The following is a 72,089-nucleotide window of genomic DNA, read 5'->3' as shown; positions in this document are numbered from 1 at the left end:
CTCCTGTTGCCCCTGGCCTGCCTCCTGTCGCCCCATGGCCCGCCTACCGTCGCCTCATTGCCTGCCTACCATCGCTCCACGACCCGCCTACCATCGCCCCCCAGCCCGCCTCTTGTCGCCCCTCGGCCCGCCTCCCATCGTCCCCTGGCCCGCCTCCTGACGTGCCTCCTATCGTCCCGCGGCCCGACAACATCGCCGCTGACCCTCCTACCTAACTCACTGTTACCCCCTCCCTCTCCGGCAGCCTTGCCAACCCCCTTACGCCACGCACCCGACCTAGGCTGACACCCCCGTCTAGACATCTCCTTTCCCCTTCTTTTCCGCTTGTGTTCCGGACATCCCCGACGCCTTACTCCCATCCCTGGCGACCTCGCAGATAAACCCCCGGCCTGCCTCCCTATATTGTATTGTATATTTGTTCTTCACAGGTACGTTGCTGAGCTAATTTCGTGATGCTTAGTGCTAAGCATCACATGTTGTTAAAAATGCAATGCAAACATAAATAAGAAAAAAATGCAAAGGCATAAGCAATTCAAATTGGGTAAATACCTGTGGTAAGTGATGCAAGTGCATCACATATTATTTAATTTATTGGATGCAACACTTTTTTGTTCACACACTCACTTAGTTGTGGATATCTAGGACTACTTTGATGCAGTTTGGAGATCATGCTGAGCATGATTTTAATGTATGAGAATAGAAGTGTTCTTATTTTTGGAGTACGGATTCCATGCTCAGCATGGTAGTAGTTAGCGGGATATTGGAGTGTATTTGTTGTAGGTAAATGTTTGATATATGTTTTGATATAAATGATTTGAATGTATTGCAATGTTTGATGTGTCTGTATCCATGCTTGCACGAAGTTATTTTACATTTGGTTATGCCTTCCATGTAAAATTGTATCCTGAAAATATACTTCAAATAAATGTATTGTTTTATGAAATATGATTTCATATTTCTAAATATCATCGTGATGTCTATAAATATGATGTGATGGTGTTACACAAAAAAATTTATGCATTCAAAAAATTGCTCACAAACAATCACCAAACAAGAATTAATAAATAAATTAGATATTTTTTTCATCATAAGATTATTAAGATTCTCTTTTAATTGGTGATGATAATATCTGTAATATTATAAGACAAAATGGCTGTAAACCGTGAATGGATGTATTGTAGGATAGTTGATAATGAGGTACTTTGGAAAAGATTTCAAATTTCTCATCTATGTACTTTGAACCTCACATTCCAACACGTTATATATGCCCACCTCATAATAATGGTGGAGAACAATTAATTGTAACTGACAAATTGTCTATATTTCAACCACTTGGGCATGCATTTGGCAGTTGCTGGTCAAGACTCTTGAAAAATCAAGAGCAAGACGCAACACAAATCTATATCCTTTTTAATTATTCAGTAATCGACCCATACATCGAGTAAGTATACTTAATATGTAACACTAACTTCTATACATGCGTACATGGTTCAGTAAAATAAGTTTTTGTTAAGTGCAGACGATTTGATCTGGAGTTACAAAGAAAACTTTCACATCTCACTGATGCAGAAGTACAGAAAGAACGTGAAAATAAGTTTATGGCATGGTTGAAAGAGTTGGTAAGGACGATTGTATACATTCTTTCTCTGTAAACAACAATAAGATACTTAATTGGTCGTGATCACAGTCATTATTTATGCTTGTAGGTCCGCCATGGTGATGTTAAAGATCAAGAAATATGTGATTTACAAAATGGTCTGTCCAAAGTTGTGCAATGTTACAACGGGTATATCGTAAATGGTTATCGATTCCATACAAAAGACTACTATGTCAACAAGTCAACGATGAATAGTGGCATGTGCGTCAAGGGTAGCAGCTACGGTGAAAATGAACATGACTACTACGGTGTTATAGAAGAAATAATGGAGTTGACTTACTTAGGCACAAATAATAACTTAACTTTATTCAAGTGTCATTGGTTTGATCTCACATCAACAAGAGTCGACAAAGCCTCAGGTATTATGGAGGTGAATCATAAATCAATGTTTGAAATATATGAATCATTCATATTAGCCTCGCAAGCTCAACAAGTTTATTATACTTCATATCCGAGTACAAGGAAGTCAGATAGAAATGAATGGTGGGCAGTTTGTAAGGTGAAGTCTAAACTATACCCCGAGTATGATCAGTTACAGAAAGACAAGATTGCTGAAGAGGGTGATTACTATCAATCAGATGATATGTATAACTTCTCTTATGGTCATGATGTCGCACATGGTATGCATGTCATATCTCCATTGTTCGGTGACACATGCATGGAAGAATGTGATCCAAATGATATACCAAGTGGATGGGCGATAAATGAAGAAGAAGATGATGACGAAGAGGAGGAAGAGGAAGAATAAGAGTATGAAAGTCAAACAAGTGATGGGGAATCATTCTCGAGCTAGTGAAATACATCTTGTAATACATACCTATATTTGATCTGAATGATTAGAATGATTTGAATGTATTAAAATGTATTACAATGTTTGAATTTATTGCATAAACTTATTTTTTATTTGATTATGTATCTTTGATAGGTTTTAACTACTTAATTGAATGTATTGTAACGTGTTAGAATTATTTGAATGTATTGCAATATTTGAATGTCTTGCATGAAGTTTTTTTCGATTTGATTATGTATCTATGAAGATATAAAGTTGTGTAACTGATCCAATTGTATTGCAAGTTAAGGATAAGTATTGCAATATTTGATATCTTATGTTTTAATGTAGGTCCATGAAGATATCTTATGTTTTAATGTATTGCAATATTTGATGTGAATGATTTGAATGTATTAAAATATATTGCAATGTTTGAATGTATTGCATGACATTTTTTATTTGTTAGAATATGGTTCGTGGAGGTCACAGTCGTCGAGCACCCAGTGGTAGCCAGTCTGAGCTTTCATCTTCACGGTCTGCTTCGACAGGTATGTCATTTAAATAATTATATACTTGATTAGTTTAAATATGCATTGTGTGAATTTCTAACTCATAGTTCTATAGGTGTTGTTTCGCCTACACATGACTCACCTACGCCGGATGCAGGGTCTTCTCAGTGTGACACACGATGAGTAATTCAAATAGTATATATTGATAGTCGACCATAAGTATTTCATTGTCACTTGTCCAATACTTAACTTATAAAAAGTGTATATCGATAGTCGATTGTTAATGTGTATCAATTCATGTGCAATGCGAGGTTTGAGCAACAAGAAGTAATACGAGAAATTATGAAGTCATTATTGCATCATCTTTCAAGACCGGTAGCGCGATAGAAATAGTACCCGAGAGAGGTGTTGGACAGATTAATGTCCTCATTCATGGTATACAATTGTTTATCATAATAAGAAGTGTTTCATATTTATGTGTGCTAACTTTCTGAAAGTATTTATAAGCTTTTCATCGCTTCACGACTACAAACGAGGAGAAAGATGCGAGGGTAGTGTGGCAGAAGGTGGCTACCAATCTATTTGCCGACATGTTGCACAATATGAAGACTGCTGCAAAAAAAAAATAGTTTGTGGGATAGATGATCCACTGCAGTGGAAGGACCATGGGGCTTCTACTATCAGGAGAGATTATTGGGAGGGCATATGCGACAAGTGGGCGAGCAATGAATTTCGAAACCGCTCAGCAAAGGTTGCACAAAACCAAGCGAAGATGTTCGATGTTCATCTACACATAGGTAGATCTAGGATTTTTGGGAGTCACCAGAAGAGAATAGTAACTCATCAATATATATATATATATATATATATATATATATATATAGTCAAATTTGTAAGTATTTCAGCATACTTATTAATCAATTTTTATCATTTAACATTGCAGGAAGCAGAAAAAAAAGACATTGTGCCTTACAAGGATGTGTTTGTTGAAACACATAAACGTAAGAGAACGGGAGATTTTGTATCAGAAAAGGCGAGAGTGACATCGGTATGTATTTATTGTATTAATAAATATTGTAATATACAAGTTACTTTGAATTACGTTATCATAAACATTATAATTCTAAATTATTAATTTATATTCTAATCATTTTTTTGTAAGTCATACAAGCAGCAAATGGTACAACGATATGACGATGACTTCACTCAGCATCCGCCTTTTGATCCTGCAGTATGGGTGACTGCAACCGGTGAACCCAAAAAGGATCGTGTGTTCGGGTTTGGAAGTAACATGAACACCACACCAGTCGTTGCCTCCTACAACTACGGCTCTTAGAGTTCTCCCACCAGTATCAACTCCCAATGTTCGATTGACCCTACTATGTCTTGGGATGGTGTATGTCAGTGTCTTGAGAACAAAATGCAATACTTTTTAAATGAAGTCATTCTCAACATTGTTCGTAATGAGTTGTACAACTTTTTTCAGGACAGGAAAACTTCGTCTGCATTCAACATGAGCTTCGGTGCCCGTCATGTATAAAGATTCATGTTATTTATTTCATGTTGTTAGATTTCAAACTAGTCTATGCATGATTGAATACATATATGCATGATTGTCTCACTATGATTTTTTTTGACATCTTATAACACATATATACATGATTGATTCACTATACATTTTTTTTACACCCTTATAACACATATACGCATAATTGAATCACTATGAAAGTTTTTTTACAACCTTACAACACATATATGCATGAATTCATTACTCTAAATTTTTCTTGGTGCCTTATAACACATATATGCATGATTTAATCACTATAAGAGTTTTTTGACAACCTTAGAACACATACAAGCATGCTTTCATAACTGTGACAATCTTAGAACACATATGAGCCTGATATTAGCATATATGAAAGTTTTTTAATGTCTTATAACACATATATGCATGATTGAATAAATATAAATTTTTTTTACTGCTTTAGAATATGATAAGCATGATTAAATCACATATAAAGTTTTTTTACTGCCTTAGAACACATATAAGCATGATTTCATCACTATGGAAGTTTTTTTACTGTCTTGCAACACATATATACATGATTGTGATACATAAGACATTTATTTGACAGCCTTATAAACTATATATGCATGCATGAATCACTGTGAAATTCTTTGACAAACTTAAAACACATATCTGCATGATTCAGTCACTATACAATTTTTTTTCAGTCTTAGAACACATATTTGAATTCTGTTAATGTCCTTCAGTTTATTGTTATTCTCTGTGTCATTCAGCCATTTACTTTGTTGCATTAGATTAGGTGAATTGCATATAATTTATTTTATTATATTTTGTTTGTAAATACTAATATTTTTTTTCTCATGTAGGATGCTGGACATGATCAACGTAGAGGAGTTGATGCAGGTATGGAGGGAGGCGCAGATCGACAAAATGAAGAGGATGATGCCCAAAATCTTGATGAGGATTTGATTCATTTGTTTAATTTCTTTGACATACTTACAACTAATTATAACTTGGCAAGGACTGTATTTGGTTGTTAAAGTTTGCCTAACTTAGAACTTGTGTTACATTTGTTCCACCTGCATATGTATTTTTTATGTGTATTTTGTTTTTTATAAGCAGATTATATGATTTGTATAACGATAAATTTTTCTCAAGTTTTAGAAAATTTCAAAAAAAATATATTTTTTTAAAAAAACTTAGCGACGGATAATATTCGTCGCTACTCTGTCACCAATTTGAAGCAGTCGTCAGTTTGCGATGAAATTAAATCTGTCACTAATGTCCTTTGCCAAATTAGCGACAGATACATATCCCTCGCTATAATAGTGACAGATTAAATTTTGTCGCATAACCAAATAAGTTTCTATTTAGCGACGGATTAACATCGGACATGATCTGTCGCTACTTAGCGACGGATTGGTGACAGATAAATTCTGCCGCAGTTTAGCGACTAGGGTTATGCGACGGACGCTATCTGTCGCTAATCTATCGCAACAACCATCACTAACATATTTAACGATGGATTAGTGACGGCGTAGCGACAGATAGCATCCGTTGCTAATACACATTTTTCTTGTAGTGTATGTACATTTTATGTCAAAAATACCAACTGAGGATCCACTTGTCTGGTAGGAGCAGCTAGTGATCGTCACATTGTGTTGGGACGTTGCAGGTTCAAAACCCAATGGTATAGTTGTATGACTGGTAGGGGTCTACCCCAGCTTGCCTTTCAAAAAAAAACATTTTATGTCAAAAAAATTTGTAGATGGTTGAAGTGTTTGTCTTGCAAGCAATGAGTGTAGGGTTTGCATCATATTGCCTACGGCATTGAAACAATGTCTTTATTTTTTTAAAATAAATACTTGGCTCAGTAAGTTGAGTTTAATTTCTATTATTATTAATTTAAAATAATTTATTTTTTTTTGTGTTCATGAGCCGACTCGAGCCCAAGCTCGGCTCGTTTAATTCGGGCTTAGGACATTCCCTAGTGACATACATCTCAGCTGATAGATACACGGCACACAGCCCAATGTGGTTGAGAATATACCCACCTCACTGAACCAAGTCACCCTCATGGAAATGTGCATGAACCTACTCCCCTACCCTACCTCAGTGAACATTGCCCTAACATGTTTCTACAGTAACAACCATCTGGGTGAGTGTCGTGATGGCGGTCAACTCTCACCCATCCTTTTCTGCAAGATCTTGTCCTAGAGTAGGTAGGGATGTCAACAGGTGGGGTTTGGTTGGGACCCAGGTGAAACCAGACTTGGATCAAGATTTTTGAGTATGGTATCAGGTTTGAATCCGGATCTAATAGGATCTACTATAAAAAAAACATACCCGAAACTGATAAGAACTACATGAACCATACCCGGTAAAATAATATTTTTATCATTTTTACTTTGAAAAATTGCAGGTCTTAATTGAAACTCAGGTCGGGCCCAGGTCTGATATAAAATTTCACAAACTATACCCGGGTCCATATATTAATCAGACCTTCAGGTCCGGACCCGGGTCTTAATCAAGTCTTCTTAGTTGTCACCATACCCGGACCCTATAGGGTTTGGTCCGGGTAAACCCGACCCGTTGACGCCCAGGTATGAACTCCCAATTCTTTATTTGGAGGATGGTTTGTGCAGCTAAGCTTTACCTCACACTACCAGAAAGTGCTTAATCTTTTCCAACAGTTCCTTGTCTCATATCTGCCCTTGCACGTGGCCTGCCTTTCACCTAGCATGCAGCACCTCTGCTCGTCCAGGCCAAGTGCATGCGACCATGTGCCGGGGAACACTTTTCACCACCTTTTCTCTTATTTATATGTACAAGCATGCTGCAGGCGTCATTTCCAATTTCTTTGTGGTTTCCTGGTGCCTGCATTTTTGTTTGAGCTTTCGAGTTTAGTGATAATCTTAATATGTTACATAAAAATGTTAGAGGGGAGTGTTGCCGACTTATGAAATAAAAATGTATTTTTTTTCCTACAGCTGGCACAAAAAACTAATGAGGTAGGTAGCACTGTAGCCGTCTTACATTTACTTGGCAAGTGCTGCAAGGAATAATTTGTTACCTTGTCTGGCAGTAGGTTCAAAAGTGGTAGGCAGTTATTACTTTTCATATATATATATATATATAAACAGAACATGGAATTTTCTTACATGAGTACAGTCGTGTTTGGTTTGGTTTGTCTTGTTCAGGAATGAGCTAAACACGAGAAGAAGCTGAGCCACAAGCTTGGTCCACTGCTATCCACTGCTAAACAAGCCGAGCTCAAACATGCTATATTCGGTTTTGTTAGGGCTGGTAAATGACCCCAACAAAACTGAACATAGCATGTTTGAGCTCGGCTTGTTTAGCAGTGGACCAAGCTTGTGGCTTAGTTCATGGTCATATTTAGCAGAGCCGAACTTGGCTCATCCCTGAATAAGCCAAGCCAAACACAACTCTAAGAAAAAATCATGTTATATATATATATATATATATATGAAAAGTGATAACTGCCTACCACTTTTTGAACCTACTGTCAGCAGTGAATAAGTGTTTTCGGCGTGTTTTTCACAAATCTGACTCTGCAGATGTGTTTAGCAAGGCCGATTTGCTAAAAAATGATACTTAGATCATGTTTCTTCAATAAAAAAACATGAATATTTTTTTTAATTGTAGACCATCAATTTTTAAATCTTCAGTCGATTCCTATAAAATCAAGCATGTAGAGCACATATGTATGGTCATATTTAAAAAAAATAGAAAAAAAAACTTCCAAAACCTGTTAAGCTGAAGGTAAGCTAGAAAAGTGAGACATCTACAACATATATATATATATATATATATATATATATATATATATATATATATATATATATATATATATATATATATATATATATATATATATATAGAGAGAGAGAGAGAGAGAGAGAGAGAGAGAGACTCACCCGAGCCAAGTTGAGCCAAACACTCTGCATTCAGGTTAGACTCCTTTAAGCAAAATGAGCTGATCGTGGCTTGGCTTGCAAACTACATGAGCAAATCATGAACGAGTTCATAACTAACCGAGCCGAGTCACAAGCTGTTCAGTTAATTTCCCAGCCCTAGTCATAATACAAAAAAAAGGGATCCCTCAAAGGAAGGATCGGGTGATGGTTCTCCCAAATGCGACCCTTGTTGTTACCTAATGTGACAGGTGCTGATTAGTCCATCAGGCGTTAAGTTTGTTTTGACGCCATCACCTGAATCACTACTAGATGGGAGGCTCGAGATCATGATAATTGGCTCTCAGAATGCCCAACAGATATTGACTTAGGAGATGCAGGCCTTCAATTATGCATGCTTAGTCAAGCCCCTCAAATTTGTCTCAATATAGTATACAATTTGCAAAGTACAGGTCAAAGCACGCAATGCACCTAAACCTCAAACAACTGCTTTATCTCGAGCCCTCCAATCTCTGACAACGATTTTCACCATATCCACTGGAATTTCGAGGCTACAACTGTTGGGAAAAAATAACTGGCTTTCCCACAAGTGTGAATCGATGGAGGCAATACAGTGATGACAGTGGAAAAAAGGTAAACCAACAGCAGAAACAAAAGAAGCACACAAAGATTTACGTGGTTTCCTCTCAAACTGAGGTACGTCCACGACGACCAATAGGTCAGCACCTTCCACTATTTTCAAACAAAGTTTACAAAGTGACCAAAGGAAATAAGCTCTTACAAACACACGAAGGTGTAACGAAATAAACAAAGAGGATATACCTCATTAAGAACAAAGAACGAATGCTCTGAAGAACCAGCCTCACAAAGCTATCCTAAAAGAAGTGTAACAGCACTTCTTGCCTTTGTTCACAACACACCCTTTCGGTGCCCTAAAAGTGTTTCTCACACTTTCTTCCTGTTTTTTCAGCTCTCACTTTCTCTCTCTCATCCATCCCTTAAATAGAGGACGAGACCCACATTTAATGCGGAAGACTAAACGTCTTGCACAACTTACAATGTGCCTGAATCGCCTTATCACAAATCACTATCCAGCGAGTACTATAAATTGTTATTCAGCAAGTACTAAACAAATCGTTATCCAACGAGTACTGCAAATCGCTATCCAGCGAGTATTGAAACAAATCGCTATGCAGCTTAAAGCACTAACCACAAATCACCATCGATAAATCGCTGATTCTCAAAACTCTGAACAGCTGAATCGTCATTCAGCTGTGAAGACTTCTATAAATCGCTATCCAGCAAATACTCTAAAATGTCCTCGAGAAGAGCAAGCATCGCGCTTGAGAATTTTGTTGCGATAATGAATATGCATCGAACTACTAATGATGCCATAAATGATCAGTTATCAGATGATCCATTTCCAAGATAGATGGGTCCCATAAGGAGGGAAACCCAACAATTCTCCCCCTTCCCGACTTATGAGAAGGCTTCTACCATTCCTGCTAGTAATCGACACTTCTCAAGCTTGTCATTGGGCAATGCCTTAGTCTACATATCTGATGTATTATCATCAGTGTGAACTTTCTCAAGTTACAACAATTTGTCATTCAAGACATCTCAAATTCAGTGGTATCAAACATCAATATGTTTTGATCTTGAATAAAATGAAGAATTCTTACTCAAGTGAATTGCACTCTGGCTATCACAGTGAAGAGCATACATTTTTTACTTCAAGCCTAACTCTTGAAAGAATTTCTTCAACCACAATAATTTCTTAATTGCTTCTGCAATGACGATGAACTTAGCTTCTGTGGTGGAGAGAGCTACACATTTCTATAATTTTGACTACCATGCAAATGCTCCCCCTGCAAAAGTAATCAAATACCCAGAAGTAGATTTTCTACTATCGACATCACCAGCCATATCAGAATTTGTGAACCCATCGAGAATAGGTTCACCATTTCCAAAACACTGACTCATCTTCAAAGTGCCCTGAAGATACCTTAGAATCCATTTCACTGATGCCCAGTGTTCTTTCCCTGGATTTGATAGAAATCGACTAACAACTCCAACAACATGAGCTATGTCTGGTCGAGTACAGACCATAGCATACATCAAAGAACCTACTGCCGAAGCATAGGGAATTTTTTGCATCTCAATTTCTTCTTCATCATTTGCAAGACATTGACTTGAGTTAAGTTTGAAATGTCTTGCAAGAGGACAATTAGCAGGCTTTGCTTTATCCATGTTGAACCTCTCAAGAACCTTTTTGATATAATTCTCTTGAGATAATCAAATCGACCCATGTGATCTGTCACAAACGATTCACATCCCAAGAATCTGCTTTACTGGACCTAGATCCTTCATGGTAAAGGTCTCACTCAGCTCCAACTTCAGCTTGCTTATCCTGCTGATGTCTTGGTCTACAATCAGCATATCATCCACATAAAGCAAGAGAATGGTAAAATTTTCATCTGAAAATTTTTTCACAAACACACAATGGTCAGTGGAGGTTCTTGAATATCCATGCTCAGTCATAAAAAAAATCAAACTTCTTATACAATTGTCTTGGTGCTTGCTTCAATCCATACAAGCTCTTCTTCAACTTGCAAACAAGGTGTTCTTTGCCCTTGTCAATGAAGTCTTCAGGTTGCTCCATATAAATTTCTTCTTCCAAGTCACCATGCAAAAATGCAATTTTCACATCAAGCTGCTCAACTTCTAAGTTCATGCTTGTTGTTATACCAAGCACAGTTCGGATGGAAGACATCTTCACAACTGGTGAGAAGATCTCATCAAAGTTAACTCTCTTTTTTTAACCAAAACCTTTCACGACAAGTCGTGCCTTGAATCTAGGTTGAGAGATGTTCTCATTAGTCTTCTGCTTGAAGACCCACTTGTCCTTCAATACATTCTTCCCTTTAGGTGGCTTTACCAGATCAAATGTGTGATTCTCATGCAATGAATTCATTTTCTCTTTCATTGCCTTGAGCCACTCAGACTTGTTTTCATTCTCTAAAACTTCTTGAAAAGTTTCTGGCTCTCCTTAATCTGTAATCATTATATACTCATTTGATGAGTATTTTCTGGATGGTTGTTTCTCTCTAGTGGACCTGCTAAACAGAGTTTAAGGAAGTGGCTCTTGGGGTGTTGGATCTCCCTCAATTTATGTCTCAGCACTTCCTTCATCTACATCATTATGAGGAGGTGACATCTCCTCCACGAAATCATGAACAGTCGAAGCATCAAGGGGATCTAAGTCAACAAGACCACCTTTACTGGACGCTGATGACTCAGACTTACCAATGTCTTCAATAGTTTGATCTTCCAAGAAGACATCTCGACTTCTGACCACCTTCTTATCAACAGGGTCATACAGTCTCTAGCCAAATTCTTCATGGCCATAGCCAAGAAATATGGACTGTTTGGCCTTTGGATCAAGCTTGGACCTCTTTTTCTTTGGAACATGAACAAAAGCGTTGCAGCCGAACACTCTTACGTGATCATAGGAAGCTTTTTTCCCAGTCCAAACTTTTTCTGGAGCATCTCCTTTCAAGGGAATAGAAGGAGACAAGTTGATAAGATCAATTGTTGTCCTCATTGCCTCACCCCAGAAAGATCTTGGCAATTTAGAGTGTGACAGCAAACATCTAACTCTCTCAAGAATGGTGTGATTCATTCTCTCAGCAACTTCATTCTATTGAGACGTCATCCTCACAATCTTTTTATGCTTGATGCCATGATTGATGCAATACTGATCAAATGGCCTAATGTATTCGCCACCATTATCTGAGCGAACACATTTCAACTGTCTGCGAGTTTCTCTTTCAACCATAGCCTGAAAATGCTTGAATACATCTAGAACTTGGTCTTTAGTTCTCAGTCTGCCACCATTATCTGAGCGAACACATTTCAACTGTCTGCCAGTATAAGCCCAAACTTTCTTAGAGTGATCATCTATGAAAGTCACAAAATACAATACACCACCAAGTGTCTTGACCTTCAAAGGTCCACACACATCAGAATGTACAAGATCTAGAACATGAGGTTTTCTAGATGCAATACTTCTATGAAAATAAACCATATTTTGTTTATCATAAAAGCAATGAACACATGGTTCCAAAGATGCACCTTTTGCCCCTGCTAGGAGCTCTTTCTTGACCAAGACTTGCAGCCCCTTCTCGCTCATATGCTCGAGCCTTTTATGTCATAACTCTGTGAACGAGCCATTATCCACGTCATTCACAACTCTTGCAGATCTTTGCTTGCAAAGTGTAGAGGGAGAAAGTCTCTGTTTCTCTTGCTACCACCAAGGAGCCTTTGGTTAGCTTCCACCTTCCGTCACTGAAGGTGTTATTGTAGCCTTCATCATCCAACTTTCTGGTAAAGATTAGATTTAGTCGGATGTCTGGTACATGCCTAACATCTTTGAGCAATAATTTGTAGCCAACATTTGTTTCCAAGCAAATGTCGCATATGTCAATAATCTTTGACACATCTTCATTTCTCATTCACATATTTCCGAAATCACCTTGCGAATAGGAAGTGAAGAAATCAGCCCGCGAAGTAACATGAAATGAAGCTCCAGAATCAATTACTCAATCAGTCTCTTGACCGATCAAATTAATACTAATACTATCATAGATAACCATGAGCTCTCCATCTATGACTACTGTTATGGCACTTTGTTTTTCTTCTGAGCTTTTCACTTTGTTCTGCTCCTTGAACTTGAGCTTCCTACACTCCCGCTTCATGTGCCCTTTCTTGTGGCAATAATAACACTCGACGTCTTTCTTTGAACTCAAGTATGAGTGATCACTGGATTTGTCACGATAGTATGGAGTCTTGTTCTTACTCCTTTTTCTCCCACGATTTTCAATCACAAGTGCCTCGAAGAGGGAAGGACCTGATGATTTTCTCCTAGTTTCTTCATTCAGCAGAATATTGGTAACTTGGCTCATCGTTACTATTACATCAAGTGCGGAGTTACTAACTGTGACCACTAAGGTTTCCCAACTCTCAGGAAGGGAACTAAGAAGCAACAAGGCTTGCAACTCATCATCAAAAGTGATTTTCATTGTAGTCAACTGATTTACAATGCTTTTGATCTCATTTAGATGCTCTGCAATAGAGTTGTCCTCTTTATATTTGAGGTTCACAAGCTTTCAAAATAGAAAGGCCTTATTCACTGCCATTTTTCTATCATAAAGACTTTTCAGTTTGGTCCAAAGACCATGCACAGAAGTTTCTGTGGATACATGATGAAAAACACTATCATCAATCCATTACTGAATGAAACCGACAGCTTTCCTGTCTAACTTTTTTCACTCATCATCTTTCATCTCTTCTAGTTTGTCGCTATCACCCTCTATAGGTCCATCCAAATCTTTACAAACTAAGAGGTCTTCCATTTTTGTTTTTCAGGTCATCCAGTTTGTGTCATTCAAACTGATCATACGACCTACGTTGTTCTTCATGACTTCACATACAAATATAACAAGCTGAGACTAGAGAAACCAAGGCTTTGATACCAGATGTTGGGAAAAAACAATTGGTTTTCCCATAAGTGTGAATTGATGAAGGCAATACAGCGATAACAGTGGAAGAAAGGTAAACCAACAACGGAAACAAAAGAAGCACACAAAGATTTGCGTAGTTTCTTCTCAAACTGAGGTACGTCCACGGCGACCAATAGGTCAGCACCTTCCACTATTTTCAAACAAAGTTTACAAAGTGGCCAAAGAACATAAGCTCTTACAAACACACGAATGTGTAACAAAATAAACAAAGATGATATACCTCACTGAAGAACAAATAATGAATGCTCTGAAGAACCAGCCTCACAAAGATGTCCTGAAAGAAGTGTAACAACACTTCTTGCCTTTGTTCACAACACACCCTTTCGATGTCCTAAAAGTGTTTCTCACACTTTCTTCCTGCCTTTTCAGCTCTCACTTTCTCTCTCTCATCCATCCCTTAAATAGATGACGAAACCCGCATTTAATGCGAAAGACTAAACGTCTTGCACAACTTACAATGTGCCTGAATCGCCTTGTCACAAATCCCTATCCAGCGAGTACTACAAATCGTTATTCAATGAGTACTGAAACAAATCGCTATCCAACGAATACTACAAATCGCTATCCAGTGAGTACTGCAAATCACTATCCAACGAGTATTGAAATAAATCGTTATGCAACTTAAAGCACTAAGCACAAATCACCATCGATAAATCGCTAATCATCAAAACTTTGAACAGCTAAATCGTCATTCAGCTATGAGGACTTCTACAAATCGCTATCCAGCGAATACTCCAAAACGTCCTCGAGAAGATCAAGCATCGTGCTTGAAAATTTTGCCGCGATAATGAACATGCATCAAACTACTGATGATGCCGTAAATAATCAGCAGACGATCCATTTCCAAGATAGATGGGTCCCATAAGGAGGGAAACCCAACAACAACTTGGCACATTTTGACCTACATGAACAAGCAGGCTTCATCATAACACCCTCCCTCCACCATTGAGTAGGGATGCCAATAGATAAGAGCTCAGACCTGGATTTTGTCCCAGATAAGATCCATATTATCAAGCTTAGATAGTATATATCGGAATCTTGGCTGAATCTGGAACAAATATGGCGGGTCTACTCCAATGTGTAATAGAATCAGCAAACATAATTAAGTTCATGTCAAAATCAGGTCCACCCCAAACCTGTTTCAGTCCTAATCAGCTTTGTCCACCAAGAAAGAAGTTAGAAGTAATGAAAATATGAATCTCGTGGAGAGTTTGATCCTGGCTTAGGATGAGCACCTACGACATGCTTACACATGAAAGTCGGAGAAGTGTCCAATGACAAACAAGCGAGCTACATGTAAGAACCTGCCCTTGAGAATGGGATAACAGCTGGAAATGACTGCATACACCGCGCAGGCTTTTCTTCCACAAAAAAAAAAGGTTTTACCAGTTTGCAGTGGACCCAATATCACAAAAGCTTAAATCCCAACCAGATCCAAAATCACTACAAGATCCCTACATTTAGGCATACGTGCTTCACCGATGAAATTCTACGGAACACAAACACACACTATAAGATAACAGACTAACAGCTGATCTAAACAAACACCATAGCCTCTTTGACATTCTAAACGCCACAGCCTACGCCAACAAAACAGAATCAAGATCCTATTAAGGTCCACTAATTCAATGTAGGAAGGTTCAACTTCAATCATCAAAGGAACAATCAGCATCAACTACCATGCAACGATTCGTGTTTCAGCACTGTAAAACCAACTATGTTTAAAAGGCTCGAATCTTATTCGATAGGCAAGCTAGAGGATATAAACCTTAATAGGGTTCAAACCCTAGACAAGCTGGTTAAAAGATGGTGCGACCGTACCAGCTTAGCCATCATGAACTCTGTTGCCCACCGTCCACATTGCCATGGAGGATTGTTGGCCCTGCACTATCTTGGCCAGAATGGGGCCCAGAAGAACCTCCCAAATTGAAAGGGGGTGGAAGTCAACTCTTTACCGAACCCCCTTGGGCTAGGCTTTAGTGGAAGCAGAAGGGTGTCCTCTATTCCATAATCGTTCTAAAAGTTATGTAAAAATATTTGTTCTAAAACGACAGCTCCAGTGCGGCAATTCTATTGAAGCACTTTCAACAACCAACTAAAGCAGAAGGCACCAAACCAAATTGCCAGAGCAAGTCAAAGTTTACCTTCCTGCCACAAGATTCACTCAAAAGTCAAATGCCAACAGTGTTGGTTGATACGGCTAATAAAAGGAAATCTCCCCAGTGGGAAGAATTTCGTTACGGAAATAAACAACCATGAAGAGCTTGCTTTAGTGAGGTCACTATCCTGCAGCAAGAAGTGGAAGAGGAGTCATCTTAACAGTATGGGAAGCGTCAAAGACTAGAAGAATGAATATCCACGGCACTCTAAACAAAGAATACACTATACAACATCAATCTAGCAACATGAACTGTTCATGATACAGGAATCTTAAGCAACAGAATTTCACAATGATTATAGAAATGGAAGGGCATCCATCACATCGTATGCTACGCGAATGGAGAATTCTAGTTCCTTTTCTATCTTCTTTTCTTCCACTTGCCTAGCCCTCACAGTGCAGTGCAGTACGTTGATAAGAACAAAGTAAAATTTGAAGGAAACATACAATCCAATCTGGTGAAGGAAGATGAAGTGACTAAGTTACTGCTGATCTTCAACTTTCAGAGAAACCATTTCACTTTCTTGTTGTTGCTCCCTGAGCTTAATCCAAGCTGGAAGCCATTTCCTGAATCTATCAGGGCACCACCTGCAAAAACAGATCCCAATTATCTGTTTAAATCCCTGAAAATTGGGCAAATAAAGAGTAGAAAATCTATTGTATATAGGGAGAGCCTACAGAATCAGCAAAAGGCAGCAATAAGATAGAGAGTTCTATCAAAGATTTTGCATGCTTGTGTCGTAATAAAAGCATATCATCGGCTAAAAAACTTACAGATCAAGCCTTTCAACAATGGCCCGTCTCACTGATGCATTAAGTCCATAAGCAATTGAATTGAACAGACCCTGAAACAAGCATAACAGTAGGTCAACAGTTCCAACATGAAAGTACATCTGACAGAAAAAGGGCTCGTGCAATAAATGATCTTGAACCAAACATATTTATATTCTCTGTTTCTTAGTTTTTGCAGAGGAATTAAATTAAAGATGAGGATTGGCATGAGATTATATGGCTACAAAGAAATTGAACACATGAATTGTGAGATTATATGGCTACAAAGAAATTGAACACATGAATTGTCTTTGAACAATGGAGAGAGAGAGAGGTCAATCATAACTATATCCTCCTAATCATCCTAACGACTACAAAAAGTTGCAAATAGGGGTGCACAACGAGCTGAGCTAGCCCGAGCTCAGTTTGTTTAAGCTCGGCTCGAGCTTGTCCATGAAGATAATTGAGCCGAGCTTGAACATAAGGCCAGGCTCAGCTTAGATAAACGAGCAAAATTTGATTAAGCTCGAAAAGCTCGATTAGGCTGGGTCAGGTACTATATATATATATATATATATATTGCCATGTGATACAAAAATCATTTTTGCCTTGATTTGTCAGAAATGGCACGGAACCCAAGACACAAGAAACTAAACATAACAATATAGATAAAATCCAAATGCATTATAAAGATGCATTTGGCTAGATATAATAAGCCATACAAATACAAGAACAAGATATAAAAAGTTAAATATTTTATTGATGTGAAATAAACACAAAAAATATACAAGAAAAAACCTCAGTACAACACTCATGCACACACACTCAATATACATCCATCATCTCTCCTTTAAACACACACATAGAAACCTTTTACATAAGGGAGTGAGAGAGACAAAAGGAGAGGACTAGTCTAACGGCTAGTTGGAGTCCAACTAGCCATTAGGCATAGTCCTAATTGTCAAAACAGTTTGACCAAAAATAAAAATTACAAAAATATTAGTCATTAAATAATGACTAAAAAATAAACATACAAATACAAATAAAAAAATACATATTCTAACCTTATAAGTTATAAGTATACATTTAAGTATACTTAATCTAAATACTAAATACCTAATAGGTATACTTAGAAAACAAAAAGGATACAAAGAATAAGAATAACAAATACAAAAGAAGCATGGATAAGTATACCTAAGTATACCTGGGTAACTAAACCACAACAACAACAACTACGCCTTCATCCCAAAACAATTGGGGTCGGCGATATGAACCAAAAAAGAAAATCATTCTGGGTCTTCCACATGAATCCTTCTCCTCCAATCATTTCTATCCAATGCCATGTCCTCGGTGAGGTTCAAAGCATTCATATCATTTCCTATCACCTCCATCCATGTCTTCCTAGGCCTACCCCGACCTCTCTTAACTAATATATTGTGGGTAACTAAACCACAATATTAAATTTATCTTAACAAGGTAAGACGGTACTCTTTTTATCAAAAGGTGATAGGTTTCAATCCCACAGCTGACTAAAGTTCTATTTTTCTACAATCCAGCTGTGTAAATCCCGCTGCTGAAGAAAGTTCTATTTTTTGACAATCCAGCTGTGTACTTCATATTTATATATTTTGTGTCCTCTAAATCAGAAAAGTACAGCCTACACTAGTGGTGAGGCTTTGTATCTGTTTTTTTAGAGGTGGCGGACTTGAAAAATGTAATACATGTTTTTTTGGAATCCGGTCAAGCTCGGAGCCGAGCCAAGCTTAGACAGTGTTGTTCAAGCTCGTCCCCGAGCTTGACCCAAGTTTGAGCAGTGGTGTTTCTGGTCGAGTTGAGCTTGAACAGCCAAAGCTCGGCTCATGTTCACCCCTAGTCGCAAATGTATTTTGCTTAACCTGAACCTGCAGATGCATTTATCAATGTTTCATTTAATAGAAAACATGATTTAGATCAAATTAATTTCAAGAAAATTTTAATTTTTTACCACAAAGTTACAATGCAATGTGAGGTTTTTGTTAATTTTCAATGTCTCTAATAACATATCTGAATATGAAAAGTACCTAATCTAATACTTGTTTTCCACTAGGCCATAGAGAATACAACTGTAAATTCAAATTAAGCAAATACATGCAACTATGCTTTTTATAACTGGTTAGGATTCTTTCTAGATTAAACTGGTTAGGGCTTAGGATCTACCAAAATACATGTTTGTGTGCGTGCTTGCATAACACAAATTTAGTATCAGAGATAGAGTTTCACCTACTCATGTATTTTCACATAGATTAAACTATATGGTTCCTTTACTATAGAGCCTGCTTTTGATAAAAAAAATTGAATATTAAAATATATATTGAAGAATGCAAAAATGAATGATCCAGGTCATAGCCAACAGCACCAGACTATCTTGAGGAGAAATTTCTCAAGATACCATTATTGTGCCTATAAATCTCAAGAAAATCCCAAAAAATATTAATATTTTTCAAAAAATACAAAACAACACAAAAGATAAGAATAAATAAATATATGTTTAGTAAATTCCCATTTAAAATATACAAAATTAAAAAAGTTGTCAAAATCTCATGACAAGAATGCAAGAGTATTGTGATATTATCACGATAAAAGTATGACAGTTTAAAATGCCAATGTTTTCAAATACCAAGACGTCCTCTCTCAAATTATTTTTTTCCTCTCACAATGATATGATGACAGTTCGAAATGTCCACAGCATTTGTGAACTATGGTTTAGATATTTTTAAAATGCAACAACCGAAAGATGCTTCTTCACATTCATATTGCCAAATATGAAGCATGATTGGCACTAAACAAACCATGACAAATGCATATATGCAGTCCGATCTACTTCAAAATGCACAAGAAGGTAAGATTCAACTGATTGATACCAAATTTGCATATGCACATCTACACCAAAGATTTTACACAAACTCATATCCACATATATGCATGTCTTTGTTTTTGTATGCAATCACAAATGTGCTAGGATGTTTTCTCTTCAAACCTTTTCTCTTCTAAAAAATGAAAAAGCCTTTCACGAGAAAATGAGTTAAAGGTCTTCTGGAATCAAAGCAATACGACTTTCCAAACTGGACTTCTAGAAGGACCAAGCTGGGGAAAGAGCTATATGGCCCCAGTATGGAAAAGGGTACTTGGAGATAAGAAAGAAGGAAGCCATCCCAATCCCAGGGTGAGCATTTGAGGACATGATTGTGGAACATGGTATCTACTATTTAAAAGCCTACTTTTAAAAACCTGATTCATAGTGCTGTTTTTCTATTAAAAAAATCAATCAAAATGGATTCATTCTGTGATGATTTTTTTGTGAGCAGTTCCAATCCCAGGGTGAGCATTTGAGGACATGATTGTGGAACATGGTATCTACTATTTAAAAGCCTACTTTTAAAAATCTGATTCATAGTGCTGTTTTTCTATTAAAAAATTCAATCAAAATGGATTCATTCTGTAATGATTTTTTTGTGAGCAGTTCCAATCTGAACTTACTGTTGCAACCAATAAAAAAGATATTATTTTATATCAGAAAATATTAAAATGGATTTCCCACCATAGCTTGAAAGGAAAGAATAAGAGAAAGAAGATTGCAATATCAAAATGAGCTCTTAAACTTCAAGCAATTTATGTGAACAGAAAACATAGAGTTGATCTTAAGTTTACAATTCTGCAAGAATATCAGCAGCACATGAGAGTAAAACTAGCAGACAAAGAACTCTATTATAGCATCAATCATATTTGGCTTGGTCACAGGATCATACCATGAGAGACGACATCCCAACATCAAGAAGTGATAACCAAAATATTCTATGGTTAGGTTCAATAAAATCATAAATACGATTAATTGTGCCGAAGGCCCACGATCCAATTAAAATCAATGGATAGTATCCCCATCTGCTTATTGCCTGAAACAATTAAAACAAAAACAAATATGATCACATTTGTTTTATAAATAGCTCTTATACATGTGTTAAACAAATATAACAATAACAAAAAAAAATGGATGCACCATAGATTCCTATATGTTCAATAAGATGCACACCTTTAGTACATAAAAGGATAAATGTCTAAATGTCTTTGTCCCCACCAGCAAAATAAAAGCCTTTGTGTCATACAATGAAGTGGTGCCATTGAGAGAGGATCGGTTCTTGCCTTTAAGTAGTTTCTTACTCAAGAAACTTGTGCATGCAATTTGTCATCCACATAGCACTTACATGCAAAAATAAATGCCATAATCGGCCGTCAACCCATATTTGTAAGTGACAAAAAAGATGAGTGTTCTTGATGTATCATCACGATGAGTCTCCAACTGATATGTATTTTTCTCAAGTAACAAATGGTTTAATAAAAGTTGATATGTAAATCATTTATCAACTTGTGAATTTTCACCCAAAAAAAAAAGAAAAAAATGCAGAAATTCAGATGCAACTTCAAGTTAACTAATTCCAAGCTAGCAGCCGGCAAAGGTAAGTTCAGCAAAAAACTTGTAAGATTATTTTGAGTATTTTTCAGAGTTACTGTAAACTTCATAGATGGGCGGGAAGCACGCTTCCGCGAAACTCGTTTCGAAAGCTCAAAACTCCTCGCTTCCGAAATTTGATAGGAATCTTGATTTTCCCATGTTTCTCCTATGCTTCCCACATGTTTCTTCCTTGCTTCCCTATATGATTCATATACGCCTTTCTCACGCTTGTTTTTATGTTTTCCATGTGCTTCCTTTTATGCTTCCCGCTCACTTCTCATGTACTTTTTTAAAATTAACAACCATCATTTTTAGATTTTGCAAATAACTTAATTCTTACACTATGAAATCACAAAATTTAAGAATACAACAACAACTACGCCTTCATCCCAAAACAATTGGGGTCGGCGATATGAACCAAAAAAGAAAATCATTCTGGGTTTTCCACATGAATCCTTCTCCTCCAATCATTTTTATCCAATGCCATGTCCTCGGTGAGGTTCAAAGCATTCATATCCTTTCCTATCACCTCCATCCATGTCTTCCTAGGCCTACCCCGACCTCTTTTAACTAATATATTTTCCCATTTCTCCATCCTTCTAACTGGAGCATCATTAGGCCTTCGCCGAATATGTCCAAACCACCGTAAATGATTCTCTCTCATCTTATTTTCAATGGGTGCAACGCCTACCTTCTTACGTATCTCCTTGTTCCGAATCTTATCTTTTATTGTATTTTCACACATCCATCTCAGCATACGCATCTCAGCTACACTCATTTTTTGAATATGATGTCTCTTGGCAGCCAACATTCCGTACCATATAGTAAAGCGGGCCTAATAGTCGTCCTATAAAACTTTCCCTTCAACCGCAATGGCATTCTACGATCGCACAACACTCCAGTTGCACTTTTCCATTTCATCCACCCAACCTTTATCCTATGATTTACATCTCCATCAATTTCTTCATACTTTTGAATGATAGATCCCAAATATTTGAAACAATCATCCACCGGTATTTCTTGCTCACCAAGCTTCACTACACTCCCATCACTACTTCGTTGCTTACTAAACCGACATTCCATGTATTCTGTCTTACTCTTACTCAACTTAAAACCTCTTGCTTCCAATGTCTGTCTCCATAATTCTAACTTAGCATTAACCCCAACTCTAGACTCATCAATCAAAACAATATCATCTGCAAACAACATACACCATGGCACATTTTCTTGAATAGATCTCGTAAGCTCATCCATCACTATAGCAAATAGGAAAGGGCTTAAAGCAGATCCTTGATGTAACCCAACCGTTATAGGAAAATTGGTTGTCACCCCTCCACAAGTGCGGACATTGGTTACTACTCCTTTATACATATCTTTAATTATACTAATGTACTTGAGAGAAACACCTTTCTTCATCAATGTCCACCAGAGAACGTCCCTAGGTACTCTATCGTATGCCTTCTCCAAATCAATAAAAACCATATGCAAATCTTTGTTCCTCTCTCTATTTCTCTCAATAAGTTGTCTTGATCTTCCAGGCATAAAACCAAATTGATTCTCCGATATCATGACAACCTTCCTCAACCTAACTCAATCACCCTCTCCCAAAGTTTCATAGTATGACTCATGAGTTTTATACCATGATAGTTTGTGCAATCTTGTATATCACCCTTATTCTTATATAGAGGCACCAAAGTACTCTTCCTCCACTCATTAGGCATCTTATTTGTCCGCCAAATCTTGTTAAAAAGATTTGTCAACCATTCAGAATAATTATTTTTATTTTAGTTTTTATTTTTTGCTCCTTTGATTTGTATTTTGCTTTCCATTTGATCACATATAACTTTCTCTTTTATTCCTATTCTGATTTTAAATTGACTTTTCGCTTTCCGCTTCCTATAAATTTTAAAATATCTCGCTTATCACTTCTGCTTCTCCTTTCATTTCTGATTCCGCTTCCTAGTCTGGTAACCTTGGTATTTTCTAGTTACCAGAAAAAAAAATATAACATAATCTTCTAAGGTCCATATCAAACCCATGGATATGGGCAACCCTCTCTTGTAGTAATAATGTCATGAGGGGGTTTTACACCGAGAGACCCACTATCTCTGATTCTATTTGACATGGTTGGCAGGGGCTTCAGCTGCCTTTTCTCCAAAGCCATAGCAAGTGATTCTTTGAAAGGCTTAAACATACCAGGCATCCCATCACTTACACATATCCTTTTTTGCCAACGATCCAATTATTTCTGTCGTAGTGGAGGAAGAGAGATTGTGGCACCTGGCTGTTATTAAAGTGTTTTGTTAAGATTGTGCTTTTAATATATATATATATATATATATATATATATATATATATATATATACTAAAACACCCATCAGGGGTATTTCGATCATTTTACCTTGTAATAGAAGTCAACCCATTAGGGGCTGACTGTACATTTTATTTCTTTTGTTTTTTTACTTTTTGGTTTATGATGTGATTGATTGGGACAGCTCCAACTAGTTGTTGGAGCTACTCCCAACAGTCACAAATGTAACCGTTGAGAGCATCCCAAGAGCTAGTTGGTTTGCTCCCTATCTCTTCCTCTTGTTATAAATGGGGGTTCACCCCGTATGTTTCTCATACTTTCTCAAGCATTGTTTAATACAAAAGCTATTATTTTTTACTTTCTTAGCCCTTGTGTGGGTGTATGGATTGATTCACAAGTAGTTCTTTTGTAGATTGGTTGTGTTCTTGTAAGCCCATAAGAGGCTCTTGTTTGCTTTTGTTCGTATTTCATTACATGGTATCAGAGCCTTGGTGCTCTTGGGTTGTGATTCATTCAGGAGAGCCAAGAAGAGGATCGTGAGTTTGGTGGAGCATCGGTTTGTGGGATCGTTGTATCGAGAAGTGCACCATCAAAGTTCTCTTCAACAAATTCTCTCTTTCTCATTATTTTGTAGAAATGGAGGATGAAAGAGAAGTGGTTGTTTTCATTCCTGTAAGACTCAAGGATACTAACTACGTGATGTAGGCATCCATGGTAAAACATAAAATATGAAAAAAGAGTTTATGGGGTATGGTTGATGGCACCGAAAGAGAGCCTAAACTTATACTTACCAAGATGAAAAATAGAAAGAAAGTGGCTTGTCAAAGAGAAGAGATGTCTAAGGCCATCACCGAATATGAAAAAAAAGGAGGATGAGTCATTCCAAGATAATTGGATGGCTCATCAATAATGTTGACATTAAAAAATGTTCTAGCTCAGCAAAATTTGTTTTGCTAGTGATGCATAGAATTATCTTAAAGATATTTACAGTCTCAAAGATATAGCTCACATATGCAATGTGCAAAATAAGGTGAAAACTATAACCTAAGGAGAGATGAGCATTAAGAAATATTACAATGCTCTTTCTCTTCTTTGGGATGAATTGGCTCTTCTAGAGACAAAGTGACATTACCTTCAAGATGTAGAACTCTGTAAAAAACAAATTAGAACGGAACATTTCTACCAATTTATTAATAGGCCTAGACCCAAATTTGAAAGGACCAAATAGGTCCTTATTCACAGAGGAGGTGTACCTACCATAATTGAAACCCTTGAAGAATTAACTATGAAAGAAAATAGGTTGAAAAAAACATCATCTTCAAAAGAGGAAGAATTTGTGCTTGCTATGTCAAGGCCCACACAAGGGCTTATAAGCCCCCTCACTTTGGAAGAAGTAACGAGAATGAAAGAAATTTTAATGATTATGGAAAAATCCAAAATGACAAAAGGCAATTATAAATACAAGAAGAGTGGCAAACTTATATGTTATCATTGCTACGAACCGGCCATATCAAGCCTTTTTGCCCTAAAAGAATGAAAGAAGATCAAAAAGATAATAAAAAGGTGGTATCGGTGGGACAATCTCTTAAAAGAAATGGTGTAGATGACTCCAAATGCATCGGCTCATTATCCTTGGCATGACTCATGGAAGCACTACAACCAATATTCAAGAATCAAGATTCTTCCTTCTCGGGCGCAGCCGTATTCATAGGTATTGATCTCGATAAGACTTTTTGGATTCTTGATTCCGGTGCTTCTTTTCATATAACTCCAAATGAATCCACACTTTGAATGTCATACTAACCTAAATTATTCTTATGTTTCAACTGCTGATGGAACTTTAAAAATCAAAGGTTTTAGGTCTTTACAAAAACATCAAACTTTTTTTATACCAAATATTAGAGTAGTAACAAAATTAAATTTAAACCTCTTATCAGTTTCCCAAATTGCGGATCACGGATGTAAAATCTTGTTTTCATCAAATGATTGTTTGATACAGGATCTCCAGTCTGGGAAGCCTATTGGGATAGGCCGTAGAAGAGGAGATCTTTATGTTATGGACAATCTTGAATTATCAAAACATACTTTTTGTAATTTTATGGAAAAGAAAGATATAGAAAATTGACATAAGAGACTAGGACATCCTAGTGTGTCAAAATTACATTTATTTTCATTTCTTACAAGTTATAAAGAAAAAGATTTTTTTTGTGAAGGTTGCATCTTTGGTAAAATGAAATCTTTACCTTTTGGTCCTAACCATTTTATATCAAAAAAACCATTTGAGCGGATACATTCAGATGTATGGGGACCGGCTCCGGTTATGTCAAAAGGAAGAGTATCTTATTTTGTGGATGATTATAGTAGACACTCTTGGACATATTTTCTTAAACACAAATCTGAAGTATTTAATTGTTTTCAAAAATTTCATTGTTACACAAAGACTTAATTTTAAACCAATATTAAAATCTTTAGAACCGATTCCGGAGGAGAATTTGTATCAAAGGATTTCAAAAACTATATTGACTTATGAGATTACAACAACAACAACTACGCCTTCATCCCAAAACAATTGGGGTCGACGATATGAACCAAAAAAGAAAATCATTATGGGTCTTCCACATGAATCATTTTCCTCCAATCATTTCTATCCAATGTCATGTCCTCGGTGAGGTTAAAAGCATTCATATCCTTTCCTATCATCTTCATCCAAGTCTTCTTAGGCCTACCCCGACATCTTTTAACTAATATATTTTTCTATTTCTCCATCCTTCTAACTAGTGCATCATTAGGCCTTCGTCGAATATGTCCAAACCACCGTAAACGATTCTCTCTCATCTTATTTTTAATGAATGTATATATAAATATATATACATACATATACTTATATATATACATGAATATATATATATATAAGTATATATATACATATATTTATAATTCAAATACCTGAGAGGGGTATTTGTGTAATTCTCCATGTATTTTTTACTTTTTCCTTTTTGTTTCTCTTTTTCTTTTCTTTTTATTTTTTCTTTTTTCTTTTTCCTTTTATTATTGTAATAGGACCACTAGGGGCCCCACCTTCTAGTCATTGTCCCAACGACTAGAAGGGAGCCCTTATGTGGTCCCTTCCTCTACTTTTTCTCCTCTATAAAAAAAGGGCTCTCCCTCTTGCATTGTATGGGTTTTTCACCCACCTTCTCTCTTCAATAATATTAATCTTATGCCTTATAGGCACTTTACCCCTTAGCGGGTTACGTATGCACTTTTTGTGCTTGTGTTCTTGGCTTCTTTAAAGTGTGTTTTGCTTTATTGGTGTTTCCGCTATTTTCATTACATGGTATCAGAGCGAGGTTGGTGATTGGGCTTCTCTTCTAATTGGTGTCGTGGGACGTGTGCCTCTCAAGCTTTTGAAGGAAGGAAGGTTATTCGGTACCTATGGAGCACAAATCTAAAGTGGAGCTCTCTTTTAAGCTCAATGGATCCAATTACCTTATGTGGGCCTCCGCTATGGAAAATCATCTAAGAGGTAAGAAACTTTGGGGTTTTGTTATGAGAACTACTCCCGAACCCTCTCTTGTTCTCACTAAAATTGAAAGTGGGATTGAAAAAGCTTTAGATGGCGATGAACGCATCAAAGCTATCAATGACTATCAATCCAAAGTTGAAGATTGGGAAAGTAACCATGCCAAAATCTTGGCATGGTTTATGAACAATGTTGACCTCAAAAATTGTGCCAACATTGCTAAGTTTAGAAGAGCCAATGAAGCATGATTCTTTCTTAAGGGTATGTATACCCAAAAGGATCTAGCTAGACAATTTTTTTGTTAAGAAAAAATTCATTCTATTAGACAAGCAGATATGAGTGTCTGTGGCTACTTTAGTACTTTAACCCCTCTTTGGGATGAGCTTGTTCTTCTTGAGCCCAAATGGGTGGCTCCGGAAGATATTGAGTTAAGAAGAGAACAAATTGAAAAGGAGCATTTCTTCCAATTCCTCCATGGTCTTCGGCCAGAATTTGAACAAGTTAGGGCATCCCTTCTCTATAGAAATAAATCCTTACCCATTGAAGATGTTTTTGCCGAAGTATGCCAAGAAGAAACTCGTCTTAGCATAAGTATTAAGAGTGATAAAATTTTGACCGTTACTAGGCCCGGATCAAATGTAAAAGCATATAGACCTCCCCACTTTAACAAAATTAATGGATATAGAAAGGGAGTGATTTGTCACTATTGTAATGAACCGGGACATATCAAGCCAGTTTGCGCAAAGCTTAAAGGAAAAGTGGCCGCGATTGGAGAAAATTCTCCAAAGAAGGAAGAAGAAAGTGTCAAAGAAGGAGATATCAAAGAAACACTTAACCATATCTCCGAAGTTCTTCAACATCTTCTCAAGACTTCTTCATCTTCAACATCAGGAGGCGTCATCGCCTATTCTTCATCACCTCCAAGTATGTGGATACTAGACTCCGGTGCTTCTTTTCATATGACATCTCATAAAACCTCTCTTTCTAATGTTTTTTCCGAACCCATATCTTCTTATGTTTCAACGGCCGATAGGACATCTTTAAAAATTGAAAGTATTGGAACACTTGATTTTAAAACCTCTCAAAACTTTTTCGTTCCTAAAGTAAGAGTCATTCCAAAAATTAATCTAAATCTTTTTTTCGTTTCTCAAATCATCAATCATGGATGTCAAGTCTCTTTCTCACCTAAAGATTGCACCGTGTAGGATCTCCAGTCAGGGAAGCTGATTGGGCAAGGCCATAGAAGGAATGATTTTTATTTTATGGACTTTTTGACTCTTCCATCGAAGTCATTTTGTAATCTTATAAAGGACAAAAGTATTGAAGTTTGGCATGAGAGACTTGGTCATCCAAATTTTGTAAAGATGTCTCTTTTTCCTTTTTTGAACAATACTTGTAAAGTCAAACACATGACTTGTAAAGATTGCATTTTTGGGAAATCTAAAGCTATTCAATTTCCTCAAAGAAATTATGTCACCACTCGGCCTTTTGAACTTGTTCATTCCGATGTATGGGGACCTTCCCCTATTTTATCTAAAGGAGGCTTTTCATACTACGTGGTCTTTATTGATAATTTCACTCGATTTACATGGATTTACTTCTTAAGTCGCAAATCCAAAGTTTTCTCCTTTTTTAAAGAATTTCATGCAATGGTTAAAAATCAAATTTTAAGAAACCTATCCATTCTTAGATCTGATTCGGGAGGCGAATATGTGTCCAATGAATTTCAAAATTACTTAAAAGAAAATGGTATTTGTCATCAACGTTCTTGTCCAAACACTCTGCAACAAAATGGTCTTGCGGAAAGAAAGCATAGACACATAATAGAAACCACAAGAACTTTATTAATTTCAAAGAATATTCTAAAATCCTTTTGGGCCCGAAGCGGTTCTAACCTCAACATATCTTATCAATAGAACCGCTTCATCTTCTTTGAAAAATCTTTCTCCGTTTGAAAAACTTTACAATATGCCTCTCGATTATAAAAAGACTAAGAATTTTCGGGTGTAAATGCTTTGTTTTAACTCACAAAAATGATAAACTTTCTTCAAGGGCAATTGAATGTATTTTCTTAGGATATGGCGAAAAACAAAAAGGCTATCGATGTTTTGACTTATTCAAAAACAATCTTTATATCTCAATAGATGTCACTTTCTTAGAAGAAGAAATTGGTTTTTCATATAAACTAAATGAAAATATTGATTACTCCTTTTTATTTGACTTGTTACCTCAAGAAAAGGTTATAGATGATCATGTTTAATCTAGTGAAACTCTCATAGAAGATCATTTTGAACCTCCAAATGATGGGCAACGTGACCAACATGAAAATTTAGAAGAAAATATACCAAGTCAAACACAAGTTTACTCTAGAAGGAATGAAGTAATCCTCCTTGTGCCCTTGAAAAATTCTCTCAAAATGAGTCAATTGAAGAATCCTCTCAAAGAAGATCAAATCGTATTTCTAAAATATCAAATAGATTTGTATCTTATGATTCTTTTTCTCTAAATTTTCGAGCATGTTTGCTAGCCCTTCACCCATTCCATGAACCATCTCATTATGACGATGCTAAACAATATGCTCATTAGAATGAAGCAATGGAACTTGAACTTAATGCACTTAAAAAGGCACAAACTTGGGAAATTATTGATCCTCCTAATGGCAAGAAACCCATTGGATGTAGATGGATTTTCAAAATAAAAACTAAGAGTGATGGCTCTTTAGAAAGATATAAGAATAGGTTAGTAGCCAAAGGATATGCCCAAGAATATGGGGTGGATTATGATGAAACTTTTGCACCAGTTGCTCGAATGACTAATGTTCGAGTTCTTATTGCAATAGCCTCTATTAAAAAATGGCCAATTTTTCAACTTGACGTTAAAAATGTCTTTTTAAATGGAAATCTGAGTGAAGAAGTTTATATGGAACCACCTCTTGGCATGAATTTAAATGGTAAAATTTTGAAATTGAAGAAGGCCTTATATGGTCTTAAGCAAGCTCCTAAAGCTTGGTATGACAAGTTTAGTAATGTATTAATCAATTTGAGATTTATTTCTTATTATACTGACACTGCTCTTTTTATTAAGAAAACAAGTGACTCCATTGTTATTTTACTTCTGTATGTTGATAATATGATCATCACTGAAAGAGAGTAAATGAAATTAAGGTCATGTTAAAGAAAACTTTTGATATGTCTGACCATGGATTTTTGAGATATTTTTTAGGTATTAAAGTGGCATACTCTCCACGAGGATATATTCTATCTCAAATGAAATTAGCAACAGACATCTGTACCAAGTCAGGAGTATCTGATGAAAAGAAAGTGAAAACTCCTGAAGTTATTAATGCAAAGTTGAGACTTGAGGATGGCGTTATACTTGAGGATCCCACTCTCAATCGGCAATTGATTGGATCCCTTACTTACTTATCCATCACCCGTCCAGATATTGTTCATGCAGTTCATACTGCAAGTCAATTTCAGCATGCTCCTACTATAGTTCACATGGCGGCCGTGATGCGAGTTGTGCGATACATCAAGAACACCATTTCCAAAGAGCTTTTCTTATCCTCTTCTTCATCTCTTAAATTAATTGTTTTTACTGATGCAGATTGGGGAGAAAATCCCAATGATCGTATCTCAACTACTGGTTTTTGCATTTTCCTAGGTGAATCCCTTATTTCGTGGAGATGTAAAAAGCAGCAAAAAGTCTCTCTATCATCCACTGAAGTCGAATATCGGGCCATGGCGATGACAACTATGAAAATTGTGTGACTTAGAAGTCTCCTCTGTGACATGAGCGTCCTCATTTCTTCCTCCACCAAGATGTGTTGTGATAGCAAGAGAGTAATTTACATTACAAACAACCATATATTCCACGAGCGTACCAAGCATATTGAAATGGATTGTTACTATATTCGAGACGAATTTCTCAAATGAACAATCACACTACCATGTCACTTCAGAATATCAGTTGGCGGATTTCTTCACCAAAACGCTTCCAACTCCGCGTTTTTTGTTTCTCCTTGGCAAACTTTCGGTCTTCTCCTCGTAAAGTTTGAGAAGGCGTGTTAAAATATGTATATATAAATACATATATACATATACTTATATATATATATATATATAGATGCGTATATATATAAGTATATATATACATATATTTATAATTCAAATACCTGAGAGGGGTATTTGTGTAATTCTCCATGTATTTTTTACTTTTTCTTTTTTGTTTCTCTTTTTCTTTTTTTTTTATTTTTCCTTTTTTCTTTTTCCATTTATTATTATAATAGGACCACTAGGGGCCCCACCTTCTAGTCGTTGGGGCTCCCAGCGACTAGAAGGGAGCCCCGATGTGGTCCCTTCCTCTACTTTTTCTCCTCTATAAAAAGAGGGCTCTCCCTCTTGCATTGTATGGGTTTTTCACCCACCTTCTCTCTTCAATAATATTAATCTTATGCCTTATATGCACTTTACCCCTTAGTGGGTTACATATGCACTTTTTGTGCTTGTGTTCTTGGCTTCTTTAAAGTGTGTTTTGCTTTATTGGTGTTTCCGCTATTTTCATTACAACGCCTACCTTCTTACATATCTCATCGTTTTGAATCTTATCTTTTATTGTATTTTCACACATCCATCTAAGCATACGCATCTCAGCTACACTCATTTTTTGAATATGATGTCTCTTGGAAGCCCAACATTTCGTACCATACAGTAAAGAGTGTTTATTGACTTATGAGATTATTCATCAAAAAATCATGTTCCTATACTCCTCAACAAAATGGACTAGCCGAAAGGAAGCATAAACATATTGTTGAGACTACTAGAACACTTCTTATATCAAAAAATGTTCCAAAAATGTTTTTGGTCGAAGCCGCTCTTACGGCGGTTTATTTGATAAATAGGATGCCTTTAAAAACTATTGAAAATATTTCTCCCATTGAAAAATTATTTAAAACATCTCCCGATTACAAGAGATTAAGAGTCTTTGGTTGTAAATGCTTTATCCTTACTGACAAAAATAACAAACTTTCTCCACAAGCTATTCCTTGTGTTTTCCTTGGCTATGCCAAAAATAAAAAAAGGTATAAATGTTATCAAATTAAAAAGAACAAGCTATATGACTCAAGAAATATCACTTTTCTTAAAAAAGCAAATGGATTTGGTAAAGATAAAATCCAAGAACATTGTGACTATTCATTTCTTTATGACCTTGCCAATGAGTATGGGAGTTGTGATAACATTCATGATGTGCACGAGAGTGACAATGAAGACACTCATGATGCACATGGGAATATGAATGAGGGTCTTGATAATATAGACCAACCTCATAGTGAAATTCAAATATATACTCGACGTACTAAAGACCATCCTTCATATGCTTTAGAAAGATATTCTCAAAATCAAGATATAGATTCCTCTAGTGTTAGAAGATCCATGAGAATTTCAAAAGCTCCCAGTAGATTTGTATCATATAATTCCTCCGAACCCAAATATAAAGCATGTCTAATGGCTATACACTCATATGTAGAATCATCATCTTATCATGATGCTAAAAATCATAAAGAATAGATTAAGGCAATGAATGATGAATTGGAAGCTTTAGAAAAGGAAAAAACTTGAAAAAATTAAACATTACCTAAAGGGAATAAAACTATAGGATTTAGATGGGTCTATAAGATTAAAACTAAAAGTAATGAGACATTAAAAAGATATAAAGTTAGACTAGTAACCAAAGGATATAGTCAGAAATATAGAATAGACTATGATGAGACGTATGCTCCAGTTATTCGAATGACCACCATTAGAACTCTTATTTTTATAGCATCAATTAAAAAATAACCCATTTTTCAAATGGATGTGAAAATTGCTATTTTGAATGAAAATATCAATGAAAAAATTTACATGGATCCCCCACCAGGATTAAGTTTACCACATGAAAAAAAAAATCGGTTACGAAAAGTGTTATATAGCCTTAAGCAAGCCCCCAAAGCTTGGTATGATTGATTCAGTAATGTGATGACATAACTTGGTTTTAAATCTTATTATACTGACACTGCATTGTTTATTAAGTCTTCTAATGCAGGAATGACGATATTACTTCTCTACGTTGATGATATGATTATCACATGAAGTGATAAGCAGGGAGTTAGTCATATCAAAGATATGCTTAAAGTCAACTTTGATACGACAGATCTTGGTTTTTTACGGTACTTTCTTATAATAGAGGTGACTTACTTACCTCATGGTTACTTGTTATCGCAGACTAAATATGCAGCAGAGATCATTGAACGGTCAGGAATCTCAGATGAAAAATGAATTGATACTCCAGAGGTCATCAATGCAAAGACGAAGAAAGATTATGAAGAATCTCTGAAAGATCAAGCTCCATATAGACAAATAATTTGAGTTTTATCTTATCTCTCTATTACTCATCCTAATATTTCTCATATTATTCATTCTGCTAGTCAATTTCAGCATGCTCCCACTATAGTACATATGAGTGTTCTAATAAGAATTATTAGATATATTAGAAATTCTATTAATTATGGGTTATTTCTTTCATCCGCTTCTCCGTTAAAAGTTATTGAATATTTTGATTCTGATTGGGGAGGAGACGTGAATGATAGAGGCTCAACCACTGGTTCCTGTGTTTTTATAAGTGATTCTCTAATTTCATAGAGATGTAAGAAGCAGCAGAAGGTGTCTATCTCTTCCGCTGAAGCAGAGTATCGTGTCATGGTGACAACTATTGAATTAGTATGGCTGAAGCAATTCTTAGAGGACTTGGAGTTCACGTTGCAGAACCCTCGAGATTATGTTGTGACAACAAGAGCACAGTATACATTGCAAACAATCATACATTATATGAAAGAATCAAATACATTGAAATGGATTGCCACTACGTTCAAGAGGAATTTTTAAAGAAGACCATCATATTGCCATATGTACTATCATAGTATCAACTGGCAGACTTCACTAAAGCGCTTCTGTCACCCAGATTTCACTTCCTACTTGGCAAACTCTCGGTTGTTACACCGTGAATTTAAGGGAGGGAGTTAAGATTTTGCTTCATATATATATATATATATATAAACCAAAATACCCATTAGGGGTATTTCAGTTATTTTACCTTGTAATAGAAGTCAACCCATTAGGGGTTGACTGTACATTTTATTTCTTTTATTTTTTTACTTTTTGGTTTATGATGTCATTAATTGGGACAGCTCCAACTAGTTGTTGGAGCTACTCCCAATGGTCACAACCCAACAGCTAGCTGGCCTGCTCCATATCTCTTCCTCTTGTTATAAATGGGGGTTTACCCCTATGTTTCAAATGCTTTCTCAAGCATTGTTTAATACAAAAGTTATTATTTTTTACTTTATTGGCCCTTGTGTGGGTGTGTGGATTGATTCACAAGTGGTTCTTTTGTGGATTGGTTGTGTTTTTATAAGGCCATAAGAGCCTCTTGTTTGCTTTTGTTTGTATTTCATTACATGTTTCTCCCTCTCATCCAGCCTTCACATAAACGAGGAAAAGAGTGAGCTGTTGGCCTTTAATGCTCCAGTTCAAATAAAAGCTTTAGCCAATAATATCTTCGGTTGCTGACTGGGTACTTTGGCAATGAAGTGCTTGTGAATGAATATATATAATGGCATTTCAAGGTACCGACTTTGCCAAGTCATTGAAGCCAAGGTTAAAAGAAAGATCCAATTATTGAAACTCACTTCTCTTTTGCAGGAAGAGTAACTTTGATCAAGCACGTCCTTAACAACATTCCCTCATATCTTTTATCCTTATTTGAACAGACTAACAAGATGGAGAGACAGTTCAATAGATTGTTTTGATGATTTCTGTTGAAGAGAATCTAGGAAGGAAAATAGGATTTAATAATAATAATTGGTGGATCGAGTTAATGAAGAGCAAATAATGGGAACTCTGGCCCTCCCTTCACATGGAAAGGAAACACAGGTGAACCTGGGTTTTTGAGTATCTAGAAGAGCTAGAGTAAAGTACAAGATGAGTTCAAAGCACGCATCTCCCTAAGATAAGGTGATGGCCACAAGACCAGTTTCTGGTTGGATCCTTGGTGCAATGAGAAACTTCTTGACCACAAACAAAAGATGCAATGCGGCTGACTGTTGTTTACCTGGATGTGCACAGGATCTCAAATGGATCTCTCATTTCCAAATTTCAGGATTGGCTATCTATACAACAGTTATCGGCAAATTATTACCCTGACCCATAGTCACAAATATCGTTATCGGATATATCTCGGTGAGGCTATTTCCCGCAATATTATAGGTTTGGTGATAAATCTCGGGGCTTAAAAAATATCATAAATAACAAAAATAAGTAAGAAAATATCATGTTTAGACAAAAAATACATAAATAATAAAAAATAAGTAAAAAATATAAAAGAAAGAAGAAAAACATATTTTAAATGTAAAAACTAAATAAAAACAGTAAAACTAATTGATAATATTGTGATAATATCACGAGAATATCGTGATATTCTCGTGATAATACCACGATATTATCAAATTGGTGATATTTTCGAAATGTCGCAAAATTTTACCTATATTATTGTTTGCTGAATTTACAGCAATAATATCACGATACTTTGAAAATATCGCTGATATCTGTGACTATGCCCTGACCTCAACTGATGAGTCCATTATATGGTGCAGCTCCAAAGATGGCTTCTTCATAGAAAAAACAAGTTAACATCCAAACCAGCGAGTATATACATTCACATGGTTAGCCTCCCATGACTGCATTCTCACACAGACCAACCTGAAAAAGAGAGGAATGCATCTCACATCTATTTGCAACATGTGTGTGGACAACCATATTAGATATCCCAAACTTATTCTAGACATGTGAATCATATATCACCACTGCCTAGAAGATCTCCTCAAACTGTATATGGTCTTCAATACTTTATGCACTTTATTCTCCCTACTTGGGAAAGCTTGACATTATCCCATATAATATTGGTAGCAACATAATTTTTGTAATATGCCTTTCTGAACCTGTCATTCCCATGCTCCAACTCCAATGCCAAATCTAGGTCCTTGGTGCAATGGAACAGGTTGCATATATACATAGAATGGGTCATGCCTCCAAACAGAAATTCGAGAATTCACCAGGTCTACCCTCATCTTCGACAACCAAATTCTAGAATGAGAACAAAGTTGTAGTGGCAAACTAATTTTATCAGGAAAGTTATATGTAATAGCAAGATCTAGAACAAAAGCTACGAGATTTCATATTTGGGAAAATAACAACCATAAATAAAGCACAATTTTTTCAAAAAATTATGTGGATCAAGAAAAACCTTTAACAAAATGACAAAATTGCTACCTTCATATCAGACCTTGTATCAAATTGGTTTGTCCTACCCAACATGCCTACCGCCATCTGAAAATATTTAATAGCCAACTGTTAATCACATAAAAAAAGACTTTGAAATTTTCAAAAAACATTATATATGGACTATCTTGTGCAGTACTGTTTAAACCAAAGAATTTAAGTTCCTGCACTTTCAGAATCATGCACATACACGAGTTGCATTGTTCAGCATGCGAATGACTTGGAAGTATGTAAATCCGTTGAAGACAATTGCACCCCATAGAGGCATGTAAAATGTCATAAGATGCACTATCTGCAGTTAAAATAAGCGTGAGGTTTAGCTGATATGAAAAGCAAGCAAGAATAGAGTAGATCAAGGGAAAAAATCACACACACATGCATGTGTGTGTGTATTATTCAGCAAAACAAGAACCATAGGGAACAAATGTTGTCTGCCACAGATAAAAGTACAAAGGAAAGATAAGGATCACTAACCAAGATTGCAAAACTGGGAAGCAGAAGTGGAAAATGGTATGGGAAGTGAAAGCGAGAAGCAAGACATTTTTAAAACTTATAGAAAGCGAATAGCAAGAATTAACTTGAAAGTGAAACAAGAATCAAACTGGAAGCAAAAAAAAAATAAGAATCAAGCCAGAAGTGAAAGAGGAAACTGAAAGTAAAAATGAAATCTTGGTTAAACTAAATTAAAAAATGATCAATGTTGCTCTGGTGATGTGAAACAAAAAAAGTTATAATCATAAAAGTTAAAACTTAAACCTAAATAGTAATACAAGTTTGAACTCTTTAATTAAGATTATCATTTACTTTTTCCAGAAATATACTATAATATTTTCTTTTAAAAAATAAATAAAAAGACTTATTCTTGAAAATCATGATTTTTTGATGTAGGAATTAATTTCAGAATTTAGAAATTATGGTTATCAATTTATGGACGTGCAAGGTAAATGCATGAGATGCGTGAGAGGAAGAATGGAAGCAGCATGTGAGATGTGTAAGAGGAAGTAAGGGAGAAGCACAGGAAGTGTGAATCCCATCACATTTTGGAAATGAGGCATCACATTCCCTAAGTGCGCTTTTCACCTCTATATGGAGCTTCTGGTAACTCAAGGTCATTCACACGCAGCAGATGAAATTTATTAAAAAAATCAACTGAATGTGGTTATCTAAAACAACTTAGGAGCTGCATTAAAACATTGAAATTGTATTGAGTTTATTGCAAAGTTATCATAATAAATGCACAAAACAATACAAAACCAATAAATTTGTGATAAATTCAAACTATCGCCTTGTTCAATATGTAATAATTTTAATAGGTTTTCTACTTCCTATTTTTATTTAAATTTTTATATATAAAACATGCCAATATTATGTCAATATCTTCACCATTTTTTTTAATTTATCATGAAATTTTCCATTACCAAGAAATCCAGACAACGCGATTGGGCCATGCTTAAGAACTAGACATGCGTCATGAGAAATGTACAGAGTAAGACAACACAAAGATATTAAATGATGATGATGATGGCCACCATAATAAAGCAACTCTGCAGCACTTATCAAAAGGCATATGTATTTAGAATCACTGGAAGCTGAACTTGAATCTTGGCAGAAAATAATAGGCAGTTCCAAAAAATAGTTATCAGCTGTTAGTTTCCATTATCTTCAGAAAAGCGCTCATTTAAATAATTAATAATGATTAAATTTTTACAAAACAAAACTCAAGTCACAGGAAACCTATTATGTGCAACACTAAGAAGTTCAAGAGAAGTTATTGCACACATATAAACATATACAGAAGCAAAAGAAGTTTCTCCTGCAAGATATGACACTGTAGGAAGGACCAACCATCTGGCCATTATGTCAGAATGTAATAGTGCCAAGAAAGTCACTTCAGGTCTGAATAAGTAGTTGTCAGCTTCATTTCCATGAATATGATAACTCAACAGAGAAACTTTGACATGAACAAGTGATTGATCAGTTCACTGTTTTCTTAAAACAGATATATCAGCAGGAGAGTTAAAAAAAGAGTTTACATAGCCTCAAACATTGCACATGCCTTCCCTGTTTGTCCTGGCTGAGCCCAACACCAAGTACCTAGTCGTCCATAATCATTACCTATTGACTGTACAATAGTCATCACAAGGGAAGTTCCTGGAGAGAGCAAAAGTAATATACTCCATGTTAACATCAGGCAGAATGATAATTGTGAAGAGAAGAGAGCTTTACTCGTGCCAAAGGAGATGCACTGTTTTTATTTACAAAAGACTGAAAAATCTAAATCACTATTAAACTAGCTCGCACTTATGAAGCATGTAAATACAGGTACTTGTGCAGACCATAGTTTTAAACAGCAAAATGATGGTAGCCAATTTCTCATGGAAAATTGAAATTTCGCTCTTGTTTTTATCAGCAAAAATAAATAAACAAAAAAATAAGAAAATATGTAAAAACATAAATAGATCATTCTCTTCAATATCTAGATGATATAAACGTAAATATAGTGATAAAATCATGACATTTTCATTTCAATGATAATACTATTAATATTATGAAAATAGTGCAATTTGTTTGTTTAAAAATTGAGAATAAAATATCTTTTTTCACAAGATTTTCAAAATATTGTTCATATTTGTCACTATGGTGTAGACTTATCAAGTCACTATCTTTACAGTTAAAAGAATTATTAAGAGAAGAATATTGCAAATTGGGAAGTCCCCTGCACTTAAAAATATCTTTGATTCAGTATAACAATAGAAGTAAATTTTGATTATAAGCCACTGGAAAAGGATTCAAAGTAAATGACAAAAAAATAAAGGAAACAAAGATTTGAGAAGCATGTGTTTGACAAAAGGACAGAATAGCAATAGAACCATGAACCCTAGAAGCAAATTTTGCCACACTAAAAAAATATGAGGTGCTTCAAACTATACTTTGAATAACAGTCAAGAAAAGTCCAAAAAACAAAAAGAGGATACAAAGCATGGGCAACAAATGGTTACATCCATAGAATTAATCATGAGACAACACTTACCCCAAACATATAAGTGGAAGATAGGACCCAAATCCTCAACATCAGTTTTGTGCCTAACAACAGTTCGATGAAGGGTGAATGATATCGTTGTGGTCCATAGAAACGATGCAACACAAAAGAGATGTGTGCTGTATCCCTGTGCATAACAGAAAAATCCTTTCGATGGATCCCTGCAGCACAATAAGGATCACATTGAACATGATGTTGTCATTAATAAGAATATTAGGAACTAGAAATTACAATCAACTTCTTCTAAGAGATTCTACTAGAGCAACAAACATAGAAAACTGTTTCCTCTACCAGCACACTTCATTCATAAGAAAATCTGTCTAGCCCAGGATGACAAACACCAAATCCCAATGAACACAATGAGGATGAAGCAGCACTATTGAAGTCAGCATCTCTATTCATCCAACACCACAAATATCTAATGATCTAACAATTTCAAATATAAGCATCCCTAATTAAATGATGGTGAAGGTGAACCTCCTATACTCCAAAAAATGCAAGAGTTTGTCCCAAGTCAAGCATGCAGTACTTTTAGTATACACACAGCACCATATCAGTGTTCAAGGTTTACTTGCTAACTAAACTAATGCAACAGCAGCTTTTGCAGAAGTAGCACATAGCTCTCAACTTTTAATTGTATATCACTTAATTGCTCACGGTGATAAGAGGACCATACCCAAATATTTTGAAGAAGCTGCAAAACATATCCTGCAATAAGAACACCATTTATCAGCAAACTTCCAAAATAAAAATATTAAGATTTGTGCTAATAAAGGGATCTGCACTGATGTCATTTACAAACATATCACAATGCAATCAAATGGACAGTACAGTATAGATTAAGTTTCATCTCTTACATCACCTACATAATAGAAAAATGAGAAACTAGGAGCCTTTCAGTAGAATCCTTGAATTTGAAGTGGGTACATTCAATGAAATTTTCTAAAACAAAAGGATCTCACAAATATCCTGCAATTTTCAAAATGAAAACAGATTTGCATTTATCACAACATATTAGTATTATTTTTAATGTTTTTTATTATTATATTATCAAGACAATTTCATAAGGCGTACAAGTATTGGATGTATACCAGCAAGGACATCTACAGAATCATAGGCTTTTGAAAATCTCAAGAAAATATTAGCATTTAAAAAATAAAAAATAAGAAAAGAATAGGCTGTCACATAGGAACAGGAGTAGGTGCAGGTACATATGGTATTGCATGGAAAATTCTGAAGGTGTAGATATGGGGATACAGCTATATATATATATATATATATATATATATATATATATATATATATATATATATATATATACATATGTATATTGTATTTATTTTTGTATTTTTTTTTATTTTTTTTTATTTGTAGATAGTCTAACGGCTAGTAGGTTCATCTCTTTTGTATATATTAGGGTATCTCACCCCCATTTCTTCTATGCATTGTTTGTGCATTTCAGCCACAATAAAAATATATTTTTTTATATTGTGAGTGCTCACTTGAGTGAGGTTTTATTGTGTCCTTAGTGACTTCTTGTGTTTGGGCCCTTAGTGGATGATTTGGTGGAATTTTTGTGCTCGTTGGACTTGTATTTTTGGTGCTCTTGGATCTTCATTTGTGGGTGTTCACTTCATTACATGGTATCAGAGCAATTGAGTTTTTGATTCTTGAAGTTGGTGAACTCAGAGCATCTTGAAATGGAGAGGTTGTGGTTCATGTGCTCCTAGGTCTCTCTTCAAGTGTTCATGATTCAAGTGCCCGTATTTCCTTTTCACTCTCTCTCTCTCTCCCTCTCAGTCTTCATCTATGGAGGACAAAGAGTGCCTCTATCATGAAGCACCACATTTAGGGCAAAGGCTTGTAGGGATTAGTAGATGGTTCCGATCCGAAGCCAAAACTTATCTTTCACCAAAGTCGACAACGAGAAGGATATAGAGCTTCAGGGAGAAGAGAAAACTAAATACATAGTCGAGTACAAAAAGAAGTGGAAAGAATGAAGAATGGGACACTAAAAGATAATGTCATGGCTTATCAATAGCATTGACATTACGAAGTGTTCTAGTTTGGCAAAATTTGAAACACTAATGATGCTTGAAGTTATCGCAATAATATGTATTCTCTTAAAGACATTGCACATGTGTGCAATTTGCAAGATAACATTAGAATGATGAATCAAGGGGATAATGAACATTAGAGAATACTATAATGTTCTATCCGAGTTGTGGGAAGAACTTGCTTTACTTGAACCAAAGTGGCATTGCCCTTTGGATATTGAGCTTTGACAAAACCAAATAGATATGGAGCATTTTTATCAATTCATAAATGGGTTGTGACCCGAATTTGAAATCACCAAGTCAGCTCTTCTTCATAAAGGGAAGATTCCTTCAATCGTTGATACTATTGATGAACTAAGCATGGAAAAAATAAGCTAAAAAAGCAAGCACCTAAAAATGATGGTGAATCGGTATTGGCCGTATTTAGACCGAGATCCTATGCTCAAACATACAAGCCACCTCATTTTGGGAAACAAAACAATGAGTACGAGAACAAGAGAAAGATTATTTGTCATTACTGCCACAAACAGGGACACATCAAACCCTTGTGTCTTAAGTTGAAGAAGAAAGTGGCTTTGGTTGGTCCACCACAAAAACCAAGGTCGTAAGCAATCTTCAAGATACATCCATAGGAAGAATGTCCTTATCTCAATTGGTGGAAACGCTTCAACCTCTTCTTAGAGGAACATCTTTTTCAATTAGAGTGATGGTTTCATCCTATTCCGATCTCAGTATATCTCCTTGGCTTCTTAAGTCTAGTGCATCATTCCATATGACCCAAAATCTTGATATCATATCCGAATGGTATACTAATTCAAGCATGTCTAATGTTTTTACTATTGATGGCACATCTTTTGAAATCAAAGGAATAGAGAATTTTGAAAAAGATGTTGAAAATTCTAAAAAAAAAAATCAATTCCAAAAGTTATATATATTCCAAATTTGAATTTAAATCTCCTATATGTTTCTCAAATCTCGGACTATGGATGTAATGTCTCATTCTCATTGAATGGTTGTTGAGTGCAAGATCGTCAGTCAGGGAAGCTGATTTGGGAAAGCATAGAGAAGGAGGCCTCTACTATACAGATTTTTTGAAATTTCCCAAGAATACTTGTTATAATGTACAAAATTAGATTTAGATTCGTGGCATAAAAGATTAGGACATCCAAGTGTATTTGCAGGAAGGCAACCGGAGAACCACATCGGCTAACGTCTGATGAAGATCTTGGAAGAACCACGTCCAAGGAGAAAAAATCGGCATAAACTTGCCGATAATTGGGGAAGAAGAAGGAGAAGGGAGATTGAATTGCCTTTACTATTCCTTTTTTAATTTTCAAAAACCTCTAAACATGTATTTATAATGTCCTAATTGGACTTTGGAGCTTAGGCTTCTCCTAAACCTAACTCATGAACCCAATTACAACCATTTACTAATCTAAGAAGACAAAATTGGTTGACAATTCAACCATAGCCATGTAGGCCTCCACCTAAGCTAAAAAAAGACAAAAGAGAGGGGTGCTAAAGGGAGTTCAACCATAGCCATGTAGGCCTCCACCTAAGTTGAAAAAAGACAAAAGAGAGGGGTGCTAAAGGGGTTCCTCTTGGCTAGTTGATTTGACCTAAGCATTTTGAAGGCTTGAGAAGCACATAGGCAGTGTGCATGCTAGTGGGGTTGTATCATTTCCCACCACGCTCCGATGTACCTTGTCCCCAAGGTTGGAAATCTGGATACTTCATTGAATCATTCTTACCTCATTTGTGTTGCCTCATCCTCTTGGGGTACCTGAGACATGAAACACCAAATGGATCTTCACTCCCTGGGGTAGCTCCAAGTGGTAGGCTACCTTTCCCACCTTCTTTCCAATCCAAATGGATTCTTCACTACTTGAGGTAGATCCAAATTGTTTGTTTGTAGTGATTGTATTCTTGGCAAAATGAAGAAATTGCCCTTCTATGAAAGAACTTTTGTCTCATCTACACCACTTGAAATAGATCATTCAGATGTTTGGAGTTCGGCACCAATTTATCAAAAGGTGGATATGCATATTATGTGATATTTGTTGATGATTTTACTAGACATACTTGGATTTACTTAGACATAAATCTGAAGTATTACATTTTCAAATTTTTTATAATATGATAAAAAATAGATTTAACAACATTTATATCTTTCGAACGAATTCAGGGGTAGAGTTTTGGTTTAAATAATTTAAAGATTATCTCAACTCACATGGCATCACACATCAAATATCATGTCCACACACACTCCAACAAGATGGTTTGGCTGAAAGAAAACATAGACATAACGTTAAAACTACTAGAACCTTTCTTATTTCAAGTCATGTACCTAAAGTTTTGGCATCGAAACTTTTTTGATTGTTGTATATCTTATAAATAGAATGCCATCTTCATCGTTACAAAATATCTCTCCCATCGAAAAACTTTTTAAACTCACTCCCAATTATTCCAGATTAAGAGTTTTGGATGTAAGTGTTTTGTTTTGACCAACAAAAATGACAAGTTTTCTCCCAAAGCTATTCTTTGTGCCTTCTTTGGGTATGCCGAAAACCAAAAAGGATATAGATGTTAAGGCCCTAAAAATAAAAAATTATATGTTTCAAAAAACATGTTATTTTTAGAAAATGAAAATTTCTTTGATTTTCAAAAACCTAAGGAAGTAACTACATACTCTTTCTTGCTTGCCTTTCTTTCAAAGCATGATGTTTATGATTGTGATTGTGAGAGTTGTGATGATACTAATGATAATGCAGGAATCAGGAGATACGAGAGATGTTCTTCTTAGTGAAGAGCAACCTGATAATGATAAAACCTACTTGCAGTATGCTAGATTAGGGATCAAAGACCTCCATGCGCACTTAAAAAATGTTTAAAGAATAAAAGTGAAAATATTGTATAAACTAGGTGATCATCTAAAATATCCAAGCCCTCAAAATAATTTGTCATACGAGTCCTTTTCATCTAAGTATAAATCCTGCCTTGCTCTTAGAGAAAGCCAAAATATGGAAATTTCAAGATTTTTCTCAAGGAAAGAAACATATTGGCTTTAGGTGGGTGCATAAAGTAAAGATTAAGAGTGATATCACATTTGAAAGATATAAAACTAGATCAGTATACAAAAGATATTTCCAAGAATATAACATAGATTATGAAGTAATATTCGCCCCTATCACTAGGATGTTCTAATATATAGAAATCAAGCATGACTTCAGGTATTCAACATGAGTGATGAACTTCAAACATCAGCAAATCACCAAGCAATATATTAAGGGAAAAAATCAACTCAGAAATTGCATACAGTGTTTTGATGTTGCCCAGGACAGGACAGGCGCTCCCAAATTTTCCATGCACCTATTTGTCCATGTAATTGCATAGTCTACTTAAAACACTAAGAGTATTAGTCCCTCCAAATTTGTCATCTCCAATTCCAACTATCGTAACCTGGCCTTCTAGTATGATCTTGATAACAGTCAAAGATCCACACATGCACTCCTATAGCAACAATCAGCAGTAAGGGCTAGCCCCTACATACTAATGTTAAAATACTGTGTACATATTCATTGATATACATATATTTATAAATATACATATATCAGGGGTATTCTGGTCATTTCATATAATGTATTTTAGTACAGTCCATTAGGGACTGAAAAGCCTTTTTCTTTTTTATTTTCTTTTTGTTATTTTATTGTTAAGTCAATATGGCTGTTGGGTGGTCAGTCCAACTAGTCGTTGGACTGCCTCCCTTTACGTAATGTGAGGCTCTATTTATAGAGCCTCACCTCGTCTTGTATCTTAATGCTTTTCTAAAGCATTTGATGTTCCTTAATACAAATATCTTTTTTGTTATGCTCTTGTGAGCTTTATGCTTTTGTGATCTTGTGGATTTTATATTTTTGTATCTCTTTTATAAGATTGTTGTCGGTCCATTAGAGACCATATTATATTTGAGCACTTGTGTAGCCCTTTGTTGGCATTGTATTTGTGCACTCTTGTTTCATTACATGGTATCAGAGCTTGGCTTTTGAAGTAGCAAAAGCAATCTTGGGATTATCCTTGTGCTCTTCAATCTTTAGTCCTCATCCAATCCTTCTTCACAAGTACTCTTCATTATGGGAGAAAGAGATTCCGCCTCTGTCATCTCCTACAAGCTCAATGAAAACAATTATTTAATATGAGCAACCGCTATAGAGAACCATATCAAAGGTAAAAAGTTATGGGGTTTTGTTAGTAAAATCACTAATGAACCTCAACTCAAATTGACAAGAAGAGAAGTAGATCAAATCAAAGCTCTATCCGAAGAATAAAAAAAAGAAAGCTTTGCAAGAATATCAAAACAAGTTTGAGGATTGGAAAGCTAGCAATGCTCAAATTCTCTCATAGTTTATGAATATCATGGAGTTCAAAATCACCACCAATATCATCAAGTTTAAAAGAGCATGTGATGCATGAATTTTTCTAAGGAATACCTTCATCCAAAAAGATATGGCTAGGCTATATTACCTTCAAGACAAGGTACGTAATACCAAACAAAGAGATAAAAGTGTAAGGAACTTCTATGGTATTTTATCTCCTATTTGGGATGAACTAGCCATGTTTGAACCAAAATGAGAAGGTTCGACTATTGAAACGAGAAGATCACAAATAGAAAGAGAAAATCTTTTCTCTTTTCTTTATGGTCTCCGATCGAAATTTGAGCAAATTAGGTCTTCCTTGCTTCATAGGACTTTGACTCCTTCTATAAGTGAGGCTCTTGCTCAAATTTGCCAAGAGGAAACAAGACTTGAAATACACAAGTCTAATGATGAGGTTCTTACCTTATCAAAACTTGAAAATTTTGTAAAAACATATAAACCATCTCACTTTGATAGAAAATGCAATAGAGAAGGACATAATGGAGGAGGATTCAAAGGTAAAATCATTTGTCATCATTGCAAGGAACCGGGGCATATACGATCGGATTGTCCCAAGTTTAAGAAAGTGGCCGCCATAAGTGAAGAACCTCAAGAATCAAAGAAAGGAGGCAACTTCAATTATTTGACCATTGCCCAAATAGCAGAGGTCGTCTCATAAATTCTTAAAGCTACTCCTTCTAGATCCAGCCCCGCCATCTCCTCCTCCAGGTAAGTCTTTTTGGATTTTAGATTTGGGAGACTTTTTTTACATGACTCATAATGAGTCTCTATTATCCGATTGCACTAATTCATACTTTTTGTGTGTATCAACCGTCGATGGTACTTTTTTAAAAGTTAAAAGTATAGGAAACCTCAACAATATTTCAAAAAACCTTTTTGTTCCAAATGTGAGGATTATTCCAAAATTAAACTTAAATCTTTTTTCAGTTTCTCAACTTTCTGATTATGAGTGTAAAGTATTATTTTCATCTAAGGCTTGTTGGGTGTAGGATTTCCAGTCAGGGAAGCTATTGGGCAAAGCCATAGAAGAGGATATTTTTACTATATGGATTCCTTATATTTACCCAAAAACTCATTTTGTAATCATGTCAAAGACATTAATTTAGATCTTCGGCATAAAATATTAAGACACCCAAGTATATCCAAATTATCTTATTTTTCATTTTTGGAAAAATTTTGTAAAGATAAAGATTTTGTATGTAAAGATTGTATACTTGGAAAAATGCAAATGATGCATTTTGGATCTAGAACCTCCTTGTCTAATTAAAATTTTGAATTAGTGCATTCGGATGTATGGGGTTCTGCTTCCGTTGTGTCAAAAGGTGGTTAGTCATATTATGTTACATTTATAGATGATTTTAGTAGGCATACTTGGATATAATTCCTTAAACTCAAATCCGAAGTCTTTTCATGTTTTAAAAACTTTCATAATCTTGTTAAAAATCAATTTGAAACAAATATTAAAGTCTTCTACTCTGACTTAGGGGGAGAGTTTCTTTCAAATGAATTTTAATTATATCTAAAAACTCATGGTATTGTACATCAAAAATCTTGTGTTAGGACCCCCCCAACAAAATGGTATTTTCGAAAGAAAGTATTGTCACATTATTCAAACTACTAGGACCCTACTTATTTCAAAAGAAATTTCAAAAAAAATTGAGTTGAAGCCGCCCTCACCGCAGTATATCTAATAAATAGAATGCCCTCTCAAACGTTGAAAAACAAATCTCCTATTGAAACACTTTTTAAAATTTCTCCCGACTTGAAAAGGCTAAGGGTATTTGGATGTAAATATTTTGTGCTTCTTGAAAAATATAACAAACTCTCTCCTAAAGCTATAAAATGTGTTTTTCTTGGATATGCTAAAAATAAAAAAGGCTATCGATGTTATTATCAAACAAATGATAAACTTTATGTTTCTAGAAATGTTCCTTTTCTTGAAAATGAATTTGATTTTAAAAACCCTAAGAAAGAATCCGAGTATGCCTTCTTATTTGATTTTTTACCTAAATCAAATAATGAAATTGTTGATGATAATGACATTGGTAATTTTGAGTTTATTAATGACTCAAGTGAAGAAAGAAAACTAATTCATAATTTCTTACAATACTCTAGATGAGATAATGGGGAGCATCCACGTGCTTTTGAAAGATATAATCAATCAACAAATGTTGAAGAAACTAGTGTTAGAAGATCTGAACGAATACATAGGCCACCAAATAGATTTGTCTCTTATAAATCCTTTTCTCCAAACAATAGGGCTTGTCTTCTAGTAATTCATATATTGAACCATTTAACTATAACGAAGCTAAAAATATAAAATAATGGGTTGAAGTTATGAAAATAGAATTAGATGCATTACACAAGAACCATACTTGGGTAATTCAACATCTTCCTAAGGAAAAGAAAACAATAAGGTGCAGATGGGTCTTTAAAATCAAAACAAAAGTGACGGGTCCCTAAAAAGACATAAAGAAAGATTAGTTGCAAAAGGATACTCTCAGGAATATGGAATAGATTATGAGAAAACATTTGCCCCAATAGCTCGCATGACCACAGTTAGGGCTCTAGTTGCAGTAGCATCCATCAGAAAATATCCTAAATATCAGTTAGATGTTAAGAATACATTCTTAAATGGAAATTTAAATCAATAAGTGTACATGAATCCTCTCCCTAGTTTGACTATTGAAAATGATATGGTTCTTCATCTTCAAAAAGCTTTATATGGGTTTAAACAAGCCCCTAAAGCATATTATGATCGGTTTAGTGATATTGTGTTGAATCTTATATTTAAATCTTGTTACACTGACACTGCACTTTTTGTAAGATCTATAGTTACCTCACTTATCATTCTCCTTTTGTATGTTGATGATATGATCATCACTGAGAATGATCAGCAAGAAATTGAAAAAATTAAAATTATGCTTAAAAAATCTTTTGATATGACTGATTTTTGTTTTTTTAGATATTTTTTAAGAATTGAAGTAGCCTACTCACCAAGACGGTACATTTTGTCTCAAATCAAGTTTGCAGTTGATATTGTTGTGCGTTCAGGAATCACTGACATAAAATATGTCGATACTCTTGAAGTGATAAATGCAAAAATGAAAGTTGAAGACGGAGTGTTATTAGATAAATCAACTCCTTATAGGCAACTTATCAGATCATTAATGTACATGTCTATTACCAGGCCAGACATTGCGTATGCAGTATACACTACAAGTCAGTTTCAACATACGCTCACATCGGTTCACATGAGTGCAGTATTAAGAATAGTTTGATACATCAAGAAAACTATATATAAAGGGTTGTTCTTATCCTCTTCATCTTTAAATCTTATTGCTTATATTGATTCTGGCCGGAGAGATCTCAATAACCATCACTCAACTACAGGTTTTTGTGTATTTGTAAGTGATTTCTTCATTTCTTGACGATACAAAAAACAACAGAAAGTGTTTTTATCTTTCACGGAAGTTGAGTACAAGGCAATGGCTACAACAACCACTAAGGTCGTGTGAATGAAATCATTACTTTCAGATATAGGTGTTGATGTTTATGAACCTTCAAAACTATGTTGTGATAACAAAAGCGCTATATATATAGCTAGCAATCACACATTTCATGAGCGAACGAAACATATTGAGATGGATTGTCAATATGTTCGCGAAGAATATTTGAAGAGAATTATTACTTTGCCATATGTTCAGTCCGAGTTTCAGATTACGGACTTCTTCACCAAAGCTCTTACTCTACTAAGATTGTTGTACCTTCTTAGCAAACTTTTGGTGATTTCACCATAAGTTTGAGGGAGAGTGTTAAAATATTGTATACATATTCATTGATATACGTATATTTATACATATATGTATATCAAGGGTATTTTGGTCATTTCATATAATGTATTTTAGTACAATCCATTAGGGACTAAAAAGTCTTTTTCTTTTTCATTTTTTGTTTTTTGTTAGTTTATTGTTAAGTCAATATGGCTGTTGGTTGGTCAGTCCAACTAGTCATTGGACTGCCTCCCTTTACTTAATGTGAGGCTCTATTTATAGAGCCTCACCTCATCTTGTATCTTAATGTTTTTCTAAAGCATTTGTCGTGCCTTAATACAAATATCTTTTTTGTTATACCCTTGTGAGCTTTATGCTTTTGTGATCTTGTGGATTTCATATTTTTGTATCCCTTTTATGAGATTGTTGTCAGTCCATTAGAGACGATATTATATTTGTGCATTTGTGTAGCCCTTTGTTGGCATTGTATTTGTGCACTCTTGTTTCATTACAACTAATGTCTCCTGTACCTTGCAACTCAATGAAGAATCAGGATCACCTTTGTGTGTGTTACAACTGAAACAACTATTCAGTCCTATCAGCAATCAACAATGTGCCCTATTTCAAGGCATCAAGATTCACATCGGATCAACCTTCTCAACAAGCATGCTAAATCATACTCAAATTCAAGCTAACAGAACCCGTTAACAAAGCACTAAATCAAGAACCATCATTTTCCTAGCCCTAACAACTTTAAAAATGCACAATTTACATGAATTGTAGCTAATCCAGGACTTGCTTAACTTTACGAGCCTGACAACCTAAGAAAAAACCGTAGATCACTCCTCTATGGAACAACGGAGATCAAATTCCAGCGCTAGAGTTGAAGGATAACAAAATGCGACAAAATTTAAAGAAAAATTAAGCAAGAAAAACGAAAGAAATGATGCTCCTCATCCGACTACTCAAATTAGAAAGAAGCAACGCAACATCCGGCTCGTTCTCTCGAACTAGACGGGATCCGAGAAATCCGAGACTGGAGCTGCAGGAAGCACTCACAGACAAGGCGAGGAAGAAGACGAGCTTGAAGGAGAACTTCCGGAGCTCCTTGAAGAGGACGTAGCAGAGCACGATGAAGAACGACCCCAAGAAGGAGAGGGCGGAGGCGCCGCCGGTGACGGCGTCCAGAACGTAGAGATCGCTAGCGGAGAAGCCGCCGGCCATCTTCGACGATCGGATGGCTTCCCGGAGAAGGAAGCACCAGAAGCCCTAATTTCTAGGGCTCGCGAGAGAAGCCATCATGAAGAGGCCTTCCGCAAGAGAGCGAACTATAACGCCGGGTAGGAGGAACTCCTCGCTGCTTTTGCTGTTGCATTTTCTTCTTCTTCTCTCTCTTTGATTTCGCGCGAGGGCTTTCACTGCCGGAGAGCGCGAAGAATTTCGTTAGATGAGGTGATCGTCCACAGAATTGGGTGAGATAACTGTCAAACGAGAGAGAGATGGCGTCGTCGATAAGCAACGGGCGCAAAATATAGGCCGTTGATTTTAACAGAGGTTCGAGTGGCAATGTCACGAGTCTCATCGCCGGGAAGTTTTACCGGCTTATATAAAAGTGTTTAAATTAAATAAAAGTACGAATAATGTCAAACGTATTTTTTACTGTGTTAATAGTTTAATGTCCTGATAAAAATGCGAAAATATTAAAAAAAATGAAACAAATAGTGTTTTATTGCGTTAATCACCTGTCTAAAAATGTGATGGTGATATTTTGAAGTATTACATTTGCTTTTGAAAATATTGTGATAAAATCACACTTTTGGAAATATCGTTGGGTTTGCGGCCAAACCAGAAAACTTGTTTGTTTTCAGGAGAATATGGGCAACGAAAAATCTCACAATATTTTATAAAAAAACTAACTTTATTTTGAGAAATCTCAAAACACGTCTCATTTTATATAAAAATATAAAATACGCATAGATATAAGTAAAATATAGTAATAATATAAAAAAATAGAAATTTTTATTTCATTATTTTCATGATTAAAATGTGATACTTTCAAAATAAGCAATATTTTAAATTTTCCACTTTTGGGGATGATATTGGTTTTGAAAATATCAATATAAATTGCGATATTTTCAAATCAGTGCTTTAAAGCTTTCAGGTTGAAGGAGGTCAAGATTTCGATACCCAAGGTTTATGTCCTTTGTTGCAAGGCATAAGCCACATGCAAAACTATCAAAAAATAAATGCATTGTACTACAAAATGATGCATTTCATGAAATGCATTACAATTTTTGAAATTTGTCTAATGCCTAAATTCACAAATTTTCAAATTTAAAATAATCTATTTACCTTTTTCACTAGTGAATTTTCTCAAGTTTGCTTGATATATCAGTATGCTCCCCGGATATTACAAACTCTCATTAAAAGATAGATTCATAAATTTTTTTGCAGACCTCATGATGTTTGCATGACCAAAGTTGTGAACTTAACCTATCGTAATTTTGAAATATTTTACTAAATCTGCATATATTATATGAAGTTCGCATGACCAAATCTATGAACTTTCTGCAATTGAAACCTCTTAAAAACTTTGCAAACTAACTTCATATACATAGTATGAGGTTCGCATAACCAAATCTATGAACTTTTTGTAACTAAAACTTAGCAATTTTTTTGCTTTAAAAGGGTTTTGAATTTTCTCTCAAATATGCAAATATGTGAATTTCCTTCTCAATATGCAATTTTTCTATCAAATATGAGAATTTTCTTCTAAATATATGATTTTCTCATAAATATATGATTTTCCTCTCAAATTTCACATGATACATTGCTACTCTCCAGATCTCACAACCTTTCACTAAAAACTGTATTCGCACGATATTATCGTAAAAATCCTAAATTTTGCATAAACTATATCGATATGCTCTATGAGTATCACAATCTCTCACTAAAAGGTAGATTCACACATTTTTTTTGTACCTCACAAAATCTGCATAACCAAAATTGTGAACTTTCTGTAACTGGAATTTATTGAAACTTCACATATATTCCACTAAGTTAATATATATATATAGTACGAAGTTTGCGTAGAATCATGTGAATCTCCTTTGTAACTGATCGTTTAGGAGATCCATAAATATGAGGCGATTGTGTAATTTTTTTTTTTTTTACGAATTTTCTTACATTTACGTGATGGATAAATGAATGTATAAATATAAATACAAATACACCTCATGTTTGCAAACATCACCATAATTGGACCACATTTGCATATTAGAATATGCGAACTTGGTCAAATATTTACATATGTCCATATTCAAGACTTGCAAGATCCGCATGAAAATAACATGCTCATGCAATAATTCATTTCATTCATTAAAAAATGAATTTGCTTGTACATATATTTATTTCATTCACTGAAAAATGAATTTACTCATATAATTATATATTTATTTCATTCATTAAGAGATGAACTTGCTCATACAATCATTTATTCAATTCATTAGAAAATGAACTTGCTCATACAATCATTCATTTATTCATTCAAAAACTAAACCACTTGTTCATACATATATATTAATTTAAGTCATTCAAAAATGAACATGCACATACATATATTCATTCTATTTATTTAAAAATAAATATGTTATAAACATTCACAGTATATAACAATGGACTTGGAGGTTGCATCATAGTAATGAAAACTTCAGTACAAACTTCATAAAAATTATCATCCACTGGTTTAGGTTTTAGCATTTGCAAATGTAAAGGGTTGGAATGTTATGCATGCCCATTGTCACAGGCAATGAGAGGCATATATTTGTTCCTGCATGATCTCTTTGTGCAATTAAAAGATGCACATCTTGAACTCTAAAGTGTTCTACTTGGGTTTGGTGGTCTATGTTGCACAGGGTCATTAATTGATGAAATAGAAAAAGTCTAAACATCAAGGAGTTTGATCTTTGGCTTCTTAATGCTAGTCAGATTATTGTTTTTGTTCACAAATGTAAAGTCTGCAAATTTCTTAGATTCTTTCAGAAATAACAAAGGATTATTCTCTGTATTTTTATGAGAAATTCATCGATAGTTATTAATTGATAAACTTTTGGATGTTTATCAAGTTATTTAACTTATACGAGTTTTTTAGATACTTTTAGATCTGGATCTCGATGGAAGATCCACGAGGAACGACCTCTATGGAATCCAGTTCAAGTCATACATTTGACATACGTAGTATCCACTGAATTTCCTAATTAAAGTATGTTTGGATCCCGTATATGATCCGAATTTATGAAACATCATAACAAGGACTTAGATCAATTCAATAGACACGACCCAAGTTTAGAATTATTTTGAGTTGGGTGTGGAAAGAGATTCAAATTACTCAAAGCCTTAAGGCTTAGGATTGGATCCATTAGAAACAAGTTGAATCTGAACGAAATCCAAATTTATGAACACTCTCGGTCTAGAATTGGATAAAAAAAGATGAAAAAATTCTCAAAACATGCAAAAACCTTATTATATATGTATATATACATGAATGTTTATGTTTGGATCCAATATCCAAACAAGACCCAAGGAGGGTCTTATTTAAAATAATATGAGGGTTGGGTCCATTCGGACCCAACCCAACTAAATTTACACACTAAATGTTTAAAACATTTTGAATTGGAGTTGAATCCGAAATGGACCCAACCCAATCTCAAACCAAACCCATATATGCATTTGGCATTTAAGTAAGATTTTGATTTAAAATCCAAATCCAACCACATAAAATTATATATAATAAATAAATAAATAAAAACATATATATATATATATGGTGGATTGAGTTGAATCCAAATGGATCCAACTCAATCCAACCAAAACCCATCCACAAGTTGTTTAATATATCTAAAACACCTTGGATTGAGGTTGGATCCAACCCAAATCCAAGCACCAACCCCCTCCCCCTCTCTCTCTCACACACACACACACCACCGCACCACACACCTTGGATTGGGGTTGGATCCAAAGAGATCCAACCCCACACTTTCATTTTAAAGTGTTTAAACACTTTGGATTGGGGTTGGATACAAATAGATCCAGCCCAAATCCAATAGGCATGCACCCCACCGCCTCACGAAGGCTATTAAACTCCCTCTTCCCGTGGCTTTTCATTAAAAGCCACAGCCCTCTTCTTCTTCTTCTCTCTCTCTCTCGCGCGCTCTCTTAGTGGGTTCCACCTCTTCCTTGGGCCTCCCTTCCAGGGCCGTACCTATGTTTTATGGGGCCTGAGGCGGAGGGAAAAAATGGGCCCCCTATTAATAGCAGGAGTTCTGGGGCAGGGCTTCGAAATTTTTTGAGCCCCTATTAAAAATGGGCTCCCTAAAAATATGCACCCTATTAATAGTAGGAGTTTGGGGGCAGCGCCTCGGAATTTTTTGAGCCCCCTATTAATAGTAGGAGTTCGAGGGCAGCGCCTCCAATTTTTTTGGGGCCCCTAAATTTTTTTTTTTTGTTTTTGGTCCCCATTAAAAATGGGCCCCTAAATTTTTTTTGGCCCAGGGGCCCTGAGGCCCAAGTCTCATTGGCCTCTTGACAGGTCCGGCTCTGCTCCCTTCTGATAGCCAGCGAGGATGGATGGCAAAAGAGGGTTGCGCCCCTCCTCCCGTTTTCCTTCCTCCCCTTCGCAGTTTCCGACCAAATAAGAGAGGAGGGCCGAATGCCCCTCCTCTGATTCTTCTTCTTCCTTGCTTCCGCCAGACGAGAGAGGCGGGCAGGAAGCCCCCGCTTCCCTCCAGCGACTTCTCCTTCTTCGGTTTTCTCGACAAGTCAGAGGGTGTCCGACCCTCTGCTCCTTCTTCCTCCTCTGATTGCAGTACGGCTGGAGCTCTGCTCAGTCCAGCGACGACCGTCCGCTGTAAGTTGTACCACCAGCACCTTTGTTTCCCCTCTGTATTTTTTGACCAAGCGATTTTGGTTAGAACCACTGTCACCGCCATCTGTGAGCAATCGGAGTCCGCCCTTGCAGAACCACTTCCTCTCTGCAACTCTCCTCTATTTTTCCAGCAGGCACCAGTCGGTACCATTCCCTCTCCTGCCTATGTTTGCCCTGGACAAGCTAAGCCGACCCAGCATGTTGGGACCAGAAGACCGGAGCACCCACCTCCGCCCGGCTCGATCAAGAGACAGTCTCAGGCTGCTTCTTACTTGCTCAGCCAAGATGAGTTCGACAGAGTCTGAACTCAACTAGATCCATGTTTTTTTTATGGCACCGAGCCCCGACGGGTTCAGGTTCGACCCCTGCCACACAATCTTCGTATCCTCCGCTAATATAAGATTTTAACCTCATTCTATATGCAATGATAAAATCCTTTTAGCGCACCATATACATGACATGCGTACATTGTACCAATGCACAAGCTTTTAAGAACTTATGGTCAAAATCGTCAAAGATTCAAACTATCTTTGAGGTAGTAAAAAGTTGTATAAGATGGCGCGATGGTGAAACATTTTTAATATATATTATATTTATGTCAATATATATATATATATATATATATATATATATATATATATTATGCACGCTTTTAATTCAAGGATGCAATTTTGCATATTCTTGTTCTATTAAAATTACATTATTTTACTTTGTTGTCATGCTGTTATGTGTACAAGCTCATGCTTTACGCAATTTACTTGGCCCGATATACGATTTCATACACTGAATCATGCTTTACGCAATTTACTTAGCTCAATATATAGTTTCATACATCGAGCTCTACTTTACGTTATTTACTTAGCCCGATGCGTAGTTTTACACACTGGCCCTTTTCTATACTATTTACTTTGTTGTCACAATGTTATCTGCATATTTTTCTGCTTTAATATATATATATATATATATATCCTATATAGATATATAAATATTCAGAGTACATAATTTTGTGTACTCTTGCTTTATTTCAATTATGCGCACATTTATTTAGAGTACGTAGTTTTACGTACTACAACCTACTTTAAATTATACCAGTATTTATTTAAAGATGTAGATTTGTGCATCCCTTCTTTAACTCAATTTGTAAAAGAGTCTTCATGTGAGTTTTTCAAGTTTACGTGCCCCAGAGTCTCATAAAATAAAATAAAGTATTTTACGTTTGCATATTCATGATATTCAACGTAAATATGCACCCCATGTCCTACGAACAAAATAAGGCTCCTACGCTCACATGCATCAAGATTGTTGCATCCGTTCTTATCGGACAACTCTCAAGCATTGGATTGTTCTTCGAAACACATTTTCAACCTGGTTCAAACTTTAAAATAAGTTGAGATTGGCATGACTAAGGCATTCATAATTGAGTCTTCTCTTCTAACTAATATAATGCAAAGACATCGACTACGTAGACTTTGGTCATACGTACGTCCGGTCCTTCCTTTCTGCATCAGAAATAACCCCAATATGCCCCCAACCTAAGGCACGAAAAATCATGATTTTCAATGTTATGATTGGTCTTCTTTCTAGAAAACTAATATCATTTTTATCGTTCTAGTATTATCAGACATGCACGACATGCTCGTACATCGATGGATGGTTTTGAAGTTTCTGACAAACCTTGTTGTGCAATAATGCACTATTTTATGAGAAAATTACGTAAACAAACATGATCACCTTCATAGGCAAAATACTTGATTTGATTTAAAAGACCAAAGCATATTAAGTACGTTGTTAGATAAAATAAGACCGGACACACCCATTCATCCTTTGGTTATATCAAGAGAGAGGATAGGAGGTAAAAACTTTGATGGACAAGTTGTTAACAACTATGCTCCTCGAGTGACAATGGCTCGACGTCCCTGGTCATTGGAGTTAGGAGATTGGGCTACCAATTATTATCCTAGGTGGTAGATTCCAAAACTTCTGCAGAAGTTTGGATACATCTCTCATTTACAAGTGGCCTCTAGAGAATTCTCTCTCGGTTATTATATTATCTCCTTTGAAGCAAATTCAGCTAGTCACCAGGGGTATCAAAATGCATGAAATAATAAACTCTTAAATAATCTCAGTTGTTTCTACGTTTTGTCTTGTGAGTATCCACATGTCAATAATTATCGAAACAAGATTATGATGTTCATTCTACTTCTCTTAAAATCGAATGTTGTGAAATATGATAATGCATATGTTAGTCTTGTTCTCTTGTCTGATATCGCTACACCTACTAGACTTTCATGAGTTTAACCCCATTTTATAGGATACAGGTCATAAATAGACTGATGCTATAAACGATAGGACGATGATATCAAGAATCTACTTTTTCTGTTATTCACTCTTGAGCACATTTTCTAATTTTGTATAAGGGCTTTTGTAATAACTCTTTCTATATAAAACCTTGTTTTAAATCTTCATGGCTTTGAATGAATGTATGAAAATACAAACCCAAATCCAAGACATTTAAGGACTCAATTTGTTGGATGAAAAAATTGCCTGTAATCTGCCCAAGGTTTGCCGACTTATTTTTTTTAAATATTATCATTCGTTGAACTATCGTTTTCAACTCTTAAAAAGGATTAATTGTTAAAATTTTAAAATTTTCTTAAATTTTACAAGTTCAGGATTTTGGGGCGTTACAATAGATTTTCTCATCTCTCAAGCAAATGATTAAGGTGAAACTGCCTACTTTACAATCTGACTCTTGAGCCTGCAAATCCTGAAATCTGACTCAGAGCATGCACTTCCTAGGGCTCATCTTTCACCTCTTAAGCATCCTTTTGCACACTCTCCACAACTAAAGCCATTTCCTTTGGCTGAGGACAATCAACATCATTCATTACCTCAATATCTCCACTTTCTATCTTCTCCACCTCATCCATGGCATTATCCTCTTGTTGTTTCAATAGTTAATGATATGTTTACCGAAATATCTCATTGTCGATGATGTCCTGGATGCTAAAAAATCATCGATAAAGTGCTGCAAAAAATAATCATAGGAAAAAGGCTAAAAAAATTGTCAAGAGAAACAATGTGGGGTAAAAGGGGTTGAGGACTACAAACAAAGCCCTAAAATATAAAAAAATCCTAAAATGTGAATTATCGCTTTTTAAATATTGAATCATCATATTTAATGTCAGTACAAACATCCACAAAGTAACTCTGGTTATATTTACGTTTACATATAGATAAATTTTTTATGTCTTAAATTCGGTATATGTTGTAAATCTTAATTTCTTCCAGTTAGGGCAGTGAACACTGGGTTCTATGAGAGATGATCATAAAACAAAAGGAGTTCAAGCTCTATTATTCTACAGGGTCCATATATAATGCAAATACAAACATAAAAAATCTAATACGAACACATTACTTATTCAATAATATCTTTATTTTTCTCTCATATTAGGTATGATTAATGTCGGGTTGCAGGTTAAATTATTTATAGAGTGCTTTGATTACGACACTTACTCAAATTGAATGGTTTGTCCCGTGGATGGTATTTCACAACAACAGAATGGGTAAATATTTTGCACATATGTCTAAACTCAATACATACTTGTATATGTTGTTGACTTTTTATAAGATTGTTACAATAAAGATTATGGTATATTTATCTTGATGTACATGCTATACTTGAGCAGAAATATGAGTCTCAATTTCTCATAGATATGCATTTATATTTCTTATTTTTTTGTATTTTTACTATATAAGTTAATTAGTTATTTGCTAAAAACCTTTTTTTTTTCGAACTGATGCAACACACTGCAGAAAGTGTATGGTCAATTACTATAAGAAATTAAGGGAGAAGAATAAAAAAGCGGTAACTCAAAAGAAGGAAGTGAAGGAGGCAATAAAGCAAAAGAGACAACAACATAAAACATCCCCCGCAAGAGAAGCAAAACCTACTACCTCAAAAGGTTTAGAGACTAAACAAAATGATATAGAGGAATTAATATATGCGCATTTCAAGGTATATTTTTTAAATGATTAAATGAATGAACATATGTATGAGCAATTTTATTTTGAATGAATAAATAAAATGAATGTATGAATATAAATATACATCAGAGTTACGAACATCACCATAATTGGACAACATTCACACATTAGAATGGAATGATTATATGAGCAAGTTCATTGTTTTATGAATGAATGATTTTATGAGCAAGTTTATTTATGAATGAATAAATGATTGTATGAACATGTTTATTTTCCAATGAATGCAATGTATGAGTATGCTCATTTTTTTATGAATGATTGTATGAGCAAGTTCATTTTTAAGTGAATGAAATGAATAATAATACATGTATGTCAATGTTTAATTGAACAATATTCACATAAGATTGAACAATATTCACACATCAGAATGATAATATATGTATGCGAACCTCATGTCATTAGCAATTGAGTACAACCTTCACAAATATAGTACGAACATCACAAACATAACTTGCAAATCTCCTTTAAGTAAATACTTTTTGAGGAAGGTTCACAAATATTACTAGCATTCACAAAATATCAATTGTGAATGTCTCTGACTTTCACACTCTGATAAGTCATCTGCAAACACAGTAAAACCATAACAAATACAATATGAACATTGCGAATATAACTTGTAAATCTCTTTTAAGTAAGTACTCTTCGATGAAGGTATATAAATGTTACATATATTCACAAAATATCAGTTGTAAATGTCTTCGACTTTCACACTTTGATAAGTCCTCCACAAACACAGTACAACCTTCACAAATACAGTACGAACATCGCGAATATTACATGTGAATCTCCTTTAAATAAAGACTCCTCGAGGAAGGTCGGTAAATATTACTGACATTCACAAAATATCCGTTGCAAATGTCATCGACATTCACACTCTTGTAAGTCATTCGCAAACACAGTACAACCTTTGCAAATATAGTACAAACATTACGAATATAACCTGTGAATTTCCTTTAAGTAAATACTCCTCATGAATGGTCTGCAAATGTCTACCTACATTCATGAAATATCGGTTGCGCCTGATAAGTCCACCACAAATACAATACAATCTTCACAAATACAATACGAACTACACGAATATAACCTGCAAATCTCCTTTAAGTAAATACTTTTAGAAGAAGGTTTGAAAATGTCTACCCACAATCGCAAAATGAACCCTCTCATTCATGTATTCATTTCATTCATTAAAAAATAAATATGCTAATACATTACATTCAATTATTCATAAAAAATAAACATACTCATACACTGCATTCATTAAAAAATGAACCTGCTACTATAATTATTTATTAAAAAATAAACATTTTCATACTATATATTTATTTCATTCATTCAAAAATAAACTTATTCATACATTATATTCATCCAATTCATTAAAAAATGAACCTACTCATACATTACATTCATTCAATTAAAAATGAATATGCTCATACAATCATTCATTAAAAAATAAACATGTTTATCAACAGGGGCTCTACTTGTCTAGTAGGTGTATAATCCTAATGTTATCATTGTAAAATTGGTGAAGGTCTGCCTCATCCTAGCGTACCTTTAAAAAAAAAAAAACCTTCTTATACATGTATATTTATCCTATTTATTTAAAAATGAACTTGCTTGTATAGTTATTCATTCATTCAAAATTGAACATACTTGTATAATCATTCCTTAAGAAAAACACACACATTAAATTATAATATATGGGTACAAGTTTTAAACCAAAATATTTGAGGTATAACTTGTCAACTGTGGGGCTAACAACATATCGTGGGTAATCATGATGACATACTTAAAATGTGCAATTACATTGCGTAAGATCTCAATTCATCCAATTGAGATTAAGTGCAATCAAATTGCACAAATGCAAAGTTGCTGCTGCACGTGAGCACCCTCCGCATGCTGTTGCAGAGGCTGTCAGAGTACTAACTCTAGAGGGAGGGAGTGCTAAGGTACAACGACACATTGAATTTGTGCAATGTAACTGTACTTGATCTGACCTCCCACCGATCTTACTTAAAAACCATAAGAAAGGTGAGGGTAAGGTTTACAGATACTCCATCGACATATGTAGTGAGATCACTGAATGAGAAATCATGATTGGATTCCGTTTTTGCTTGTCCTTTTCATTACTTTTAACTGATAAAGCTAACTGATCATCGGTTATCTTGAAGGCCGCAGATCTCACCCCCACTTGCCAACTTTGCATCTCACTTGGAGGCTGTGAGAGTGGGCCCGTCTACATCTCCATCAAGTAAGGTGCGGTGGGGACGGGATAAAACTGATGATCAATTATATACAAAATGATTCTGCTTTAATCTGATGTCTCTCTCTTGCTAGTAAAAGATGGTGGTTTCGGAGGACAATAAACTTCTGGCCCGCAATCACCAGCGGCTGGAGACATTTTGTCCAACTTCGCCGGTGGTGTTTTGCAGAAGGCGCATGATGGCAGCCAGAGTGGGTGCATGGAGGGTGCAAGCGAGGAGGAGGAAGGTGCAAACCGTCCAGCTGGGGAAGCGCCGGAGGGGCGCCTTCCTGGTCCGGATCTTCAGGAAGCTCAAGATCGGGCGATTCCGGTTTCGGGCCACCCTCATGCTGAAGAAGCTCAAAGCCTTCTACCTGCACCTCCTCAACGACCTAGTCCAGTGCAGGGCGGCCATGGAGACTGCGCAGTCCCAGATCCTCATGGACACCTACTTCATGTTCCCATGATGCCGTTCCCCCACCCTCACAGTAATGTGATAATGCAGGTGCTTCAGCTTTGACCCTTTCGTGGTCCTCTTCTTTGATTTCCCCCCTTTTGCTTTTGTTTTGTGTAATCGTTGCTAGTTCTTATTAACAAGAGACAATGGTCATCATTTTTTTCTTTTTTTCTTTGAGTCACACCACACACTTGCACCTGAAGGGGAGTGCTCATGCACTACAAGAAAAATGTTAATTAGCGACGGAAATTTGCGACGGATTTTTTCCGTCGCAAATTAGCGACGGATTAGCTAGAGAAAACTTTCTTCATGAATCCGTCGCTAAGTAGCGACGGATTAGCGATGAAAGTTTTCTCTAGCTAATCCGTCGCTAATTAGCGACAGATTAACGACAACAATTGTTTTGTCGCTAATTCTCAATACCAGAAAAACATTTTAGCGAGGGATTTAGCGAGGGAATTTTTCCGTCGCTAATCCGTCGCTAATTAGCGACGGATTAGCGACGGAAAAATTCCCTCGCTAAATCCCTCGCTAATTTTCGATTTAAACCGAGCGCGAAATTTTCCCTCTCTCCCTTTCGAAATTTAAATCGATCGCACTCGATTTAAACCGACTTCTTCGGAGGACGTCGACGTCGGAGAGCGCGTTGGAGAGCATGTACATGAGAGTGGAGGACGGCGACGCCGGAGGATGGTCGGCGATAGCTGGAGGACGTCGGCGCCGGTTCACGGAGGGCGAAGACGCCGGTTCACGGAGGACGGCGACGCTGGTTAATCACGGAGGATGACGGCAACGCCGGTTCACGGAAGATGACGGCACCGGTTCATGGAGGACGGCGACGCCGGAGAGCACCGATTCACGGAGGACGGCGACGTCGGAGGACGGTCGGCGATCGCTGGAGGATGTCGGCACCGGTTCACGGAGGACGACACCGCCGGTTCACGGAGGGCGGTGACGCTGGTTCACGGAGGATGACGGTGACGCCGGTTCACGGAAGATGATGGCGCCGGTTCATGGAGGACGGCGACGCCGGAGAGCATCGGCTCACAGAGGACGACGGTGACGCCGGTTCACGGAGGACGACGACGCCGGTTCACGGAGGACGACGATGCCTGTCGGGTGCGGTATAAGTCTGGCTTATTGTTGCCGGAATACCGCCCGATAGGGATCATTTTTTTTTTATTTTTTTTTTTAAATTTGGCGACGGATTAGCGACGGATAATGTCCGTCGCTAATCTGTCGCAAATTAGCGACAGAATTAACGACAAATAAGTTTTTTCGCTAATTAGCGAGCAAAAATTCGCGATGGCCTCTATCCATCGCTAATCCGTCGCTAATCCGTCGCTAAACTGTTTAGCGACGGCTTAGCGATGGATATAAGCCGTCGCTAATCCATGATTTTCTTGTAGTGATGTTAATGCATGAGAGAGAGAGAGAGAGTCAAAATTTATTGCAAACATTGCCATTAGGATAAAGATCAATACATTCTTTCAGTGGAGAGAGAGAGAGAGAGAGAGAGAGAGAGAGAGAGAGAGAGAGAGAGAGAGAGAGGCTGTTGTATTCACTACGGCTGGAAAATAAAACGAATCATTGGCAACGTGACTTGTGTTCGGCTCGCAAAGAGCTAGCTCAAACGGCAAAATAGGCTTGGCAAGACCAACATGCACTAACAATGAGTGTTCAGTTCGGCAAGGCTCGTATAGGCTTGTCTACTAATAATAAATATATTTTACACATTTTATATCATAAAATATACATGGTTGAAGTTAGGCTTAAAAGCAATAAAATTAGAGTTCAAATCCTATTACTTGCAGCTTTGAAACAACATATTTATTTAATAAATGAGCAAGTTTGAGATTGGCTAAGTAGATTTAGAGTCTAATTTCAGTAGCTTTAATTAAATTTTTTTTTTTTGGTTAATGAGCCAGCTCAAGCTGGACTTGTCTAACTCAAGCCTGCCATGAATTTGAACTCGGCTTGCTACAAGAATGAGCCATGCTTGAAGACCCTATGTTTAGTTGGTTCGGCTCATTTACCAGTCCTCATTATTCACACCCTTGAATAATTCTTTCAGGCCCAGGAGGGCCGGTACGCATGTTATTTTCTTAAAAGAGATACCCGATAATTTACGTAAAGCGTCCTACCTAATTTTCTTTTCTTGAATGAAGCAACCTACCTAAGGACACATTTGGAAGAGAGAAAACTCTTGTCCAAAAAGAAAGTTTTGCCTATAAGAGTTTTTGATATGAGAAGTTTTTCAAAAGTTTTTTTTTTGCTTGTTTGTATAGCATGAGAAAAACAAAGTGAAAAAATATGAAAAAATAAGAGTGAAGAGGAGGAGGATGGTGATGGTGATGGTGAGATGGGTGGTGGAGAGTGTAAAAATAATTTTTCTATTTGTAAGAAACATTCCTACACACCCTTCCATGGAAGAATGTTTTCTATCAAAAATGTACTTTTTAGAAAAACTCTTTCAACCAAAAAGTCCCTCTCGTTTGAAAAGGTCAGAAATTCCATACAAATTTTTTATTTTACATCACGTTTTCTGCATCTTTATTGCTTCCAAATGTGCCCTAAATAATTCACTTTACTGCAGCAGTTCAACTAATATTAATACATGACGCCGTACAATAATCCATTCTTGAGCAAAAACTAGTTAGAGAAGAATACAAAACGTACAGCCAATTTACTTGTACATTTCATGAAAGGATAATTTCCTGATTTAGACCTACTTTACTCTGAATATTTAACTAAAGTATTTAAAATTTAACTCAAGCTAACTAGTTGAGGATGAAGTAGAAGGGTATTTTTATTGAACACAGGTTAGCTAGGTGAGAGTAAAAGCAGTTTTTTTCATGATGAATGGGGAAACCATATTCGAGATCAGAGACCTAATCGCGTTGGTTATGCCTGACGTACTTACGATTGCTTTCTCGGCAGTGTAAACCCCTAGCCCCAACCCCAGGGAGTCTCCTTGCAAGGGACATGATGCCCTTGCCCCTTCTTATATGCAAAGGGCTGATGCCCATGGGAATGGAACTCTGGCCACCTGTCTAGTGGCCAAGGCCCCCCCTCTCACTACACCAAACCCCTTGGGGCTAGTAAAAGCAAGTTAAGATGAGTCTTTATTTAACCACTGTAAGAAAAACTTAGGACTGCATCAAGAATTTCAGGAAAAAGTTGTAGCTATGTGTTCCCATATTTTGATAAATGCTATACAAAATGGAAAATATGAGTAAGATCCATTTCGGATTTGAGTCCAAACTCTGATCTATTTTGGTTATTCATAACATTTAAGGGTGAGGTGTATGTTAGGGATGTAAATGGTCCGGGTTCAGATCGGATATGGCCAATACCATATTCGATTAATCAGACGTTGGCTAAATGGATTCGAATATGGATGGTGATAAGCTCATACCCAGCTCATACCAAATCTGCTTTTTACATGTAAACAGATTCAGATATCCATTAAATTTGGATATTTTTCGGATTTGGCAACAAAAAATCAAAGCCATATAAGCATCCGATTATAATTGGATATTATTTTGGATCACCAAATGCAACTAAACAGAATTGAACTCGGTCGGATATCAGATAAAATCCAGTTCATTGACATAGCTAATGTAATTCATAAAAAAAAGAAAGACACCTCTAATATAAGTTCATAACATGTGAGAAGGAAAATCATATATTTGTAGTGAATAAGGGTGAAATAGAAATTATCACACACTTCAATCATTTTTCATCAATGTGTGTGAAGTGGGATTGGTAAACGAGCTGAACGAGTGAGCTTGAAGTGTTCAAGCTTGGCTCATGGCAAGCCAAGCCGAGTTTGAGCTCATAATGAGCCTGAGTTAAAAGTGCCCAGTTCCAGCTGACTTGTTTATATAAAAAATACATTGGTTTAGAGCTGGAAGAAATAAGATTACAAAAAATATATGTAAATTTTTTAACGAGGTGATACGAGCCGAGCCGACTACCTATTGTTCATTTCCAGCTTGCCGAGTTTATTTTACGAGTTCGAATGAGCTCTTTACAAGTCTAACATTAGCTGAGCCATGCGCGACTCATTGTTTCCCAGCCCTAGTGTGAAGGAGACGAACCGAAGGTCCTTATTTGATTTTTGTGAGAAAAAAACTCAAACTATAATTGAAATTTCAGAAAATCTGGCACCTCACATAAAATTTCAGACGAAAGATTGGTCTGCATAAGGAAATCACCCTTCAGAGAAATATGTGAGGCATCTCCATCAGCCGACAAATAATTACTGAAAAAAAGTTGCCAGCCAGCCAAGAATAATTGTACAAGATGGAAGAATATAACAACAAGAATTCCTTTTGTCGTTGATTCTTTTGGTAGCATGATCCAACAACAAAATGAATCCCGATAAGCCCATCAATCATAGAGTTAAGGACGGCGCATGTAGGAGAGAGATCCCTGCGTCAGTGTAAGCCTTTTTTTTTTTGACATAATCTCTTTCTGCGTCGGTAAAACACGTTTTACACTGGCACTATGGGCCAGTAAAACACAGATTAGTGCAAGGTAATTGCACACTTTTAGTGTGCTGCTGCACCTGTTCATCCTTCATCTTTGAGATACAACAGCTTAGCTGTGGGGCACAACAGTAGATGGTGGGTGATCAAGTACAACATCTAAGTGTGGGCAATAACATTGCACCTTATCTCAATTCCATGCAGTGTAATTGTTCCTGTTATGATGGCTTAGTAAAAGTCTGTCACAGGGACACGCCATTTTGATTGCATGTCCCTCATGATATGAGTGGACACGGGCAGATACATTGGCAACACGTATTGTTATTATTTTAAAATTTTAATATTGTGATAAAATTTTAATAATTTAAAATTATTTAAATAAAAATAATAAAAATATATTTTATAGATTAAAAATTATCCATGCCGTCGTGTCCTAGTTTTCAAAAACTTTCTGAACTTGCGAGTAGAACCAGCGACATGTTGCGGGTCGTACCAGTATCTTTGAGTTATGTAGGTGAAAGATTGCACCAAAAATAATGAACAAGCTTGTCGTTTGCCTGCGCATGCATAAAGTAGGAGCACGGGTGTTGATATTGCAGTAGTAAAGAAATATAAACCTTTCTAATAAGTTGCATACTAGCTAATAAGAAGAAACAAAATTTATGCTGAGTAGAAAACTTAACTTGCTAGCAAGAAAAAATAAAGTTCTTTCCTCATGTGGGATAAAATTTGCTACAAACATTTGTACATACAAATGCCTCTCGGTGCATGTTGTTTTGATCTAAATGAATCTAATAGATTGATAGTAATGATCAAGATTTTATGTTTGGAAAAAGTATTGCACATTATAGGCCGTTGATTCATGAAGCCTTATAAAAAAAACTTGGCTATATGTCATAATTAGATGATCTAAGAGCAAATTCTGTTGCACCCTTTCCAAGAACCAGATTTTATGACTCAAAACTTGGACCTAAAGGGAACCTCGAGCTAGCACCAAACAAGTACTCTAATTAGAGCTTGATAGAAGCAAGAGGATCGTGCATGTGGTTTCAGACCCTTTGAAAATGTGGTTGACGTGTCTAGAAAGTTGTACAGTGTGGTAAAGGTTAGAGGACTCTAATGGTGACGGTTTAGCAGGTACAGAAAGCTACAGGGTCAATCCAACTAAATTGGGTAGGACCATTTTGGACTGGACGAGCAATTCAAGCACAAGTTTTAGTCAAGATATGAAAGGATATGATCCGTAGGCTCTAAGACAGTCTAAAGGCGAGCGTTTAGGTTTGGTACAGGTGTTGGGGGTTAGAGAGGTCATACTGAGGCATTGGAGAAGTAGGTGAGGTCAAACAGTCAAAACTAAGTGTTCTGTTGAATCGATAGGATGCAATTTTGATATTTCGGGTTTTGAACGTCCATAGGATCTTAGCTAAGGCTGAGATTAGTTTGAAGGGTTGTGTAGTATGTCTAGAAAGGTCTTAAAAGGGTTTACATATTTAGTTATGGTCAGGGCTTCTATAACCCTTGCAATATGCTCTAAGCGACAGGTTTTGTCGACGCTCTCTTGCCTTCACCGAAACAACTCTGCTTGGGTTTGCTTGGCAATTACCTATACGTTTTTGGCATGCCGATGAATCATTTCAACTTTATCATCACAAAGGCATTGAAATCCCTCCATGGTATGTTGTTTACTCTGATACTACTTTGTTGCACCTTCCTCAAGAACCAAATTTGAGGGCTTAAAACTTGGACCTGAAGGAACCTTCAGGCTATCAATAGATATGTACTCTAGTTGGAGCCCGACAAAAGCGATAGGATCATGCATACGGTTTTGGGCCCCTTGGGCCTATGGATGAAGTGTTTGGGGGTGTTGTACCATGATTAATATGGTGTGGTGATGGTCAAAGGTCTCTAATGGTGACAGTCTAGCAGGTACAAGAAGTTACAGTGTTAATCGAGCTATAAATCATGTAGAACTATTTTAGGTTTGGTGAGCAATTCAGGCATGGATTTCAATACATATAAAAAAAAGATCTGATCTTGAGATTCTGAGATAGTCTAAGGATGTGTGTTTAAGTTTGGTATCGGTGTTAAGGGTCAGAGAGGTCATACTGGGGCGCTGGAGAGGTTGGTAAGGTCAAACGGTCAAAACTATGTGTTCTGCCAAATCAATAGGGTGCAATTTTAGTGTTTTGGGTTCTGAATGTGGGTAGGGTCTTAGCTATGATAGAGACCAATTTCAAGGGTTGTGTAGAAGGTTTAGAGAGGTCTTGAAGAGGTCTATATGTTTAGGTGTGGTCAATGTATACGCAGGAGATTAAAAAAGGTAAAATAACTCACAAAACAAGACTATATTGCTCCATCGAGTGCAGTCTTTGCCTAGAAGGCTTAAATGACTTTAGGAAAGACAAGGTTTGGTGATAGGGGATTGAGAGAGGTCTAGAGAGTACATAGAAAGCTGAGAGAAAGACTGATAAACCGAACCACGATTGACATATCTCCAAGGTTAGCTTTTGCAAGTAAGGAGGCACTCCACTGCACTTTAAAGATACGAGAAGAGCTTGGGCCCTTAGCAGAGGTGAATGAAAAAATCCATGAGTCTGATCCATGTATGAGCTAAGAGTCGAGAGAAGGAAAGACATGAGAAAGGTGTTACAACCAGGTTTTTAGGAGACACCCAGGATTCAAGCCAAGGGTCCACCTGCCTAGCCTTACAGGCAAAGTGGGCCATCCAGACCCAAATGAGTCCCAAGAAGCTGACATTGCAACTGATGTGACATTAACATTGGGGAAAAAGTCAATGAACACATGTATATACCAGAAGAAAAAGAGCATGACATTTGTCCACACCATAAGTAGGGAGGGTCAACCCACGGAGACCACATGGAAGGACGTTAATTAAAAAGTACTGGGTGGGATGTCCCCACCTATCTAGAGGATTCTTTCACCTTCTAAGAAAGTAATTAGGGAGAGTCTAATCAAGTCTTCTCAAGTTGGTTTTAATTAAGACTTTTAATTAGAGTAAGAGTCATGACAGAGGTATGACTCTAGAATCCCCTTTCTAGTCTAGTTCTTATTTTACAGTAGAATTCTTTTGTATATGGATTAGTTTAATTCTATCGTTGAGTTAGAACTCTACTTCAAGCCCTCATGCTATAAATAGAGGTATGAAGAATCCTTTTTAATTATTGAATAAGATTGAATTAATTTTTAAAAACTCTCTCTAGACGTATCTCTCCCCTTCTTCTTCTCTCTCGCTTCTCTCTATGGTCCACATAAAGCGAGGACTCCCTAGGTTGGTTCTTCATCCCTTCCAAGGGACCAAGCTCTTCTTGTGCTCGTATCTTCATTGTGGAATAATCTCTACCTTGAAAATTAACATAAAAGCCCTATTAGCTATGGTTCTGTTGATCAACCTTCTTTACAAACGTGTTTCAGGTATTTATATCACTTCTTGTATCTACATCACACCTCAAGACTAGTTCCTAACCTCACTTAAAGTTGCCTAAGCCATCTAGACAAAGATCACATTCATAGAAGCGATACAATCCTATTTTATGGGTTGTTTTGCCTTCTTTGACCCTCTGCACCTTATTTGATCCTACCTAAATGTGTAGACCCTTTTAAGACTTTTTTAGACTTTCTATACAACCCTTAAAACTAATTTCAATCTTAGTTAAGACCATACCTACGTTCAGGATCTGAAATTCCAAAATCACATCCTGTCGATTCAACAAAATATGTAGTTTTGCATGTTTGACCTCATCAGTTTCTCCAACGACCTAGCCTAAACTCTTTGACCTCTAGCACCTATATCAGACCTCAACATACAATTCTAGCTCCCTCTATATGCCCTAAACTATGCCCTTCTAGATTTGGATTGAAAACTCTACTTGAACGGTTTATCAAACCCAAATTTGACCAACCTGATTTAGTTGTTTGACCATATTTTTTCTCGTACCTCTCAAACTGTCAAGATATACCACGACATAGATCCTAAGGTTAAGGGTAGTGGATGCAACAAATGGTATCCGAGAAGAGTGTTACCAAAGTATGTCACAATCTCAAATACGATGATTGACATGCTATTAAAATTGTACATGAACCTAATTGCAATTGTGGACTGAATGCATGCGACAAGATGCAGGTCGAATTAAAGATGTGTTTGGAGTTGAAAGCACTTGTTACAAGATTTTTGCAATGTGTGAAAGACTATGACGCAATAGAAGCCAACACTGCCGATGAACGATGCGTTTATGCCATGCGTCAGTCCTTTGAATGTTTATAATAAAAATTGCAAGATATCCCTTGGATGGATTTTAAATCGCAGCTGTGTGTGTTTGAATAATACATATTTGAATGAAGGTGAGCGATCACAGATCTCTACACTCCTTTCTATGGCGTTGTACCCTTGCAGGAATTGACCGATGCAGTGATTGGGTATATACACATAATCAACGCGTACTCAATACACTGCATGTCCATAGTTCCTGCACACAACTCTGTCATAGGCCACTTGTGGCAGCGGCCTTTGGAGGCCCTTGTTCCTACATCATTGTATTCGAGAGTCGACTATCCTAAACCAATTATCGAAGGTGATTCCTTTCTTGGCGTCATCGTCATCAATGCACCATAGACCAAGTGCAAGTCCAGCCAAGTTGGCAGCTTAACCAACCTACATCACATAGCTGCCACATTGAGGACAACAACCAAGATTCTCATAGTACCGTGCCTGCGAGCAGGATGATCTTGTGCCTAGTGAGGAATCACCCTTGTACATAGTAGAGGAGTCGAGCTCTCTGCCGATCGAGTGTATCTATGAATGTGACATGGTTGTGACCCTGTGCACAATAGAGAGCCATAGGAGCCCTATAGAGGGTCATGTAGATCCTAAGGCACATGACAAGCCTCTTATTGTTCGTGCTCATCAGCAACCCAGTGTGACTAGTAGGGATAAGATACAACTCACACTTACAATCGACAATGCAGTGTAGTTGGTGAACAACACAACCAACTATGTGGAAGAGTTCTCA

General features: G+C 36.1%; 1 protein-coding gene across 1 annotated transcript; it reads right to left on the bottom strand.

Moving 5' to 3' along the window:
• Nucleotides 1–16,282: 16,282 nt before the first annotated feature.
• LOC149816122 (G protein-coupled receptor 1-like) lies at nucleotides 16,283–51,397 on the bottom strand. Its single transcript, XM_089986757.1, has 9 exons — nucleotides 50,963–51,397; nucleotides 40,317–40,348; nucleotides 39,632–39,801; nucleotides 38,653–38,751; nucleotides 36,791–36,888; nucleotides 36,592–36,648; nucleotides 20,695–20,838; nucleotides 16,913–16,983; nucleotides 16,283–16,726 (listed from the first exon to the last, which is right to left on the bottom strand). Exons 1-9 carry the CDS (start codon nucleotides 51,125–51,127, stop codon nucleotides 16,621–16,623), a joined length of 942 nt encoding a protein of 313 aa, XP_089842883.1. The 5' UTR covers nucleotides 51,128–51,397; the 3' UTR covers nucleotides 16,283–16,620.
• Between the last annotated feature and the right edge of the window lie 20,692 nt (nucleotides 51,398–72,089).

The sequence above is a fragment of the Nuphar pumila genome, chromosome 14 (assembly GCF_984573655.1).
Source record: "Nuphar pumila chromosome 14, dmNupPumi1.hap1.1, whole genome shotgun sequence".
Lineage (NCBI taxonomy): Eukaryota > Viridiplantae > Streptophyta > Magnoliopsida > Nymphaeales > Nymphaeaceae > Nuphar > Nuphar pumila.
This window is presented reverse-complemented; position numbering and strand designations above follow the sequence as displayed.

What these genes read in the sequence shown, in the direction of transcription:
- LOC149816122 (XM_089986757.1), bottom strand. Translation starts at nt 51,127, where the DNA reads ATGGCCGGCGGCTTCTCCGCTAGCGATCTCTACGTTCTGGACGCCGTC. An exon ending in AGCTTCTTCAAAATATTTGG is followed by an intron (nt 39,802 to 40,316) that starts GTATGGTCCTCT and finishes ATTGTGCTGCAG; the next exon opens with GGATCCATCGAAAGGATTTT. An exon ending in TTGGGATGTCGTCTCTCATG is followed by an intron (nt 16,984 to 20,694) that starts GTATGATCCTGT and finishes TGCTTGTTTCAG; the next exon opens with GGTCTGTTCAATTCAATTGC.